This window comes from Hypanus sabinus, chromosome 1 (genome assembly GCF_030144855.1).
Source record: "Hypanus sabinus isolate sHypSab1 chromosome 1, sHypSab1.hap1, whole genome shotgun sequence".
NCBI lineage: Eukaryota > Metazoa > Chordata > Chondrichthyes > Myliobatiformes > Dasyatidae > Hypanus > Hypanus sabinus.
Genome location: NC_082706.1, coordinates 134222477 through 134294565, shown reverse-complemented (window position 1 = coordinate 134294565; position 72089 = coordinate 134222477).

Sequence of the window (72089 nt, the reverse complement as noted above, 5' to 3'; positions counted from 1 at the left end):
GAACCAGATTTGATTAGGGAGCTTAAGGTACAGGAAAGTATTCTGCCTGGAGGTCGGTGACTAGTGGAGTGCCGCATGGATCTGTCCTGGGACCCCTGCTATTTGCGATTTTTATAAATGACCTGGACGTAGAGGCGGAAGGATGTGCGAGTAAGTTTGCGGACAACACAAAGATTGGAGGAGTTGTGGATGGAGCTGTAGGTTGTTGAAGGTTACAAGAGAATATAGACAGGCTGCAGAGCTGGGCAGAAAAATGGCAGATGGAGTTCAATCCAGACAAGTGTGAGGTGATGCATTTTGGAAGGACAAACCAGAAGACTGAGGACAGGATTAATGGTCAGTTACTTAAGAGTGTGGATGAACAAAGGGACCTTGGGGTTCAAATCCATACATCCCTCAAGGTCACTGCACATGTTAATAGAGTAGCTAAGAAGGCCTATGGGTTGCTAGGCTTCATTAACAGAGGGATTGAGTTCAAGAGTAGAAAGGTCATATTGCAACTCTACAAATCTCTGGTGAGACCGCACTTAGAGTATTGTGTTCAATTCTGGTCATGTCATTATAGGAAGGATGTGGAAGCTATGGAGAGGGTGCAGAGGAGATTAACCAGTATATTGCCTGGATTGGAGAACAAGTCATATGAAGCAAGGTTGGCAGAGCAAGGACTTTTCTCTTTGGAGTGTAGAAGAATGAGAGGGGACTTCATAGAGGTTTACAAGATTATGAGAGGCATAGATAGGGTGGATAGTCAGTACCTGTTTTCCAGGGCACCAATAGCAAACACCAGAGGGCATAGGTACAAAATTAAGGGAGGGAAGTTTAGGGGAGACATCAGGGGTAAGTTTTTTACACAGAGGGTTGTGAGTGCCTGGAATGACTTACCAGGGATGGTGGTGGAGGCTAAAACATTAGGGGTATTTAACAGCCTCTTGGACAGGCACATGGATGAAAGAAAAATGGAGGGTTATTGGGTAGTGTGGGTTTAATACTTTTCTTTTTAAGGATTATATGGATCAGCACAACATGGAGGGCTGAAAGGCTTGTACTGTGCCGTAGTATTCTTTGGTTCTATGGAATCTTTAGGAAACTGAGATCATAATACAATAGAATTCACCTGTAGTTTGAGAAGGAGAAGTAAAATAAGATGTATCAGTATTACAGTGAAGAAAAGAGAATTACAGAGGCATGAGAGAGGAGCAGGTCAAAGTTAATTGCAAGGGAACACTAGCAGGAATGACAGCAGAACAGCAATGGCTAAGGTTTTAGGAGAAATTCGGAAGGCACAGGAAAGATCCATCTAAAAGATAAAGAAGTATTCCAAAGGGAGGATGAGGCAACTGTGGCTGATGGGGGAAGTCAAAGACAGCATGAAAGGAACAGAAAGAGCATATAAAATAGCAAAAATTAGTGGGAAGACAGAGGATTGGGAAGTTTTTTAAAACCAACAGAACACAATGAATAAAGCCAGAAAGAAAAAAATGAAATATGAAGATAAAGTATTCAATAATACAAAAGAGGATACAAAAGGGTTTTTGTTTTCAGATGTACAAGCAGCGGATATCAGACTGTTGGAAAATTAGACTGGAGAGGTAGTAACGAGGGACAAATAAATGGCAGAGGAACTTAATTAAGTATTTTGCATCTGTCTTGATTGCAGAAGTCTCTAGCAGTATGTCAGAAATGTGTGAGTCTCGGGGGGCGGAACGGTGTGACTTTAATATTACTAAGTAGCTTTAATATTACCAAGTAGAAGGTGTTTTTGAAGCTGGAAAGTTTACCCCACGATTCTGAAAGAGGCAACTGAAGAGATTGTGGAGGCATTAGTTATGACCTTCCAAGAGTCACTAGATTCTGGAATGGTTCGGAGGAATGGAAAATTGCAAAAAGTCACTCCATTCTTTAAGAAGGGAGGGAGGAAGTCAAAGAAATGTTAGGCCAGTTAGTCTGTCCTCAGTGACTGGAAAGGTGGTGAAGTCTAATATTATTAAGATTGAGCTTTTAGGCTACTTGGAGGCACATGACAAAGTAGGCCTAAATCATAAAGAAGAGAAAATCTGACGTTTCTTTTCCATAGATGCTGCCTGTCCTGCTGAAGTCCTCCAGCATTTTGTGTGTGTTACTAGGCTAAAATCAGCATGGTTTCCCTTAGGGGGAAATCTTGTTTGGCAAATCAGTGGAATTCTTTGAGGAACTAACAGGCTGGATAGACAGTGCATGTTGTTTATTTCAATTTTCATGAGGCTGCTAACAGGATAAGAAGCTTTAGTATTACAGGAAAGAAACTTGCATGGATAGAAGATGGGCTGACATGCAGAAGGCAAAGAAAGGGAATAAAGGGACAGGTTTCTGTATGGTAGCCAATAACTAGTGTTGTTCCACAGGGGTCATTGTTGGGAGTACTTAGTTTCATGTTGGACAAAGGAATTGATAGCTTTAGGGGCAAGGTTTGAGAACAATACAAAGATAGGCATGGGGGTGGGGCAGAAGCAAGGCAATAGAAATTTTAGCATACATTTCAAGAGGGCTAAAATATAAAAGCAATTATGTAATGCTCAGACTTTATATGGCATTGGTCACACTGCACTTGGAGTATTGTGAGCAGTTTTGGGCATCTTATCTAAGAACAGATGTGCTCAAATTGAAGAGGTGGTTCATGAGAATAATCCCAGAAATGAAAGAGTTAACATATCATATTGAGAAGTGTTTGATAGCACTGGGCCTGTACTCACTGGAGTTTAAAAGAATGAGGGGGGATCTCATTGAAACTTATTGAATCTTGGAAGTCCAAGATAGAGTGGATGTAGTGTGTATGTTTCCTATAGTGGTGTGTCTAGAACTAAGGGGCATAGCTTCAGAATAGAGGGTCATCCATTTAGAACAGAGATGTGGAAAAATTCCTTTAGCCAGAGAGTGGTGGAATTCATTGCAAGAGATGACTGTGCAAGCCAAGGTATTTAGTATACTTAAGGCAGAAACTGGTAGGTTTATGATTCATCAGGGTGTCAAAGGTAATGGCAGAAGGCGGGAGAATGGGTTTCAGAAGGTTAATAAATCAAACATGATGGAATGGCAAGCAGACTCATTGGGCCAAATAACCTCATTCTGCTCCTATGTTTATGGTCTTATTGTTTTCTGAATAAAAGTACCATATTTGTTGTCCTTCAGTCATCTGGCACTACACCTGTGGCTCCAGTCTTACCTACATGTTACCCATGACATTAAGAGTCTCTTGAACATAATGTCCTTATGCTAACACCTGGAAGAACATCTTGTGGCTCCACTCACAAAAGAACATAATGTATGGTCATATAATATTACTCTCTGTGAGAGCTTGCCAGCAGGGAACTTCCTATCACAATTCTCATAGCACAGGAGTGATTTCACTCTACAATTCCTTCAACAATATGTGCTTTGGATCCTCACATTGTCAGGACTGGCACTATATAAATGCAGGTCCCTTTTATATCTTTAGCGATAAGATTGTAGATATAAGTTAAACTCTCCTTTAAGGCTTCTAGAACTCATGTCCTCAGTATTATTTTTATTTGCTCAGCTCATTTTCTTTTACATATTAGTTGTTTGTTAGTCTTTGGCTGTTTATGTATAGTTTTTGAAAAAATTCTATTGCATTTTTTTTCTGTAAATGCCTGCAAGGAAATGAACCTTAATGTAGTACTTGGTAACATATACATACTTTGATATTAAATTTATTTTGAAAGTTTAGCTTTGAACAAGTTGATAATAAGGCTGTATTCTGACATAACAAACAATCCAGCGGAGGAGCTCAGTGAGTCAAGTAGCATCTGTAGGGTGAAAGGAACTGTCAACGTTTCGGGTCAAAATCCTGCACTAGTGTTGATAAAGGATTTTGAGCCAAAACTTTGAGAAGTCCTTACCCCCGTGCAGATACTGCTTGAAAGGTTGAGCTCTTCCACAGATTGTTTGTTACCAATAATAAAGTTTTACCTCAATCTATCTCAATTACATCCCCAGCTGGATAAGATTACATTTCCTGCCTCATCTCTCCTTAGGGTCATGAGCCTAGATCCATGATATTTGTGTTTTTCTTCACAGACATGGGTCCACAGAACTGAACCACTGACACGTGTGTTAAATTGGAAGAAGGAGGAATTTGCCCATCAAGCCCAACCTCACATCTGCCTCATTTTTATCATGATGAAATGCCACAATGTGTTTTCACGTTGTGCTGGCTAACAACTGGTCATATTGGTCTTGAGAATATAAACACTTAGCTTTTCCCTGCTTGACTCTGTCGGCTACTTCTAACCCCTGCTGGAACAGAAGAGAGAACATAGAACAGCACAGCACAGCACAGCACAGGAAAAGACCCTTCAGCCCAAAATGTCTGGGCTGAGCACAGTGCCAAATTATGCCCAATCTCTTCTTGCCTTTACATGATCCCTATCCATCCATTCCCTGCATAACCGTGTGTCTATCTGAAGGCCACTTAAACACTATTATCATATCTACTTTCACTACTACCCTCGGCAGCCTGCTCCTGCACCCTACTACTCTGTGTGTAAAGAACTTGCCCTACATATCTCCTTTAAACCTTCCTCTCACACCTTGAGTGCACGTCCTCTAGTACTTGACATTACTACCCTGGGAAAAAGTTTCTGACTGTATATCTGTGCCTGTCATTACTTTATAAACTTCTATCACATCTTGCCTCAGCCATATACACTCCATGTAAAACAACCTAAGTTTGTCCAACCATCCCTTAAAGTTAATACCCTCTAATCCAAGCAGTATAGAGGATGTTTAACCAGGATCTTCTGCACCCTATCCAACCCTCCTCATCCTTCCTGTAATAAGGAACCAGAATTCCACACAATACTCTAAGTGTGGCTTAACCATTGAGCTCCTGCCTCTTATACTTAGTGCCCAACCAGTGAAGGCAAGCATGCCATATGCTTTCTCTACCACCCTGTCATTTTGCATGGAATTCAAAAGTAAATATAGAGAATACTGGAAGCACTCAGATGGTCAGGCAGTACCCGTAGAAAGAGAACGAGAAAGAATGTTTCAAGGTGGATAATCTTCATCAGAAGACTTTGTACTGAAATGCTAAATCATATTTCTGTCCACAGATGCTACCTGACCTGTTGAGTGTTTCCAGCACTTTCTATACTTGAACCATGTCCTGCCCATAGCATGAAGGGTGGATATTGAAGTTAAAATGTCAGTGAGAGACTCGGTACCATCTACATGTTTTGCTGTAGCTTTCTGTCGACAGAAATATCTGTGGTAAAATAAGAGATGTTAAACTCCCTTGAATGAACATTGCAGCACAATACCCTGCATTGAATTCCTGCAGTGACTTCACCAGGACTAATTCAATCCTGCTTGCTTGGTAAATCCTATCAAGGCTTTGATCCACTGGCACAAGAACTGATTTTAAGCTGCTCATTGAGGAGGTAAGTATACCTTTGTCTCTGTGTGTTTCAGGGTGGGTCTATACATGCTTGCATGTATGTGTACATCTGTGTTCATGTGTGTTTATTTCCATGTGTGTATCTGTATACCTGGCTGTGTGCGTGCTTGTGACTACATGGCCATCAAACTTGGTGTATTCTTGTCTATTTCACTATGTGTGTCTGTGTTTGCATTTGTGGGTGTGTGGGTAGGGTTTTGTGTAGGTGTGTGTGTGAGTGTGTGTGTGTGTGTGTGTGTGTGTGTGTGTGTGTGTGTGTGTGTGTGTGTGTGTGTGTGTGTGTGTGTGTGTCTGTGCGTGCACTTTAAGACAAGGCTACAACATTCAGTTTGAAAGAATCCATTCTCTGCCACCGAATTACTGCCAGTTCTTTAAAAAGATATAACCCTCAGTTGCTTGAGAGGTGGCAGATGCTGGTGGAGCTGCTCTCAGGCCAAACAAAAAACAACTGAAGAACATAAAAAGAGGAGAGGGACATAAAAAAGAGAATTTTGCTTTAAATCACTGAACCAGTGGATGCCTCTACCCCGCCTCCCCACAGTAAATGTGTTCACACACATGCCTGATTGGCACAGCTGAAAGGATGAACCTTCTGCATTCAGACCAGGGTCAGGCTTCCTGCTCAGCCTAATGACCCGAGTTCCTTCTGCATTCTGTGGCTGGCAGGAGAGGGCCGGAACAAATGGGGGCAATTCCAGCCACCAGCCTAGGAACAGAAGGGAGGCCCCCCTACCTCACACTGAACAACAGCAGAGAAAACGAAGCGTGGAATGGAACCCCTTTCTCAGGAATGATAGCAAACAAAATTACAGCACCAACTGGGGCTATGTCACAATGGCAGCGTAAGATTAGATTGGATACACTCAATATTAAGACATGCTTCCGTTCAAAAAAATACTAGTATCGACATTGGAGTTTCATAGTCATATCTCCACAGGAACAGAAGAAAACGATGTTGTATAATTTATTGAGTTACACCAAATTTCACACCTAGAGCAGGGTGGTAAAGAAAGTGCAGTGCAAAGAGAAAGGGACAGGACAAAAGAGAGAAGAACTGAGCAAAGCACAGTAACAGGCAGAAGGAAATGTACCAACTGACAGAGGGAAGCACAATGCCATCTGTTCCAGGGCCGACTGAATATCTGGGGATATATTGGTCAGGATTTTGTGGCAGTAATAATGGCAAAATTATTTGCATTCACCACCTTGACTGTGTGGATATGGCAGCAAGGTTATGGTTTCCACAGATGTAAAGTTTGATGCAGAAGATTTTGTCATCACTGTCAGCGATCCAACACTTTTTGACAGACTGTACTGTTGGCAGCTCTCCCAGGTAAACATGTTAACATGTGGATTCAAGTGGCTAACAAACTAGTTTCAAGACAAAATACCTGACTATTTTCCACTTGGGTTACAAGGTGTCCGGGTGCATTTTTAAAATGAAGGGCTATGCCATAATTACCAGTTAATCCTAAAAAAATACGCAATACTTCTCGGTGACAGGAATTCCCTATGAACTGATATTTGGTGGCAGCTGGCATCAGAGCAGGGGAGCTCACACCGCAGAGAGGGAGGTGATGGCACTGTGGTGTTATCACTGCATTAATAATCAGGAGACCTTGGTTCGAACCCCACCACAGCAGAATACGAACAATTGGAATTCAGATGATACAACCTTTAATGATGACTGGAGTTGATTGCTGTACACATCAACGTGACTTCAGCACCATGGCCGATTCTTAGCCATCCTCTGAAGCGACATAGCAAGCTATTCAGTTGTGATAAACTACTACAAAGCCACAAACAAAACCAGAAAGACAACTCCCTCCCTGAAAGGGTATAGTCGATTGTTTCATTGAATATCAGAGAATACACACAATATGCAACCTGAGATTCTTTCTCTCGACAGACAGCCTTCAAACAGAAAAAAACCCCAAAGAATGAATGACAGAAATAAAGAAAGAACCCCAAAGCTTGCTGCCCCTCCCATGCACAAGTGCCTTTGACCCTTCCCCTTCCCTCACCATTCCAGCGGAAATCATCAGCACTCCCACCACTCACCATGCAAACATCAGCAAAGCCCTGAAGAGAGGCCATGGCCTACAGTCCATCAAAAACTACTGTTCATTCCAACAGTTCAACATCCTTCCGTCTCTCACTCTCAGCAATGAGGGAGAGAGATATATCACTCGAGAGGAAATACAAACAGTTGCTGTTTCAATGTTACTGTCTCTCTGTAGAGCTGCTTCTATTTCAAGTTCTCCTGACTCACTCATCATTGAGAGAGAGAACAATTACCCGAGTGAAGAGGTCTCCGACTGCTGCACTCACTGTCTCTGTTTCAGCTCCCCACAATGTTTCAGTTTGCGAAGTCAGCGAGAAATTGGGTCCACAGGGCCGCACTAGGCCACAACCTGAAGGCACCTGTCTTCAGGCCACTGCTGGAGGTATTGAAAACACGATTGATTGGTGAGCTCCAAGAACAGGAACACGCCACCGTGCAGAACTGGAGTATAGCCTCTTCCACAGATGCTGCCTGAGTTGATGAGTTCTTCCAGACTTTCTGCATTTTGCTCAAGATTTCCAGCATCTGCAGAATGTTTTCTGATTATAGGACCATAGGATCATAAGACTTGGGAGCAGAATTAGGTCATTCAGCCCACTGAGTCTGCTCTGCTATTCCATCATTGCTGATTAATTTTTCTACTGACCTCAATTCTCCTGCTTCTACCCATAATTTTTGACACTCTTACTAATTGAGAACCTACCAGCCTCTACTTTAGACATCTTACTCAATGTCAACAAGACCAAGGAGCTCATTATTGACTTCAGGGGAAGGAACTCAGATATGCATTAGCCAGTCCTTATTGGAGGATCAGAGATGGAGAGGGTCAGCAACTTTAATTTCCTCTGTGCTATTATTTCAGAGGATCTGTCCTGGACCCAGCACGTAAATGCAATGATGAAGAAAGCACAGCAGCACCTCTAATTCCTTAGGAGTTTGTGGAAATTCAACCTGACAACTAAAACCTTGATAAACCTCTATAGATGTATAGTGGAGAGTATATTGACTGGCTGCATCAAAGCTTGGTATGGAAATACCAATGTCCTTGAATGGAAAATCCTACAAAAAAAATAGTAGATACGGCCCAGTTCATCACAGATAAAAACTTCCCCACCATTCAGCACATCCACATGAAATGCTCTTGTAGGAAAGAAGTGTCCATCATCAGGAAACCCCACCATCCAAAACATGCTCTCTTCTTGCTACTGCCATCAGGAAGAAGGTACAGGAGGCTCAGGACTCATACCACCAGGTTTAGGAACAGTTACTACCCCTCAACCAGCAGGCCCTTGAACCAAAGGGGATAACTTCACTCAACTTCACTTGCCCCATCACTGAAATGTTCCCACAACCAATGGACTCAACTTCAAGAACTCTTCATTTCATGTTCTCAATATTTATTGCTTATTTATTTATTATTATTATTATTATTATTTCTTTTTGTATTTGCACAGTTTTTTGTCTTCTGCACTCTGGAGGAATGCCCAAGTTGGGCAATCTTTCATTGATCCTGTTATGTTTATTATTATATGGATTTATTGAGGATGCCTACATGAAAATGAATCTCAGGTTAACAGGTATCTTACAAATTTGTGGAAGCAGAGAGAAAGTTTCCATTGTGGGAAGGAACAGCCATAGGTATAAGACAGTCATCAGGCATTACAGCATAGAAACAGGCCCTTCAGCCCATACAATCTGTGCTGAACTATTATTCTGACTGGTCCCATCAATCTGCACCTGGACTATAACCTTCCATACCCCTTCCATTCATATCCAAACTTCTCTTAAGTGCTGCTATCAAACGTACATCCAGCACTTCTGCTGGCAGTTTCTTTCCATGAGCATACCACCGTCTGAGTGAAGGAGCTCCCCCTCAGATTCCCCTTAAATATTTTACTTCTCATCCTTAACTTCGGACCTGTAGTTGGTCTCATCCAACCTCAGTGAAAAAATCCTGCATCTATAGACCTCATAATTTTGTACATCTCTATCAAATCTCCCCTCAATCCTAACTTATTGAACTTTTCACAATAACTTAGGACCTCATGTCCCGGCACCATCCTTGTAAAATTGCTCTGTACTCTGTCAATCTTATTGATATCTTAAGGTCAATGTGCCAAAAGCTCTCTTTTTGACTCTTATCTACTCAAGACACAATTTTCAAGGAATTAGAGATCTGCTTTACCACATCCCTTCTTTTACTGCAATCCTCAGTGCCCTACTGTTCACTGCGTAAGTCTTACTCTGGTTTGTCTTCCTAAAATAGAATGCCTCACACTTGTCTGCATTAATTTCTATGTGCCATTTTGCAGCCAGTGTTTCCAACTAGTCCTGATCCCACTGCAAGCTTTGACAGACTTCTTCACTATCCTCTACACTCCCAATATTGGAGTCATCTGCAAATTTACTGATACAGTTTATCACATTATCCTTCAAGTCATGAATATAGATGATCAACAATCACTGGGTACACCACTAGTCACAGGTCTCCAGTCAGAGGGGCAAACATCCACTCTCATTCCCTAGCAATTGCTAAGCCAGTGTTGAATTTATTTTACAACTGAATTGAGAATGCCAAGTGACTGAATCTTCTGGTTCAGCCTCCAATGGAGGGTTTTGCCAAAGACCTTGCTAAACTTTATGTAGACAAGGTCCACTGCCTTTCCTTCAACACCTTTCCTGGTAACCTCCTTAATAAACTCTACTAGATTGGTTAGACACAACCTGCCACACAGAAAACCATGTTGATTATCCCTAACCAGGCCCTATATATCCTAATACTTATATGTCTTGTCCTTTAGAAAACTTTCCAATAAATCACCAAGAAATCTGGCAAGGAAATTTTTCTTTTGCTCAGAGGATAGAGAGAATGAGGAACTGACTATCATAGAGAGTGATTGGGGTAAATGGCATTGGTTATCTCTGAGATCATAGACAACTGACGAGGGAGAGGGGAAAGAAGGGTTATGTTAATGCAATAATTATTATAATAATTAGTTCATTGTTGTCACATGAACTGAAACAGTGAAAAGCTTCTGTTTTGCATGCCATCCAGGCAGATCATCTCATGAATGATCAATGCATGAGATCATGCGGATCAACGTTATACAGTCGTAGAGACTTACAGCACAGAAACAGACCCTTTGGCCGAACTCCTCTGTTTTTTTGTGTTACCCAGCAAGCTAGTCCCACTTACCTGCCTATAGCCCTCTAACTCACTCCTATCTATGTACTTAGATAGTAAGTAGAAATCAGAATGCAGAATTTGGTGTTACAGCTATAGAGAAAGTGCAATGCAGGTAGACAGATAAGATACAATGGCCAAGGTGAGGTAGATTGGGAGATCAGGAGTTTATTAGGAAGGACAAGAGGATGATTGAGTAGAGTATAAATACTAATATGGCCAATTGAGCCAATTGGCCTATATAGGAGTAATGCAGTATTTTACTGGCAATATGTCTTATATTCAGTCTGAAGAAACAAAGTTGATCAGTGAGTTTGTCAAGAAACCCTTAGGTGACAGTGATCATAATATGATAGAATTCAGTCTGCAGTTTGAGAGGGTAAAGCTACAATCAAATGTCTCAGTATTACAGAGGAGCAAAGGGAACTACAGGGCTGGTGAAAGTTGATTATAGAAAAGGGCACCTGGTGGGATGATGGCAGAATGACAATGGCTGGAATTTCTGGTAGCAATTCAGAAGGTGCAGAATAGATTCATCCCAATGAAGAACAGGTATTTTAAAGGGAGGATGAGGCAAGTGTGGCTGATAGGAAAGTCAAAAACAATGTAACAAAAGCAAAGGCATACAAAATAGCAAAAATTAGTGAGAAGCTAAAGGATTGTGCAGCTGTCAAAAACCAACATAAGGCAAATAAAAAATAAATAATGAGAGAAAAAAATGAACATATTAAGATAAGCTGGTCAATTATATAAAAGGGGATACCAAAGTTTTTTTTCAAATATATAAAAAGACAGGTGAGAATGGATTTTGGACTGCTGGAAAATGGCACTGGAGAGGTAATAATGAGGGTAATGAGAGTGGACGTACTCAATAATTATTTTGTGTCATTCTTCAATGTGAAATACATTAGCAATATGCCAGAAATTCAAGAGGGTCAGAGGCCAGAAAGGACTTACTAGGGAGAAAGTATCTGGTATACAGTACTTAAAGTGGGGTTTGATAGGTTCTTAATTCGTAAGGGCATTAAAGGTTATGGGAAGCAAGCAGGAGAATGGGGTTGAGAGGAATAATTAATTAGCCATGATGGAATAGTGAAGCATATTTGGTGGACTGAATTGCTCCAATGGTCTTATGGTCCCATTAAACAATTGCTTACATTTATATGGCCATACATTACACTGCAACTACTGGGATCTGAGATGAAAAACAAATTGCTGGAGGAACTCAAGGGATTGAGCTCTGTCTGTAAGCAAAAAGGAACCTCTCCCACCTCCATTCTCAGTCCTGCTACAGGGTCTCAGCTGGAAACATCAGCAATTCCTTCCCACCCCCCCCACTACCCTTCATCACAGATGCTGCTCTATCTGCCATGTTCCTTCAGCAGACTTGTTTCATTGCATTTATATGGTGCCTTTATACGATGAAAATCTCCCATGACCCCATCACTATTAGGCACTGAAGATTATAAACTAATTGTATAGTCAGCCAGCACTGCAGGATATTAATTCATTTCAAGTGCTGGATGCATAAAGAGTGTGCAGCTCATGAGAGGAGAAGAAATTTGAAACAAGCTAGTGAAATTGGTGAAAGTCTGAAGAATTTCGTAGGATCATTAAAAGGGCTCTTTAGAGCCTGTGAAGGGGAAGATTCCACATCAAGCTAGTTAGGTCAAATGATTCAGTTGCCAACAGTGACAATGCCATTTAGATGTAGCAAACAGCTTCAAAGAGTTACCTTGGAGATGAACAGAATGACATGCTAGGTAATGATGTTGTCATGACAGCTTGCCTTTTGACATGGGTTTTCCATTTGGCAAGCCACATTCAGGATGGCAAAAGGTCCTTTAAGACAAATTAAATAAGATGTAATTCAGTCTTTAGTTTTACAGTATAGTACAGAATAGCAATCCATAATAAACTGCTTGGAGAATTAAATGTGCAGTTTGCTCTAGACATAAACCAATACAAATAAACCAATTCACTTCAAAGGAGCATTATTAAGTAAAATTTGACCAAAGCCACACAAAATATTGAAAAATTAGTAAACATGTAGTTTAAGAAATAGGTTTGAGAAGCGGCTTGAAGATGCAGTGGCATTTAGGTAAGGAATTCCATGACTTAGATTACCGACGTGAAGATATGTCTGCTTATGGTTGAATGATTAAGTTTGGGGATCATTTTGATTGGTTCAGAAGATTACTTAACCTGAGGGCATTTATGTCTTTGATCACAACATGCTTCATTGGTGGCTGAAAGTTGAATTGTGTAACACACAGACACAGAATTGTATTGACCATCTGTATCCACTCATTGAACAACTGCACATTCAAAGAAGACCATAAAAGAGCAAGTGCCGTGGTTTCAATGGATGATTATCAAAGATCTCCATCATTTGGGCCACGCTATCTTCTTGCAGCTACCAGCAGGTAGGCGGTACAGGAAACTGGAATCCCACGCTCTCAGGTTCAGGAACAAATACTTCACTTCAACCATTCAGTTCTTGAAACAAACAGCAGAACTCCAATCATTACAGATTAGCAACACTTTGACCACTTTGATCAACTTGTACTAAAATGGACTTGTGTTTTTTTGCTCTAATTGTTTTCTTTATTTTAAAAATAGTATATAAATAATGATTTTCTAGTGATGCTGCTGCAAATAAATTTTTCACTTACTTGCCACTGTAGCATAGCAGTTAGCATGATGCTATTACAGCTCGGGGCATTCCAGACTTCAGAATTCAACTTTTGTGTTGTCTGTAAAGAGTTTGTACATTTTTTGCTGAGTTTTCTCTGGGTGCCCCGGTCTCCTAACACAGCTAAAGGCATACTGGTTAGTAGGTTAATGATCATTGTAAATTGCCCTGTATTGTAAAATAAGCTAGTGTTACATAGGTGGGTTGCTGGATGGTGTGGCTTGTTAGGAAAGAAGGGTCAGTTCCGTGCAATACTCTAAGTAAACAAATAATTTTTTTATTGTACCAATAAGTGCAAACACATATTTGACAATAAACTAAACGTTGACTTTGTTTTTTTAAATTTATGCTATTTCAGTTATTTCTCATGATCAGCATGAAGTGACTAATTGACATAGAACGAGACCTCTCAGTGCACCATGTCTAGTCCAGATCACACTCATCTCCTTCTGCCAATGGATCCTTAACTTCCTGACCAACACACTGCAGTCCATAAGGATAGGTAGTAACACTTCCACCACAACGAGTCGAAGCACAAAAAGGAGATATAGAGCTCAGTGATAAGGTATCATGTTAAAAACCTTTCCCTCGATGTTAAGAAAGCACAAGAGCTGGTCATTGATTTCAGAATGGAGGTGGTGCACATGCTTCTGTCTACATCGATGGTGTTGAAGTACAGAGGGTTGAGAGCTTCAGGATCCTAGTTGTGAACATGATCAATAGCCTATCCTCATCCAATCACATCGATAACAAAGCTGGAAAGTTCACCAATGCCTCTACTTCCTCAGGAGGCTAAATAAATTTGGCATGCCCCTGTTGACTCTTACCAGTTTTTATCCATGCACCATTGAAAACATTCTGCCTCGATGCATAAACATGAACATGAATGCAGGAAACTGCAGAGGGTTGTAGACAGAGTTCAGCACATCGCAGGAATGAGCCTCCCCTCTATGAACTCTGTCTATTCTTCAGGCTGCCTCAGTACAAAGCCAGCATAATCAAATACCCCACCTACTGTTTCGGTAGATTTTACACTTTATTCCTTATTATTAGTGTTTTACCTTATTCAAATGTTTAATGATTTCATCGATATGAACATCATGGTAGATGCGATAATATTAAACCACTACCAATATCATATCCTTGTAATGAGTTATTCTGTCTTTAGTGAGGTCAATGTAGTGGATCCATTTTTTCTTCAGTGTTTTGCCAGTTTTGTACCCACCCGAGGGGGAAATTAGATCTTCTTTCACCTACCTTTTGGGCAGTGCAATACAGACCGTAAAGGCTTGCATTTCTCCAAATTTAGCCTGTTGTTCCTTCTCTACATTTCTGCAAGTGTTTATTTTTCAAATTTATACCCGTTAACTTGAGCCTAACTCAGCCTGTGCCCTTGGCATCAGCATTTCTGTAGCAGGTCACTCTCTGCTAATCCGATCAGTTTAGTCGGAATGCCGGGAAGGATAAAACAAGAAGTACTGAAGGCTCCATTTGTTTCAATTGCAGGGCTGAGAGATTTCTGTACTTTCACCCCACCCAGTGGTCACATTCTTTTTAGAAGGCTGTCTTCTGCTGTTTAAAAGTAAAAGCTAGGGGAAATACTCAGCAATGAGAGTGGTGGGACCTGCCCGACACAGAACAGTAGCTGGCTCTTACAGCAGTTATTAAGGGTGCAGTTGTCCATCATCACATTATTGACAGCTCCATCTGGAACACATGCTGGGGCAAGTTTTTATTGAAATGCAACAACTGCACTGCTGATTCCTACAGGAAGCTTAGTAACCTGCCCAAGGATAAGTCCCAACCTATTTCACATGTCCCTTTCCACCCTTCTTCACCCCTCCTCCCAGCTCCTCAAGAAAGACTGCTGAATTTGGAAATGTGGAGTAACACATGAAATGCCAGAGGAACTCAGCAAGTCAAGCAATATCTATGGACAGTAGATATTTTGGGGTCAGACTCTTCACCAGGACTGGAAAGAAAGAGAGGAGATACCTCGTATAAAAAGGTGAGGGGAGGGTTGGAGAAGAGCTGGCGAATGATATCCCAGGATTTCTGTGAGACCATCCCTCATTGGTACCGCTCTGTGATCTCCACTGGTCCACCTATCACCTGTCTACTCTTGCTCCACCTCACTCATCCATCCCCCCCCCCACCCCAACTTCTCATACTGGCTATCTCTCGTCTTTCCTTCCAGTCCTAGTGAATGATCTCAGCCCAAACTATGAGTTGTTCATTGTCCTCCACTGATGCTGCCTGACCTGCAAAGGTCCTAATGTGTTTGTGTGCTGCTCATTCTTTTCATTCAATCTTCCCCTCCATCTTTCTTCTCCTTTTTCATTCTTCTGCCTCCACCTCTTTCCTTTCCCTAGACCTCCTTGCTCCTATCTTTCCCTCCTACCTCCTCCCTTCCAAAGTTCCCTCTGCTACTTTATGTCCTTTCACCTCTCTCCTCACTTCCCGTCGTCCCCATTCTCCTTTGTCCGCACTCCCTCCAGTTCCTACTCCTCCTCCTTATTCACCTGCTTCACAGCTTCCCCTCCTCCTTATTTCATTCTCCTCCTGTTCCCTGTTTATCTCATTCTCCTCATCTCCCTTCCTCCTAATACTCCGACTAATCCCTTTCAAGGTGACCTGCTCCCCCCACTCCCCCGTCCCTTGCTCTCTCTTCCTGGCTAACCCAGTTCCTCCTGCACCACCCAATACTCACCTCATCCTCCCTTTACCCTGTTTCTTTCCTCACCTGCACCAATTCCATTGAGTCATTTCTGGGTCCTTTCCCCCACTGTTCCCATCATCCCTCAGCACTCCATGCTCCACCTTCCTCTCCTATCAGCCCTTTGTCACCTCCAGCTTCTCTTTATTTCCTCCTCCCTCACCCCTCCTCACAAGGATCCACCCATCACTCACCAGTTTTTGCCCCACCACTTCTCCTCACTTCTTTATATTGCTTACCCCTTCAGTAAAAATGAAGGAACTCACTGATTAATCTGTTCCAGTGCAATATTTACTATGAATGCACTCTAGTTTGTTATTAATGTGTGTTTCATCTGTAGACTTTATCCTCACCTTCATGAGTTATCATGTGTGATGTGTGTTATGTGTACTACTGTGTTTTGCACCCTGCTTCAGAGAAACTTTGCCTCAATTCTATATACATTATATGGTTATATACATGTATTTAGTTAAATGACAATAAACTTGACTTTACTTGACGAGATTTGAGATGCTGACTGCCCATTTCCCTCCACAGATGCTACCCAACCCACTGAGATCCTCCAGCAGTTTGTCTTGTGCTCCATATTCCAGCATCTGCAGTCTCTTGTGACTCCATCTGCACATTTTCCACCCCTTTCCTCCTCTAATCTTTCCCTCTTCTTGTTCTTTCTCCCTCCTTTTGTTCCTACCCCCTCTTTCTCCATCTTTGCATCCTCCTGTCCCCATCCTCCTACCCTCATCCATCCCTCCCTCCTCTTCTTCCCCTTCCTCCTTTACACCTCCTCCTACTTTGCCACTTCTGCCCCCCCCCACCTCTGTCTTGCCTAATGAAGAAGCAATGGTGCATAAAGCGGTTACTGGCTTTAATGAATCTGGTCAGGGACACTCTGTCACCAATGACAGAGAGCATAATTATATCTCCAAGGTACCCGAAGCACTGCCATCTAAAGTCGTCAAAAGCATAATGTTACCATGGAAAATAGTTAAAAATGTATGTTCAACTAAATACAACAAAAGACTCTTCAGTTACTTTGGTCCAGTTGAAAAGAAATGAAAATTGACTTTACAACAACCGACATGTGAAGCAAAACAAAATAAAAATCAATTTCCTTAGATTCTAAAACAGATAATGAATGCATTCATATTTCAAGGGACATGATTCAACATATATTGTATAAAGATCCAGTTTAGGGCATTTTAATCTCATGTTTCCCAGATATTGGCTTGTTTTCTGTTTTCCAATTTTGGGAAGGGGATTAAGGTATATTGGAACTGGAATTGTTTCATTATTGTCACATGTAACGAGATGCATTGAAAAGCTTGTCTTGCATACTGTTCATCCGGATCAAATCATTACTCAGTGCATTGTGATAAAACAAAATAAAACTATCACAATGCAGAATAAAGTGTAAGAGCTACAGAGAAAGTGCAGTGCAGGTAGACCATTCAGCGCAAGTGTTCCAGATGTCGCAAAGCCTTTTACAAGATAGTGTCCTTCTTCACATTCCTTTCAAGCACATATTTTACTACTTGTTCATTAGTAAACAGTAACTTTTCTGTTCATATAGTGCCTATCATATTTAATGAACAATTTGAGATGAAGATTCTATGCTAAAAGAGGCTGCAGATGCAACAATTAGTAAACAATCACTTTTCTGTTGATACAGTGGCTGTCATATCTAATGAATAATTTGAGATGCAGATTCTATACTAAAAGAGGCTGCAGATGCAACAGTCTACCTGCTATACAAACTCAGTGGGTTAAGTAGCATCTGTGGGATAAAGGATTGGTTGACGTTTTGGGTCGAAACCCTACATCAGGACTAAGTATTTGTGGGTATTCCTGTATGGGTGAATAGCAATTAAACTTGAATTTGAACTTAAGGAGGAGGGGAGTGCTGACAGCCTGTACAGAGAGGAGATGGAGAGGTGAGACAGAGGTGGCTGGAAGACAAAGAGAGGGGAAGCCAGATAGGGGAGGAAGAGGTGGAATGAGGTGATGTACGGATGCAGCAAAAAGAAATGGCAGTTGGAGTGAAGTGAGGGGTGGGACAGGTGAGGGTGTAGACAGATGCAGGATGGTGATAATTAGGAACTCAATAAAAACTGGATTCTGTGCCAAAGTAAGACAGATAAAATAACAGACTGCACCTTGTGTTCCACCTGGTACTCTATAACCTGATGGCATGTATATTCAGTTTTGCAATTTCAGGTAACCTGCTACCCCTCAGTCCTTTTCTCCCTCCTCCTGATCTGTCCAAGACCACTACACCTATCCTCCTGTCTCTTTCCCTTCCTCTGCCCGCTCCAGCTGTCCAACAAGCACAACACTCCTCCCACTGGATTCCGTCCCATTTGCCCTCTCCACTTTTCTTATTTGGTTCTATGCTCCACCTTCCTCTCCTATCAGACTCCACCCTCTTCAGCTCTTTCTTGCCTCCTATCACCTCCCAGCCTCTGTCACTATTTCCACTCTTCCCACCTCCATCTGCTTATCACATCCCCTCCCCACCTGGATCCTCCTACTGTCTGCCAGCTCTTGCTCCACACTTCCCTCTCTATCTTTCACATATGATGGCTCTCAGCCCAAAACATCAAATGCCTGTTCTACACGGACACTGTCTGATCCAGTAAGCTCCTTCCACAGTTTACTTCTTGCTCTCTATTCCAGCATCTGCAGCCTCCCATGTCTCCAGTGTGACTGTTACCATAAGCAATGATGTCAATAGAGGGACATAAATTAACAGCATACCAGAGAAAGCTACTTCGCTCTTCTTCAGTGTTGTCTTAGTGTCATAGACCTAAATAGCACAGAAAAAGGCCCTTCAATCTATCAAGTCTCTGTAAATCTGCAGGTACTGACATACTAACCCACTCTATGGCCCTTACATTCCCATCATCTCACCCAAATGCTGCCATTCACCTACACAACAGGGGAAATTTATGCTGGACCATTAACCTACCAAGCCACAAGTCATTGGGATATGAGAGAAAGCTGGAACTCCCAGGGTACCCCACATGGTTATCAGGAGAGTATGCAGACTGCGCAGACAGCACCTGAGGTCAGGATTGAACCTGGATTGCTGGAGCTGAGGTACTACATTGCAGTGAGAAAGACTGAGAAAAGTGTTAAGGCAATGATACTGCCTTATTTGGTGCTGGTCTTCAATGAGATTAATTCTGTCCTAGAACCTGTATCACTGCTTCCCCACTCCTCTTTATACTGGCCTTCTCTCCTCTCCACTTTCAGTCATGTCGCAATCCAAAACATCGACAGCTCACAGATGTTGCTCAACCCACCGAGTTCCCAAAGCATTTAGCTGGCTCTGCTGATGATCCTGCAGTGGGAATCATAGTTTGTGTGCTGTCATGAAACAAGTGAAATATTAAGATGCATTTCATTGAGTAGCCACATCTTTGGAGAGTGTCCTACAGTCCACCCCAAATGATGGAGACAAAGATTTTAGTGAGGTCATAAAGGTCATCTCCAGTGGCTGAAGTTATTCCTGCATTTTTCTTGTATTCCAGGAAAGATGGGGTTCATTAGTATCTACAGAAACAGTAGACAGTCATTATCTGTTTCTAGACAGCTATTAGATTGAAATGTTTAATACTGGAGGGCATCAATTAAGGTGAGAAGAGGAAGGTTCAAAGGAGTTTGTACAGGGCAAGTTTTTCACTCAGAGTGGTGGGTTACTGGTTTGCGCTACCAGAGGCGGGGTGGAGGTAGAATTGATAGAGGTGTTTAAGAGGCTATCAGATAGTCACATAGACATCCTTTCTTACAGACAGGATTTAGACCATAAGATATAGGAGCACAAGTTGGCCATTCGGCCCATTGAGTCTACCATTCAATCACGGGCTGATCTAATTCTTCCCGTCATCCTCACTCCCCTGCCTTCTCCCCATACCCTTTGATGCCCTGGCTAATCAGGAATCCATCTATCTCTGCCTTAAATACACCCAATGCCTTGGCCTCCACAGCCACTCGTGGCAAGAAGAACCAGCATGGCTTTGTATGGGGCTAGTCATGTCTTTCTAAAATGCTTGAGTTTTTTTGAGGATAATTAATGAAGGTAGAGTTGTGGATGGTATTTACATGGATTTCAGTAAAGCATTTGACAAGCTCCCTTTTGGGAGGCTCATCCAAAAGATTGAGATGCATGTGATTCATGGTGAATTGGCCATTTGGATTCAGAACTGGCTTGCCCATAGAAGGCAGAGGAAAGTGGTCAAAGGGACTTATTTTAGCTAAAGGTCTGTGATTAGCGGTGATCCACAAAGATCTGTACTGAGCCCTCTGCTGTTTGTGATGTATATAAATGACCTGGATGACAATGTAAAGGGGTGAGTTAGTAAGTTTGCAGATGATACAAAGATTGTTGGTGTTTTGGATAGCATAGAAGACTGGCAAAGAAAACGGAAGATATTTATCAGTTGCAGAAATGGGTGTAGAACTGGCAGATGGGGCTTAATCTGGCCAAATGTGAAGTGTTGCATTTTGGTTCTTCAAATGGAAAGAGACGGAAAGATCTTGGGGTCCAGCTTCATAGCACCCTGAAAGTGGCTACACAGGTTGATAGGGTCGTTAAAAAAAAGCATAAGACGTGCTTGTCTTTATTAGTCAAGGCATTGAGTTCAAAAGTCAGGAAGTAATGTTGCAGCTTTATAAAACTCTAGTTAGGCCGCATTCGGAGTATTGCATACAGTTCGAGTCGTCCCATTACAGGAAGGATGTCAAGGCTTTGGAGAGGGTGCTGAAGAGTTTTAGCAGGATACTGCCTGGATTAGAGGGTATGTGCTATAATGGGAATATGGGAAAACGTGGGTTATTTTCTCTGGAGTCACAGATGTTGAGGGGAGGTTTGTAAGATTATGAGAGGCATAGATAGAATAGACAGGCAGTAGTTTTTTCCCAGGGTTGTAATGTCTAATACCAGAGGGCCTGATTTAAATTGAGAGGGGGTAAGTTCAAAGGAGATACAAGGGGCAAGTTTTTACAGAGAGAGTGGTGGTACCTGGAATGCATTACCTAGGGTAGTGGTAGAGGTAGCTACATTAGGGATTTTTAAGGGACCTTTAGTTAGGCACACGATCATGAGGGAAATGGAAGGATTTATTGTGTAGGTAGAAGGGATTAATTTAGTTAGTTATTTGATTATTTAATCATTTATTTAGTTGATTTGGCACATTGTGGCTCAAAGGATTTGCCCCTGTGCTGTACTATTCTATGTTCTATGACTGTGCAGAGAATAGAGGGATATGGGCATTGTATAGGTGGGAGAGATTAGTTAAGCATTCAACTGATTCAGCACGACATGGGTTGAAAGCAACGTTCTCTCTAAGATGTGCACATGTGTGCATTCACACATCTTTTGCTACTAGTGCACAAGGGAATTTAAACTGTGCACAAAAGGTTGTCACCCTCTACCTTTTTGGCAGGTGAAATATATTTCACGATCATACACTTACTTTTCTGGTTTTGATGCGGATGGTGTTGACAGCATGGAATTTGCGATGACTTGTCTGTAGATTTTAGAACTGGCTTATTTATACAGTACTGTTTTTACTGAAGAAATTATTGATTCACTATGTTGCATTCCAAAGAAGCAAAGGGTGTGAAGTGCAAAAGAACTGCTAGTTTATTTAAAGCAGAATGGCTTAATGAAACAGTAGCAAATGCTACACTGAAAGCTCATGAGGTCAGAAATGTGCAGCTAGGAGTAATATTTATGTACAATACAGAAACTGGTGTTACCTGTGTGTATTGTCTTGATCCAAAAGTTGTTGGAGAATTTACAAGTGGGAAGAAGTGGAGTAATATTTGGAAACTTGACTTTTTGATATGTCATTTAGCAAGCAAATCACATACAGTATAGACGGTGTGCAAAAACTCCGGCAAGAAAATCCTTCATTACCCACTACAGGCCTGCTACGTATGTTTTATGAGAGTGCAGATGAACGAGAGCAAAAGCGATCAAAGCCAGAGGAGATCAAAATTCTTATTGACAGTGTTTTGCTCGCTGTTAAAATGAGCACCTCTGTATATAAAATTCAGTGCACACATATTGTCACTGGGCAAAAAATTATACAGCACAAGATTTTTGCGCACACTGGTCATTAGAGGGTTTATATCCGTGCAGTACTGCTCTATGTTTGATTCCAGAAAGAGCTCTCAGATACCGGGATTCTGGGAAGCTCATTGGTGAAGGACTTCCTTCATGAATCCTGTAGTGTTCTTGACTCTTTCACTGGAGAAGATAGTTTAATGCTACTCAGACAGAGCAGTGCACATTGAGAGTCTGTCCAGATTACATGCACAGTGGGTGCTGAAGCTGAAACTTCTTGACAAGGGAATTGCAATGTTGGGCAAAAAGACACAGCCAGCACACACAAAGTACACTGCAGATGCTGTGGTCAAATCAACACGTACAGACACACTGGAGGAACTCAACAGATCGGGCAGCATCCGTAGAAATGAGCTGTCAACGTCTCGGCCCAAGACATAGCCAGCCTTGCACTTTCGCTCATTTTCATGGGAAACAAGAATATTACTAGTCTCACAGACTGAACACAACTGAAGGAAACACAGAGTGCAAATTTCCAGGGACTCGCTAAGGTATCAGCTTTTCAGTAAATCATATAGGCTTGCAACTATATTAGCTTTGAACATCAGCCACTTGTGATTAGAAGAGCTTTTAAAATTTGTGAATTTCAACACAACCTGAAAATGGAGTTGTTAAGATTAGACACATTGTAAATTGCATTATGTATTACCCTTAACCCAGTGAAATATCACAGTACATCACAGGAGCATAATGAAACAAACTTTGATATTGAACCAATGAGGTGGTACATTAGGACAGATGAACAGAAGCCCAATCAAAGAGGTAGGTTTGAGGAACATTGTACAAGAATGGCGAACAGACCATTCAGGATTTCAGCTTCAGGGTTAGACTGAAGAAGATGACATTGCCCCCTTTGAGAAAACAAGCTCGTAACCTCAACACTAAATTCAATAATTTCATGCAATCACTTCTCATATGTGAGGTCATTAATTCTGTTTTTCCTCTCCAAGGATGTTACCTGGCTGGCTAAATCATAGAGTCATAGAGCTCTATGATTTCCACACCATGGAAACAACCCATTCAGCCCATTTCATCTGTGCCAACCAACTTACCTATCTTAGCTAATGCAATTTGCCTGCATTTGCCCCATTTTCCTAAATATTTCCTACCAACGTTGTAGTCAAAATGTATTTTAAATGTTGTAGTTCTACTTGTTTCTACCAACTCCTCTGGCAGCTAATTCTATAAACTCACCACCCTCAGTGTGATAAACTTACCCCTCAGACGTAGTCTGTCTGATGGCATGCAAACAACAGCTTTTCAATGCTTTTCAGTACTTGTGACAATTATACATACCAATTACTTTTACAATCTTTCTTTTATAGCATTTAAATATTCAACCTTTAAATCTTTCCTCTCTGATATTAAACACATATTCTTTAGTCTTACATTCCCCTACCCTGTGCTATCTACCTTATCAATACTTTCATGATTTTACAAGCCACTCAAATGTCAGCCCTCTCCTTATAATTTGGGCCTTCCAGTCCAAGCAAAGCTCTTGTCAATCTTTTTTGCTCCTTTTCCAACTTAATGAAATTCTTCCTATTTCTGGTCAACCAGATGTGATAGAGGTGCACAGGTTCTTGAATTTTTCAGATCCAGCAGACTGAGGAAACCTGTGGCTAATATTAAAATTAACATATTAATATTAAGATTTAAATTGAAGTTGAAAAGGTAAAAGGATGATATGAGAAAAGAAGTCAAAGAAGAGAGCAGGAATTCGCTCTCTATAGAATGGTGGATATAGTGGCTATCTGGGCTTTCAAAAGGGAATGGGGTGGATAATGAGAGAGAAAATTAGCAGAGATCAGGGGAGCAAGGAAAGGAATAGAACGTGTAGGAGACACAGGTGTTGGAATTTGGAGCAACAAACAATTGGCGCAGTCATATTGCAACATTTCAACCCAAACCTTCAACAGTCCTTTTCCCCTACAGAAACCCATGGAGTTTCTCCAGAGGACTAATTGTTGTACCATAGAATAGACAGGGTTACTCTGCCTAGAGCAAGCATAGACATGATGGACCAAAGTGCCTCCTCTGGGCCGATAAAGCTGTCATGATTTTTGATGGGAGGGTGGGATGGTCGAGGAATGCTGAGGGTATTCGTAGTGGGGAGGAAGTGTGGAGAGGAGGAATAACAATGGAACAATATGAAGGTCCTCGAGGTAAAGCTCTGGGGCCTTTGGGCTTTAGCAGAAGCAGATTGTCACTCTTTGACTGAGCAAAATGAAAGATGTTGAAGGAATTCAGAGGGTCAGGCAGCATCTGCGGAAGGAAATTAACAGTCAAAATCTCTGGACTAGAACCTTCATGTGGTTTTCAAGACCAATGGAAAGGTATCCAGAATGGAGAGGTGAGGGGGTGATTGGCGAATAGAGAGGAGGGAGTGGCTACCTCCCCACTCTTCTTTCAGCCTTGGTGATAGATCTCAAACCAAAGTATCGGCTGTCCATTTGCATCCACAGAATCTGCCACACTGCTGAGTTCCTCTAGCATCTTATTTTTCACTTCAAATTCTAGGACCTACTGTGCTCTGCATCTGCTCTCTGGATGCAACCTGCTTGGATGTGTTCCTGGCCCGTGTACGCTCAGTAGAACTTTGATTTCAGATAAGTGTTGGAAATGTCACTCTGCAGATAAAGCTGCCGCCATGGTCAACAAGTAAACATGACTCTTAAGTTAGCACAGCTTAGCTATAACAACAAATGATCATGGCTCAAGAAGGTGGCATCCATCTTTAAGGGTACTCAGTACCTGGAACATGTTCTCTTCTCATTACCACCATGAGGGAGGAAGTTCAGGAGCTTGAAGAACCACACTCAATATTTTACGAACAGCTTCTTTCCATCTGCTATCCTATTTCTGAATGCAATTTGCTATTCCTCTTCAGTATTGTTTTAAAAAAAATTCTTGGAACTTAAAGCAATTATTTTATGCCTTGCACTGTACTGCTACCACAAAACGACAAACTTCACGACAAAAGGCAGTGACAATAAACCTGAAACTCATTTTAAATGAAAAAAATGAACATCTTACCAGCACCCATTGAGAATCTGACCAGGTGACCACCATATACAGCATGTGTGTTTGTATAGCATCTTTCAGAACACCAGGAGACTGTAAAGCACTTTACAAAAGGATGGTGTTTATGGTGTGGAAGACATCAGCAGGTCAGGTACGTCTGTGGGAAGAGAAACAGAGTTAGCACTTCACATCATTGTCAGAACAGGGAAGGAGACAAAAGGTCATTCAGTTGCAAGGAGGTGTTTGGAGGGGTGAACGAGGGGAGACTCTGATAGGGTATAGCCAGAGTGACCAATGGGATAAACTGAAAGTGAGGTTGTCTGTTCAATGAGTGGATGAGAATGGTTAGAGTGAAAGAACATAGGCAAACGAAAGTCAAAGTTGCAAAATGCAGAGCAGGTCAGGGTACACATGTCCACCACTCCCAGAGGGAAATGAGAAAGAAAAACAAAATAAAACTAAACACATTGAGCTAATATCACAGCTGGGTGACTGATACAATAAAAAATGAAAGAGTTGGAGAATTGGATATTGAGTGCCAAAGGCTTCATGATGCTCAGACAGTAGATGCAGTAGATATTGTTCCCCAAGCCTGCATTGGGCCATTGTAACAGTGAAGTAAATCACAGACCATTAAGTTACAGTGGGAATGGGATGAAGAATTCAAGATGCAGGAAGCAGGAAGCTCAGGGACACTCCTACAAGCTGAACAAGTGTGCTCTGCATGCCCAGTCCATGCCTGTATTCTCCAACTTAGGGGAGGCCATTTTATGAACACCAAATGCAGTTTGCTGGTTTGGAAGAAGGGCAAGGGAGTTGCTGCTTCACCGGAGAATGGGAAAGGAGGAGGTGAGTACTTAAGGTAGGAAAAGTCATAAGAAGCGGGGATGGAAGATTGAATCAGGGAATCACAAAGGGAAGAGTCCTAGTAGAACTTGATTCCTTGGATTATAGGAGACTGAGGGTTGACCTTATAGATGTGTACAAAATCAATGGGGGCATAGGTAGGTTGAATGCACTCAGTCCTATTCACAGGGAAAGGGAATCAACAACTAGAGGGCATGGATGTAAGGTGAGAGGAGAAAGATTTAAAAGGGACTTAAGAGATAACTTTTTCACACCAAAAGTGGTGGATATAAGATCATAAGATATAGGAGTAGAAATAGGCAATTTGGCCCTTTGAGTCTGTTCCGCCATTGCATAATGACTGATCCATTTTTCTGCACCGCCTCAATCTCCTACTTTCTCCCCATATCCCTTCATGCCCTGACCAATCAAGAATCTATCAACCTCTGCCTTAAGTATACATAAAGACCTGGCTTCCTCAGATGTCAGTGACAACAAATTCCACAGATTCACCACTCTCTAACTAAAGAAATTCCTCCTCATCTCCATTCTAAAATGAAGTCTTCTGAGGGTGTGTACTCTGATCTCAGACTTTTCCAACATAGGAAACATCCTCTCCACATCCACTCTATCAGGGCCTTTGACCATTCGATAGGTATCAATTAGGTTACCTTTTATTCTTCTGAATTTTAGTGAATACAGCCTCAGAGCCATCAAATGTTCTTCATAATTCAAGCCGTTCAGTCTTGGAATTCATTTTCGTGAACCTCTTTTGAACCCTCTTCAGTTTCACCATTACTCAGGTAAGGGACCCATAACTGCTCACAATACTCTAAGTAAGGCTTCAACAGTACCTTATAAAGTTTCAACATTACATCCTAGCTTTTATATTCTAGTCCTCCCAAAATGAATGTTAACATCACATTTGCCTTCCTCACCACAGGCTCAATCTGCAAATTAACCTTTAGGGAATCCTGCGCAAGGACTCTCAACTCTTTGTGCTCCAGTTTTTTGTATTTTCTCTCCAATTAAAAAATAGTCAGCCCTTTCATTTCTTCTACCAAAGTGCATGACCATACATTTCCCAACACTGTATTCTATCTGCCATTTTTTTGTCCATTCTCCTAATCCATCTAAGTCTTTCTGTACCCTTTCTCCTTCTTCAAAACTATTCCTCCCTCCATCTATCTTCAAATTGTCTGCAAACTTTGCAACCAAGTCATCAATTCCATCATCCAAATCATTGACATACACCATAAAAATAATTGATCCCAACACAGCCCCTGTGGAACACCACTGGTCACCGACAGCGAACCATAAATGGCTTCCTTTATTCCCAATTTTTGCCTCCTGCCAATAAGCCACTGCTTTATCCATGTCAGAATCTTTCCTGTAATACCATGGGCTTGTAACTTGATAGGCATCCTGATGTTTGGCACCCTGTCAAAGGCCTTCTGAATATCCAAGTACACAACATCAACTGACTCTCCTTTGTCTATCCTACTTGTTATTTCTTAAAGAATTCCAACAATTTTGTCAGACAAGATTTTCCCTTGAGGAAACCATGCTGATTATGGCCTATTTTATTGTGTACCTCCAAGTACCCCGAAACCATATCCTGAACACTCAACTCCAACATCTTCAACCACTGAGATCAGACAAACTACTCTATAATTTCTTTTCTTCTGCCTCGCTCCCTTTTTTGAAGAGTGGAGTGACATTTGCAATTATCCAGTCTTCCAGAACCATTCCAGGATCTAGTGATTCTTGAAAGATCATTATTAATGTCTTCACTGTCTCTTCAGCCTTCTCTTTCAGAACCCTAGGATGGACAGGATTGATAGCTTGATATATGGATCAAGCTGCTAGAAGAATTTGAGGCTGTTACAATGACATTTAAAAGACATTTGGACAAGTACGTGGATAGGAAAGATTCAGAGCAATTGTACACAAATTGGACTAGCCTTAGATAGATACCTCGGCATAGACCAGCTGTTTCCTTGCTGTATGACTCAGTGAAATTCTGGAAGGAGAGTAGAGAGGAAGACATGACTGATACTGGAACCTCTTTGAAGATGTTGAAACTGGGGAGCATGAACTGCTGAATGCAGAGTCTGGTCTGGTGGTAGTAGGGAACCATGGGGACCTCTGTTCTTGTTCTGATCAGGATCAGAGAGGGAGGCAAGAGAAATGGATGAGCTACAGGCAAGGCAATGATAAAGGGGAAGCCACCACTCAAGGAGAAGGCAGACATATCAGAAACATTTCAGAGTGCATTTGTCATGTACTAATTGCTGAGTGCTGGAATCTCAACAACCAATCAGCACAGAGTGAAATGATGACTAGCAGGTAACATCAGAGGGGTACTATTTGAAGCCAGGACTCTGAGAAAAGTTCTCCTTGTTTGATAATATCAGAATATAGATTTTTACTTCCACACCCCTGGACTGCAAGGGAGTTAAACATGAATGCTGAGAGTCTTAGTTAAAGCCTTAGTTTGAGGTTTAGAGGAATTATTGATGGTACATAATAGGAGACAAGAAGCTCCACTCCTTCAGGACATACAAAAATTTATCCTGGAACAGAATCACTGAAGCAGTCCATTCAGCCCAACTGAACATTGTTAGCTCTGCATGAAAGTTCCTTTCTCCGTTAACTCATCAGTGTTTCTACAGGTATATCCTTTATGTGTTTTTCTTTAAGCTTCATTAATGCTATTCATCCCGACACCCCCTGCGGTCATGACTTCGAGTCAACCCTACAAACAGGCCACATGTTGTTCTTCATTTTAATTATAGTGAGTGCATTGCACAGACAGATTTTAAATTAAATCCTCTGTAATGGAGAAGCCCTGACCTGCCATGCTGCTGGGTCTCTATTATTTATGTATGTACATTGGCAAGTAGCAGCACAAAAGATACTCTATACGAGAATATGATCAAGTGCATGGTAATCAGAGCAATTTCTTCACCCTTCAGTTCTAGAGTCTGAGAGTCATACAGCACAGAAACAAGCCCTTCAGCCCATCATACCCATGCCAGACATTTTGTCATCTTCATTAATCCCATTCACCCTGGACATTCTCTTTTCTCTCCTCTGTCATCAGGAAGACACAAAAGCTTGAAAGCACTTGCCACCAAACGCAAGGGCAGCCACTACTCAGAAGCAGAAAAAGGTTTAATATCACTGGTATACTTCGTGAAATTAATTGTTTTGCAGCAGCAGTAATTTGCAATATATAATTACAAAACTATAAATTTCATAAGAAATATATAAGCATTCATTTAAGGAAGTGCAAAAAGAGAGCAAAAAAGAATAAAAATAATAAGGTAGTGTCCATGGGTTCATTGTCAATTCAAAAACCTGATAGCGGAGGCGAAGAAGCTGTTCCTGAAACATTGAGTATGTGTCTCCAGGCCCCTGTACCTCCTCCTTGGTGGTAGCAATGGCCCAGGTGATGGTGGACGTTAAAAATGGGCGCCACCTTTTTGAGGCATCACCTTTTGAAGGTATCCTGGACGTAGGGAAGGTTAGTGCCCATAATGGAGCTGTCTGAGTTTACAACTTCCTGCAGCTTTTTTGATCATGTACAGTGATACAGCCATGATACAACCAGTTCGAATGCTCTCAACTGTACAACTTCCGAAATTTGCAAGAGTCTTCAGTAATAAACCAAGTCTCCTCAACCACCAACTGAAATACAGCTGCTGTTGTGCCTTCTTTGTAAGTGCATCTATGTTGTGCCCAGGATAGATCGTAATAAACCAATTCCAATCTGCCCACATTAGATCCCTATCTTTCCATTCCTTGTCTATTTTGGTATTCATGTGCTTTATTATTGTCACCTGTTCCAAGGTACAGTGAAGAGCTTGTCTTACATATTATACATAAAAATCAAATCCTTACTCAATACATTAAGGTAGAACAAGGTAAAGCAATAACACTGCAAAATAAAGTATAAAAGCTACCAGGAAAGTGTAGTGCAGGTAAACAATGTGTAAGATCATAACGAGGTAAACTGCAAAGTGAAGATTCAATCTTATTGTACAAGAGCTCTGTTCAAGACTCCAATCACAGTGGGATAGAAGCAGATCTTAAGATTGGCAGTACATGCTTTCAGACTTTTGTATCTTCTGCCAATTGGAGAAGGGAGAAGAGAAAATGTCTAGGGTGGGGGTATGGTGGCTTCTTTACTGAAGCAATGAGAACTAAAGACAGAGTCTATAGAGGGGAGAATGGTTCCCATGATGTACTGAGCTGTGTCCACAATTATCTGCAGTTCCTTGTGGTCATATGCAGAGCAGTTGCCATGCCAAGTCACTATGCATCCAGATTGGATGCTTTCTATGGTGGATCAATACAGGTTGGTAAGCATTGACAGGGACAGGTCAAATTACTTTAGTCTCCTGAGGAAGTAGAGGTGTTCAAATAAATTTATCAAAGTACATATATGCCACAATATACAATCCTGAGATTGAATGAAAGTCGGTACCAATTTGGGCATTCAACCAGTGTGCAAAAGACAACTATGTGCAAATACAAAAGGAAAGAAACAATAATAATAAATAAATAACCAATAGATGTCAAGAACATGAGATGAAAAGTTCTTGAAGGTGAATCCATAGATTGTGGGAACATTTCAATGATGGGGCAAGTGAAGTTGAGTGAAATTATCCCCTTTCGATCAAGAGCCTGATGGTTATGGGGTAATAACTATTCCTGAACTTAGTAGTGTGAGTCCTGAGGCTCCTGTATCTTCTTCCCAATGGCAGCAGCAAGAAGAGACCATGACCTGGGTGGTAGAGATCCCTGATGTTGGATGCTGCTTTTCTGCAACAATGCTCCTTGTAGATATGCTCAATGGTGGGGAGGACTGGCCATTACATTTTGTAGGATTTTCCTTGGTGTTGGAGATCTCTCTGTATTGTGACATCAATGTCGATTCAACATTTGTTAGAAGTCTTTTTAACAAAGAGACTGTATCTAACTCCATCATCTTCTTATGCAGTGAGTTCCAGATATCAAATTCTTCCTGTGTTAAAATGTTTCCCCTCATATCCCTTTTAAAGCTCCTTCCTCTCACCTTAAACATGTCTCTTTCTGCAGGTCCTCCATGGGTTCCAGGAGTGTTTTGGTCCTGATAACTGTTCACAATCCACAGGATAAGAGAAGCCTGTAGCCCCGCAGTAGCTGGAAAGCCTCAGTGAAGGCAGACATGAATGTGGGAATTCACTATTAACTTCAGAGCACCAATACAGCTTTAGGAAATCAGAGGAGATGTACTTGGGGATCAAGATGTCAAAGGTAGCAGAATGCTCCCAGCCCAGCAGGCAAAACTGAATTCTGCCTTACTATATGCCTCTTAAAATTGGACTGCTTCCAGTAAGTATCTCAAAGCACTGGAAGAATACCAAACACACTCTCTGCACAAAATTGCCCAAATCCATTGGTAGACTTCTGAGGCCGCACTTGGCTTCCAGTTGACTCTGGATGCCTGATACCAAACTCTGGAATTAGAAACTCTGTTCTGAATTCAGCAAGATATTTCCAAATAGACAGAGGAATTATTTTACGGAAGTTCTCAGAGCCACCTTGATAGAGTACCACTTCCTTATTGACTTCTAGGAACCCAATGTGAATGGCATATCACAACGGAGAGAAGCATTCAACTTGGCATTGACAAGTTCAAGACCCACAGTCATAACAAGTAGAAGGAATGTATCACCTCAAAAACTACCCACCTGTCCAACAATTTCTCGTCCATAGTAATGAATTCTGCAAGTCCTAAACTGGCTGCATCAGGCTACTACGCTGGATAAATCCGTAACCAAAGCTTTTTCTCTTCATTTTTACCCTCCATCCACACTAAACCGGCGTTTTCATCCCCCCAAACTGAGCTTTTCAGAAATGCTTTCCAGGGTGGGTATTTTTGAAAACGCTGTTCGGGCAGATCAGTGTGGACAGGGTAACCGGAGACTTCTGAAAACACTGTCAGATGGCAGTGTGCTATTTCATTGTTTTCATGAACGCAACCTAACAATTTCAGACAAACAGCAATGAGACTGAAGCCAGAAGAGTTAGAAATGTACTCACCAAATATTTTGACCCATAACTTACTGAATAAATAATTATACTGTACTCACTTTGCCCTGTTTTCTGTCCTTACTCGTATGAAGGTGGTTTACCTGTTTATGCAAGTACTTCCCTGATAATAGATGTGTAACAGCCTAATGTAACATTGTATGGAAATACTAGATAACATTGATACAGACATGTTTTATACATTTAACAAGATGCTTTATTAATGCAACAGAGTTAGTCAGTTTTTCAATGTTCGTCATCAGCCGGGTCAATGTGTCTGTGAACGCCCTGTCGGTTGCTGCCGTACGCTCCAGTTTTTTTTAACTTTTAAGTTCTCCTGCGCGAAAGGCAACAGCTATCTGTTGTTTTAAGTTTTTCTAGTCTGTAACTACACAAACACGCACTTCTACGGCAAGATTCGACACCAAACATATCGCTTGTTTTCGGTAGATGTGTCCTGCGCATGTGCAGGAGGAGGAGATACGCCAAAATCTCTGTTTCAGTGTGGATAGAGATATTTTCAAAAACGCATAGTGTGGACATCTATCATTTTTATGCGAAACCGGCGTTATCAAAATTATCCGGTCTAGTGTGGATGTAGCCTCAGTTACCTTCCTGAGGGATCTTGTAAAGAAACATTTGCATTTCTATTGTACTTCTTAGTATCCTTATTTAAAAGTGCTTTAATGTTAGTGACACAAGCAATTCTGCATATGCTTGAAACCTTGAGCAACACAGACAAAGTGATGGAGGAATTTAACAAGTCAGGCAGCATCTATGGAGGGGAATAAATAGTTGACCCTTTGGGCCGGGACATTGAGGAGTTCTGGAATACAATCATGCTTACAATGTTGGAAAAACACTGTGGCCAAATTATACACTGTGGAAATGACTGATTAAGCTGCTTTGAAATGTTAATTGAGGGATAGACATTGGCCAGAACTCACCCCACGTCATGAGATTTCTTCAGTCACTTAAGGAGGCGGAAGGGAATTGAGTTTCTGAAGCTTCATCTAAAATGCAGACATTTCAGAGAGTTGTAAATGCAACCCGGTCCATCATGCAAACCAGTCTCCGCTCCATATTCTGTCTACACTTCCTGCGGCTTCGGGTAAGCAGCAAATGTAATTAAGGACACTTTCCACTCCTGCCATTCTCTCTTCTCTTTCCTTCCATTGAGCAGAAGATACAAAAGCCTGAGAGCACATACTATCAGGCTCAAGGACAGCTTCTATTCCCCCTGCTTTAAGCCTCTTGAATAGACCTCGTCGTTAAAGGTGAGCTCGATCTCACCTTGATCCTCGTCCTTCAATTGTTTATCTGTACTGCACATTCTCTGTAATATTTCTGTAATTCTCGTTATATTTTGCTTTCTGTTTCCTTTTTACTAACACTATGTAATTATGTATGGCATAATTACACAGCAGTCCAAAAAGAACACATCTAGAGAACCTTTTTGATCTATCTCAGTACGTACAACAATAATAAATCAATTTCCAGCCTCCGCTCCCCGCTTTGCAAAGCAACTGAAGGGGAACCTTGATTTCTCGGGGATTGGATCTCAGAAGATGAGGAGAAAGAGACATAGTGGAACAAATCAGAAAACACTTTCAAAGAGCCAGTAAAGTCTGACGGGTAGAGTAATCTCCTACAGTGCACTGGTGATTCCAACTTCTGAAAAAGGCAAGCAACCATTCTTTTTGCATTGTTCTGAGAAGACCGTTGGTGTGATTGATAAAAGGTTGTTTGATGTTATTGCAAACTGCTTTTATTCTGTTGTCACAACCTGGTCTGTGGTACTTCTAGTGACTCAGAAGACATCACTATTCACACAATAGAACCGGTTGACAGAGCTCAGATTCAGCCTGACTTTACTCACTTTAAGCAACTTAAAATCTATTGCTTTGATCCTAGATATTAAAAGAATCAAGGGATACAGACATAATGCACGAATGTGGTGCTGAGATAAATAAAAAATCAGCAATGATCTCAATGAAAAATGCAGCAGGTACAAGAGGCTGAAGAAAAGACAAGTGAGGGAGTGTAAAAGAAAGAGGAGGAGGGAGTGATTTAAGAGCAAAAAGAGAAGTCAGAAACATGGAATATGTAAGTGGGAGCCAGAATAAGAACATTGGAATGAGTGAGTACAAGAGAGAATGTAAAAGAAGGAAAAGAGAGTGAGGGAGAAAAGGAAAGACTGAAAGACTGAGAATGAGAATGAAAGCGAGAGAGGGACAGAGTGAGAAAAGCAGAGGGAACAAAGTGAGAGAGAGAGAGAAAGAAAGGAGAAAGTATGAAAGACTGAGAAAGTGGGAAGTCAGATTAAGAGAGAATAGTTTTTAGTTGCAAGGTGTCCCACCTGGGTGAGAACGATAAGGAGGGAATATGCATATTGAATTGAGTTTTCACAGTGTGAAGGGGAATTTAACATATTAAACAGTATTTGATTAGGCAGTCCAGATTTAACATGATTAAAAGGTATATTTGTTTTGCTGGAACTTGATCAAGAGAAAGGATTTAATTACCAGTGCACAACTAGTTTAATAATCAATATCAGACATCAGATTGCTTCCCACAGTAGCACTATCAATGCTCTTAAATCTTAAAAGCATAGTAAAGAACATCAATTAAATGAAGTATTGATATAGCCAGCTGCAGATGTTAAACTGTCAACAATTTTAATAGCCTTACCAACATGGCACCTCCAAGCTAATTCATAGCTATTGAATTCTAAAGACATTATACCCACCAAACCTTGCCTAAAAACTTCTACAAAATCCAAGCAATAGTTGATAAAATTCATATTCAAAGACAAAAAGTACATTTCACGTAAATATTAAATGAGCATTATAAATCTGATTGAGTTCTTTTGAAGAAATTAGTTGATTTAAAAAAATTATTGTCACATGTACCAAGATACAGTGGAAGTGTTTGTTTTGCATTTCATTGCACCAGTTCATTGAGGTGGTACAAAGGTAAATAATAACAGAATGCAGAATGAAATCTTGTAGTTAAGGAGAGAATGCAGTGCTGACGGACAATACAGTACAAGCTCATGATGAGGTAGATTGTGAGGTGAAGACTCCATCTTTTCAAACAAGGTGGAAACATTGATTTATCTTATAACAGTGGAACTAAAGCTGTCCTTGAGCCTGGCGGTACATGTATTCAGGTTTTTGTATCTTCTGCCCAGTGGGAGGGAGGTCCATGGTGGGTGGGGTCTTTGATTATGCTGGCTGCTTTACCAAGGCAGCAAGGGGTGTAGACAGGTAAATTGATGAAGGCAAGGTAAGAAACTTGCATCAGATCCTGCACAGCAGGCTGGTCCAGAAAGTTAGGACTCATAAAGTTTAAGATGTTCAGTTTTAGAGGGATAGGTATCAGAGGAAAGGTATTATGTAATTTGCTTGTTGACTGGAGGGTAGTGGTTAGAGTCATAAAGCACAGAAACAAGCTCTTCAGCACACTTAGTCCATGCCAGCCTAGTCTCCTACTTAGTCCAGTCGACCTGCAAATGGATAACTGCTCTCAATAATTCTCCTATCCACGTATCTATCCAAACTTCTCTTAAATGCTACAATAGAGTTTGCATCTACCACTTCCGCTGGCAGCTTGTTCCACATTTGCACCACCATCTGAGTGAAGAAACTCCTTTTCAGTATCCCCTAAATATTGCACCTTTCACGCTAATCCTCTCGTTCTAGTCTCACCTAACTTTAAAGGAAAAAACCTTCAAGTATTCACTTTGCCTATACCCCTCAATATTTTTATACCTCAATAAGATCTTCTTCTTTCCCCTGATTTCCACAAAATAAAATCCTATAACATGTCCTCAAGTCTTGACAACATCCTTAAAAATTTTCTCTGCACTATATCAAGCTTGTTCATATTATGATTATTTTTTTCAGTAACCAGTGGTATACCATAGAGTCTAGTGCTGGGTTGGGACCTTTGTTGTATGCCATACGTTGTATAAATGATTTAGATAAGAAGTCTAACGAAGCTTTTGCTGATGACACAAAAATTGGTGGAATTGTAGATAGTGAGGATAGTCTGTCCGGAGCCATATAGGCTCATCAGGCTGGTGCTTATGCCAGTTTCCGTGGTGTGAAGCGACTGAGAGTACGAGACTCCCCGCCGGACAGGACGCCAGTCTATCACGAGGTTAACCCCCAGCATTTTTGCCAGTATCCATTTTCAGCTGGGCAGACTAGAGCAATGTGTGGTTAAGTGCCTTGCTCAAGGACACACACGCTACCCTGGCTGGGGCTCGAACTCACAACCTTCAGATCGTTAGTCCAACACCTTAACCACTTGGCCATGTGCCACACATGTAAAATACTGGCTGGATATGTATAGCAAAAGACAAAAGGCACAGAAGCATTAATATGGTGCAAGTTCATTGCTGCATGAAAATATCAAGATCCTGCTGTCTCCCTCACTGGACCCTCTGCAGCTTGCATACCGTTCAACAGACGACGCCATTGCCACCACCCTCCACCTGGCCCTAACCCACCTGGACAAAAAAGACACGTACATTCGGATGCTGTTCATAGACTTCAGTTCAGCATAAAACACAATCATTCCTCAGAAACTGATTGGAAAGCTGAGCCGACTGGGCCTGAATATCTCCCTCTGCAACTGGATCCTAGACTTCCTGACTGGGAGACCACAGTCAGTCCAGATCAGAAGCAGCATCTCCAACACCATCACACTGAGCACAGGGGCCCCCTAGGGTTGCGTGCTCAGTCCACTGAAGTTCACTCTGCTGACCCACGACTGTGCAGCAATACACAGCTCGAATCACACCATTAAGTTTGCTGATGACACGACCGTGGTGGGCCTCATCAGCAAGAATGATGAGTCAGCTTACAGAGAGGAGGTGCAGCAGCTAACAGACTGGTGCAGAGCCAACAACCTGTCTCTGAATGTGAACAAAACGAAAGAGATGGTTGTTGACTGCAGGAGAGCACGGAGCAACCACTTCCCACAGAACATCGATGGCTCCTCAGTAGAGATTGTAAAGAGCACCAAATTTCTTGGTGTTCACCTGGCAGAGAATCTCACCTGGTCCCTCAACACCAGCTCCATAGCAAAGAAAGCCCAGCAGCAACTCTACTTTCTGCGAAGGCTGAGGAAAGTCCATCTCCCACCCCCCATCCTCACCACATTCTACAGGGTTTGTATTGAGAGCATCCTGAGCAGCTGCATCACTGCCTGGTTCAGAAATTGCACCATCTCAGATCGCAAGACCCTGCAGTGGTTAGTGAGGTCAGCTGTGAAGATCATCGGGGTCTCTCTTCCTGCCATCACGGACATTTACACTACACGCTGCATCCGCAAAGGAAATAGCATTATGAAGGATCCCACGCACCCCTCATACAAACTCTTCTCCTTCCTGCCATCTGGGAAAAGGCATCGAAGCGTTCCGGCTCTCACGACCAGACTATGTAACAGTTTCTTCCCCAAAGCCATCATACTCCTCAATACCCAGAGCCTGGACTGACACCAACTTACTGCCCTCTACTGTGCCTATTGTTTTGTTTATTATTTATTATAATGCCTGCACTGTTTTGTGCACTTTATACAGTCCTGGGTAGGTCTGTAGTCTAGTGTAGTTTTTTTAACCTCTGTTGTTGTTACGTAGTTCAGTGTAGTTTTTGTACTGTTTCATGTAACGCCATGGTCCTGAAAAATGTTGTCTTGTTTTTACTGTGTACTGTACCAGCAATTATGGTCAAAATGACAATAAAAAGTGACTTGACTTGACTTGAAAATAGAGCTAAAGGTGAATTAGGTAAAGAAGAAGTGTTGGCTTGCATACCATCAGAGATGGAGTATTGAGTTTAAGGGTTGGGGCATTGTGGGGCTGTCATACAAGAGACTGGTTAAGGTACACTTCGAATATCACATGCATTTCAAGTCACCAACACTATAGAAAGGATGTGGCAGCACGGGAGATGGTATAGAAGAGATTCACAGGGATGTTGCCTGGAAAAGAGAGTTGTAATTATAAGGAAAGATTGGATAGGCTAGGATTATTCTCACTGGAGAATAGGATGCTATAGGTTTAATAAAATTTTGGGGGGCATATACAAAATGGTGACAGTCTAAAACTGAAGGGCATGAGATAAAAATGAGAGGGAAAGAAAACTAAGGGCCAGGCTTTTGGCAAAGAATGTGGTGGCATGTGAGATGAGCTGCCAAAGTAGTTGGTAGAGGTGGGTACAATTACAATACTTAAAGATATTTGGACAACTACATGGACAGTAAAGATATATAGGCCAAATTCAGGCAACTGGGTCTAGCTCAGGTGGACAATTTGGTCAGCATGGATGGTTTAGGCTAAAAGGCCTGTTTCTAAGCCATGTAACTCTCCGTGACCACATAAAATGAGGGCTCACCAGACCGAGAAGAGATCAATGGTTGGCACAAAATGGGCAGTGGAGTGGAATCAATACTCAGGCAGGAAAACGTGGTTAGGTTAGGGGACATGGTTATCCTTCCCCTTTGAAGAAGAGCTATAACAATGTGGTTAGTCTGTGCTTAGACCATTGGGTGCAGTTCTGAATGGCCCATTACAGGAAGATGTGGAGGATTTGGGAAGGGTACAGATGAAACTTACCAGGATGCTGCCTTGATCAGAGGGCATGACCTATCAAGGGAGGTTGGAAAAACTTTGGTTATTTTCTCTGGAGCAATACAGGCTGAGGGGAGACCTGATAGAAGCTTATAAAATCATGCAGTGAAAGGACACGTACTGTATATGGGACTAATTCAAATATATAAATTCATCACATGGATGAGCTGAGCCATTTGACCCATTTCCGTCATGTACAACTCAATAACTCTAAGTCAGCGTTAAGGAGGTCTTAGAGGAAAATGCGAGAGTCAGAGGCAGAAAAAAATTGTTCAATTTTAGTGGATTAAAAAAGCTGGTAATTGTGGTCAACATGAGCTGAAGGGAAACCATTGCAGTTACTTAGGGGGATGGGGTGGTAGAGAGAAAGGGGTTTGATAGAATTAGTGAGAGTGTACCCATTGCTGCCTGCTTTGAGAACTCAATCTGCTCTGTACTCTGTGGGAATTCCAGTCTCTCACACTGAATTTAAATTAGATCTTCAGATCAGAGCAGAAAAGCAGAGCTATTTTGGATTTGTGTATGGTTGTGTCTAGACTAATCAAACTGACCCAACTGGGGTCAAGACTGAAAGCACTTGGCATTGCTGCGTCAGTGGAACATGAACAATCCCTATTCCACAGGGAAAGTGTTCTTCAGATTTGTACATGCAGCTTTCTCTGAATATGCCTTTCTGATCTGACTTGAAATACCAATCCAAATGCCTTCACAGATGTTTCTCACCTTGTAACCTTGTACATTTTTATTTTACTTCAATGTTCAATTGTTTACTCAACAGATAGAGTGCTTGCTGCATTTTTGTTTCACGCAAGATATCCCCCATAAATTTATTTTTCTCTTCACATCTCTCCACATGCTGGTATCTTGCTAGGGGAGATATGTTTGGGTTGGAGCTGCTACTTTGATTTTTCAACCCTATGTCCCATTATTCAAGTGTGGGAGCTCACGCTAAGACCGCTTGCTTTAAAAACATTTTGGCAAAAACAAAGAGGACTAGAATGCTTGCAATCTGAAGGCGCAAATGAAGCCTTAGCTTAGCACATAGAAAACATAGAAAATAGGTGCAGGAGTAGGCCATTCAGCCCTTCAAGCCTGCACCACCGTTCAGTATGATCATGGCTGATCATCCAATTCAGAACCCTGTACCTGCTTTCTCTCCATACCCCCGATCCCTTTAGCCACAAGGCCATATCTAACTCCCTCTTAAATATATCCAATGAACTGGCCTCAACTGTTTCCTGTGGCAGAGAATTCAACAGATTCACCACTCTCTGTGTGAATAAGTTTTTCCTCACCTTGGTCCTAAAAGGCTTCCCCTTTATCCTTAAACTGTGACCCCTCGTTCTGGATTCCCCCAACATCAGAAACAATCTTCCTGCATCTAGCCTGTCCAATCCCTTTAGAATTGTATATGTTTCAATAAGATCCACCCTCAATCTTCTAAATTCCAGCAGGTCATGTCACAAAAGAAATCACCTCTTGCACTGGGGGTGGTGGGCTGAATTTTTTTTAGTTTGAGTTTGAAGTTCTCGTGTGGGATTTGAACCTAGATACTTGAATGTAATTCAAATAAAATTTGAATCAACTGGCCAAAGGAAACATGGATGGATGGTGTATAGAGAATTGCATAGAAATTTATTCTTAGAGTAATGTTAAACTGGCTTTATTAGACAGGCTCTGGAATGTACTTTGCCTTCAAAATTAGGTTCCAAACATCGGGCATAGATTACAGCACAGGATCAGGCCCTTTGCTCACAATATTTGTGCCAAGCACAGACATTATTAAATTAGACATGATTAAATCATATCTCTGTTCATGATCCATATCTATCCATTCCCTAGGTATTCACTAATTGTTGTAAGTGCCTCTCTTAGATCTTCTTCCACCACCACCCTTGCTATTCCAGGCACCCATAACTCTCTGCTTAAAAAATACCTCACACACCTCCTTTAAACTTTTCACCTTTCTTTTTAAATACATGCCCTTTAGTATTTGACAACTATACCCTGGGATAAAGATTCTGACTATCTACTCTGGTTTTGCCTTTCAGAATTTTATAAATTTCTATCAGGTCTCTCCCAACCAGTCACCATTTCAGAGAGAACAACTCAAATCTTTGATTTTTGATTCCCTGAACTGGGTTTTCACATGTAGACTGGAATGCCCCACTATTACATAAAAGCATATGGCATAGGAGCAGAATTAGACCATTTGGCCCATCAAGTTTGCTCTGCCATTTGATTATGGCTGATCTATTTCCCTCTCAACCCCATTCTCCTGCCTTCTCCTAACCTTTTACATCCCAATTTATCAAGAAGCTATTAACCTCTGCCTTAATAACACCCAATGACCTGGCCCTCATAGCTGACTGTGACAATGAATTCCTCAGTTTGATCACCCTCTGGCTAAAGAAACTCCTCCTCATCTTCATTCTAAATGGAAGTCCCTCTATTCTGAAGTTGTGCCCTCTAGTCCTAGACACCCCCACTATATGAAACATCCATTCTATCTAGGCATTTCAATAATCGATAGGTTTCAATGAGATCCTCCCTCAATTGTCCTAAATTCCGGCGAGTACAGGTCCAGAGCCATCAAATGCTCCTCATGTGATAAGGCTTTCATTCCCAGAATCATTTTTGTGAACTTCCTTTGAACACTTTCCAATCCTTTAGGGGGATACAGAATGCCCTACAAGACATCTTTAAATGTGAAATACCCTTGGAGAATAAGACCATATATTTTGCATATATACCTCAAGAATGGTTGAAAAGAGATAAATATTTAATGAATATACTGTTGGCGGCTGGTAAAAAGACTCTTACCAGGAAATGGTTATCACAGGAGAGCCCAACTTTAAATACATGGATGGAAATTACAGTGGACATTTACAAAATGGAGAAGATAACAGCATCTGTTAATCATAAGCTGGAACAATTTGATTCATACTGGGAAAAACGGTTTAACTACATAATGCCTCATAGGCCTGATTTTATTCTCACAAATCAATGAATCTGTTGTAAAAAAGCATTACTCCCTACTTGTACATAGTTCTTTCCTTTTGCTTGTTTTTTCTTTCCACTCTTTTCTATAAGAGTATACCCCAGATAAATACTTTGTGGAGATTTTGTTATATATATGATATATATGTACAATGTCTGAAATACATCTTATGGAAATGTTTGTTTGATGAACTTCAATAAAAAAATAAATTTAAAAAAAAGATACGGGGCCCAAAACTGCTCACAATACACCAAGTGAGGCCTCACCAGTTCCTTGTATTATGTCCTGAATTTTATATTCTAGACTTCTTGAAATAAATGCTAACCTTGCATTTGCCTTCCTCACCACTGACTCAACCTGCAATTTAACCCTTATGGAATCCTACGCAAGGACTCCCAAGTCCCTTTGCACCTCAGATTTTAAAATGTTCTTACTGTTTTGAAAATAGTCTACACTTCTAACCCTTCCATCAAAGTGCAGGACCATACACTTCCTGACACTGTATTCCACCTTCCATTTTTTTGCCCATTCTCCTTATCTATCTAAGTCCTTCTCAGCCTTCTTGCTTCCTCAACACTAGGCGTTCTTTCTCCTATCTTTGTATCATCTACAAAAATGGCCACAGAGCCGTCAATTCTGTCATCCAAATCATTGACAGACACCGTAAGAAGAAGTGGTCCCAACCGCTGAAAAGTGGAGTGACATTTGTAATTTTCCAAACCTTGAGAACCATGTCAGAATCCAGTGATTCGTGCAAGAGCATTAATAATGCCTCCACAATCTCTTCAGCTACCTCTTTCAGAATATTAAGTGCATTTAGTTCTTCCAGTGAGGAACACTCAGGTTATGGTTTTGTATGGTAGTTGATGTGTTTGATAATTAGATCTCCTTGCTATTTCATTCACTTATATATGGGAAGAGTCTTTTTAAACACAGCCCCTGGAATAGGGGTTCTGACTCACAATGCTTGCTTTCTTGAGAGAGTTACCACTGATAGCACACTTGAAGTGCCCACTTATATACAGTTTCCTTACCAACTCAAATATTGTGTTCCAGTGTCATTGGTTATAGGTCATCTGATTGACCTTTTCATTGGCTCTGCTCCAGGCCAGCATCCATTTATTGCCCTCTTCCCAGCAAGTGACAATCGGTAGTTCTCTTCAGTAACCAGCTTGAATCACTCCAGGCAGGCACCAACCATTCACAAACCTGCATGTTATGTTATATCAAATAACACCTCACAAATAACTTCTTTGGAAATTATCTCTAGTTCAGCAGATTTTCTGAAACATCATTGTGTCTACTTCAAAACACAGAAAGCAAAGCAACCCCATTTTTCAAAATGGAGGATGTAAAACACTTCCACAAAATGGCAGCCTCCATATCCAAGCACATGGCAGAAATAAAGACAATTGATCTTTCTGCTTGACTATCTTGGCCCATTCTAGTTCAACATTTTCTTCCATATTTTAAACCACCATGTTCAACATCAGCAATGTCTATATGAGGAAGCAAGATCATGCCTGATCTTCTACCTCAACACCATTTCCCAAATTCTCTGAACAATGGAAAATTGGTAAAACCCCACTAGTTTCTCTGGCTGCATTAAGTCTAGGAAAGACCTATTTCGGTCCTGCCAAACCCATGAGATTGAGACGGCTCTCCCACCCCAAACCCTGATTATGAATCTTAACTAAAGGGTTAGTAAAGAAAAGAAAGATAAAAACAAAAAAGGCCCATTATAATTAAACAGTCAAATGTGCACCAGTTGGAGCTCAATTCCCTGATCCTCAGTCGATCTTGCCACCTGGCTCCATCGAATCACAATCTCCCCATTGGGTCATATCCTACAACTGGTTCTCTCCAGCATCTTCTCTCTACATCTCCTGCTGAACAAAAGACCCAGCTAACATTCCAAAGCACCCGCTATCTCTAAACATAACTCAAACACTGCTTCTACAGAAAGACCATTACGTTAGCAGTGAAACCTTTTCCAGGATGTTACATTGGTTTATTATTGTCACGGCAATCTTCAAGAAGTGAGAGAGGCAAAAGGAAGGAAATTATAGGCCAGTTAGTCTGACCTCAATGGGTCAGAAGATGTTGGAGTTCATTGTTAAGGATGATGTTTTGGGGTACTTGGAGGCATGATAAAATAGGCAGGTCAGCATGGTTTTCTTAAGGGAAAATCTTGCCTGACAAACCTGTTGGAATTCTTTGACGAAATAGCAAGTAGAATAGACAAAGAAGAATTGGTGGATGTTGTTTACTTAGATTTTCAGACAAAGGCTGCTTAACAATTTAAAAGTCCGTATCACAGGAATAATACTAGCATGGGTAGAGCATTGGCTGATTGGCAGGAGGGCAAGACTGGGAATAAAGCATGCCTTCTCTAATTGGCTGCCAGTGACTACTGATGTTCCTCAGGAGTCTGTGTGGAACTGTTCCTTTTTATGTTATATGTTTGACAGAATTAATGGCTTTTTGGCCAAGTTTGCAGACAATCTTAAAATAGGTGAAGGGCAAGTAATGTTCAGGAAGCAGGGAGGCTGCGGAAGAACTCAGACAGATTAGGAGAATAGGCAAAGATGTGGCAGAGTCGGGATGGGTATGGCCATGCACTTTGGTAGTTGAAATAAAAGCATTTTCTAAATGGAGAGAAATAGTGGAGCAGACTTGATGGGCTAATTGGCCTAATTCTGCTCCTATATCTTATAGCTTCATGGTCATTTTCTGAAGTACAGTGACAAACTTTATTTTGCATGCCTTCCATGCAGATTAATTCATCACAAACATAAATTGAGGTCAATGACAGAATGCAGAATAATAAGGTAGGGACAACAAGTAAACAATTAGGTATAAGGGCATCATGAGATAGATTGTGAGGTCAAGACTCCATCTATGAGACTGTTCTAACAATGAGACAGAAGCTGTCCTTAAGCCTGATGGTGATGTGCTTTTAGGCTTTTGTATCATCTGCCTGATAGAAGGGGGAAAAAGAGATAGTTTTGATTATCCTAGCTGCTTTAGCAAGGCAGCTATGAATCTAAGACGTATTTCGTGAGTATACACTAAGTAAGTGAGTCACTACTGGTCTCCTGGGTAGAGAATTCCAATAGTTCTTCTCTGATCTAAATGTTTGACTCTTTACATTGTGATCCCCCTAACAATGTCATTTCATCTACTTACAAGGTTGCCTAAGCTCCTTCCCACTGAGGGAAGATTGAGAATCTACACCCAATGTACATCTGAAATTACTCAGACTATGATATTCTTCAAGATTAAATAATTTTCTTAATTAATTACATTAAATCTTTCATGATCCAGAGCACCAGAGCAGGGTGATTGAATATACTTCTGCATTTTTCTCATTCTGGTATGAAGTGTTCCTTGACATGTTCAAGAATAGGAATAACAGCGGAGTTTGATGAACCCATTGGAATCTCAGGTTAGAACCTGAAACAGCAGTTGTTAATAAGACTGTTCATTCATTATCCCTTTAGTGACTTGATTTTAAATTACTGCAGATGTCTACATGAGCAAAAACACTCAGATCAGGTAGCATCAATGGAGACAAAGTTAGCTGTCTGTTAAGTATTTTTTGAATTTTCGAGTTCTGTTGCAGAATTCACAGCAGCTGCACCATTTTGATTTTAAACCTCTTAATTCAGTGCCCATAAAAAGTATTCACCCCCCCCCCCCACTTTGGAAGCTTTCATTTTTATTGGTTTACAACATAGAATCACAATGGATTTAATTCGGCTTTTTTTGACACTAATCAGCAGAAAAAACTCTTCCATATGGAAGTGAAAACAGATCTCAACAAAGTGATCTAAATTAATTTCAAATATAAAACACAGAATAATTGATTGTCTAAGTATTCTCCCCCTTCAATAAGACACACCAAATCATCACTGGTGCCCACAACTGTTTTTAGAAGTCACATAATTAGTTAAATGGAGATCACCACTTGCAGTCAAGGTGTTTCAATTGATTGTAGTAAAAATCCGCCTGTGTCTGGAAGGTCCAACTGCTGGTGAGTCAGTATCCTGGCAAATCTACACCACAAAGCCAAAAGAACACTCCAAGCACCTCTGCGAAAAGATTATTGAAAAGCACAAGTCGGGAGGTAGATACAAGAAAAGTTCCAAGTGCTAAATATCCCGTGGAGCACAGTTAAGTCAATCATTAAGAAATGGGAAGAATAGCACAGCTGTAAATCTGGCTGAGCTGAGACTGTACATACAACAACCCACCAGTCGTAGCTCTGGGTGAGTGGCACTGTTGAAATGAACTCACATGAAATCTCAGCCAGAAGGCGTGTGGGAAACTCTGAAGTCAGCTGGAAGAAGGTTCTATGGTCTGATGAAAGCAGTATTGAGCTTTTGGCCATCAGACCAAACAGCATAAGCCAAGCACCACACACCATCCCTACAGTGAAGCGTCGTGGTGGCTGCATCATGCTGGGGGGGATGCTTCACTACAGCAGGCCCTGGAAGGCTTGTGAAAGTAGAGGGTAAAATGAATGCCTCAAAATACAGGGAAATCCTAAAGGAAAACCTGATGCAGTCTCAAAAGAACGGTGATGAAGGAGACGTGTTTTCTAGTAAGATAATGACTCCAAGCATAAAGCCAAAACTACAACAAAGTTAATGTCCTGGAGTGGGCAAGTTATACTCCAGACTTCAATCCAATTGAGAATTTGTGGCTGGACTTGAAAAGATCTGTTCACTCTCAATTCCCATGCAATGTGACAGAGCTTGAGCAGCTTTGTAAAAAAAAATGGGGAAAAATTGCAGGGTCCGGATGTGCAAAGCAGTTATAGGCCTACCCACACAGAGTAGATAACTTCCAGAAGGGGTGAATATTTTTTATAGGCACTGTAGTTATATCTTCCAAGCAACAGGAAGAGCTACAGGGAAAAAAACTATAAGAAGCAGCGCTGGATAGTCTGGGACTGCTTTTCCTGGAGTGGAGGAGGCTGGGTGTTGACTTTATAGAAGTTTATAAAATCACAAGGAGCACAGATAAGGTGAATGGTCATGATCTTTTCACAGGGCAGGGAAGGTGGAGAAGACAAAGGACTGCAGATGTTAGAATCTGATTTGAAAGGAATGGTATTAAATGAAGGAGCTGGTAGTAAGGACAAGTTGAAACAGTGGGGAAGGGACTGAGAGAAGGGAATGTGTGGGAGATGGTAGGTGGAAAAAGGGAAAAACACAAGGTAGTGGTAGCTAGGTGGGTATAAAAGGATCAAAGAAGAGAGAAAAGGGGCTGAGGAGAAGCAGCTCATCTGCATTTGGTGAATTCAATGTTTGAGCTGTCAGGCTGTTGACTACCCAGACAAAATTTAAGGAGCTATTCCACGTTTGCTTTTAGCCTTATCCTGGCTAGCAACTAGGTGCTTCAGAAGGCCATAGGGCAATACAGTATGGGATCAGGCCCTTCAGCCCACAATGTTGTGCACACTTAACTAAACTAATCCTTTCTGCCTACGTAATATCCATATCCTTCCAGTTCCTTCAAATTTATGAGCTTATCCATTGTATCTGCCTCCACCACCACTATCTGTGCAAAAAAACAATATCCCCACACATCTCCCTTGCTGGGCACCCCACCCCGCCTTAGAAGCAGGCCCTCTGGCATCATACACAACAGATGCCCAGCAAAGGGATCGTTTAGTCTCCATCTTATCTCACCAGTGTAGAGGAGGCCGTGCCAGGATCTCCAGATTCAACTAGCAACATTAGTGGAGTTGCAGGTAAATACCCTCCTCACCTGGAAGGGCTGTTCATGTTCCTGGATGTGAGTGAGAGAGGAGGTGCAGGGACAGGTGTTGCACTCCCAACAATGCCTGGGAAAGAAGAAGGCAAAGAGTGGGAACAGATGAGTCAGAGAGCATGCTCCCTGTGAACAGCAGAAAGAGGTGGGGGTCGGGAAGATGTGGCTGGTTGTAGCTGGTGGAAGTACCCAGCCTCAATTATAAGCCCTAGCATGGGCTCTGTTGGTGTGAATGGCCTTGCTTGGAGGTAAGTATTAAATATAATTCAGTACAAGTCCTGTGCAGAATCCACATCACAAATTATCTATTCATCATAGTGAGCTCTTTGATCATCTCATCTGAAGAAGAGGCATGTGGGGGAGCTGAACCTTTGATGAATTCTCTTTGCACTGAGATTACGGTTTTGACTGCTGTATGAGCAGCAAATTACCTTCTGATGATAAAGAGCATTGGTATGCTTTGAAAATGATATACATTTTGCATGACTCCCAAAAAATGAAAGGACATTAAAAGACTGTGTTATAATAGGCACTCTGCTCAATATATTTGTGTATGCTGTGAAAGATAGCATGCCACAGAGAGTGTCTACTAATCTTGGAATAAATTGAATTCCTGCACAATTGCGAAGAGTTTATCGTGTGCAGTTGTTCTTTATGTAGCAAGCGAAACTCACATCTAAAGTCCTGTCAACTAAAATATGTTAACCAACGAGGGGAAATGAAGCATTAATGTGAGCCTTTAAGGAGATAACTAGTGGCAAAGCTAACAGTATCATCCTTACCAGAGGCGGCACTGGAGTCGGGTAGTGTAGGGGTTAAGAAATATTGTGAGTTCTGCTCCACGTACAGGTTGCAAGAGGCTGCAGATTCAGCCAACCCCATCATGGTTACAACCCTCAACACCACTGAAGAGATCTTCAAAAGCTGGTGCCTCCAGATGGCAGCATCTGTCAGCAAGGGCCCTCACCACTCAGAACATGCCCTCTTCTCATTAGTACCACTGGGGAAGAGCTATAAGAAGCCTGAGGGTTCACACTCAACGTTTCATCAACAGATTCTTGTCTTCTGCCATCAGATTTCTGAAAGGTCTATGAACACTATTCCTCTTTTCTACTTCTCCACACTACTTGTCTTTTGCACGATATGTTTTTTATTGTAACATGTATTTTTGATGTCTTGCACCGTGTTGTTGGCACAAAAACAACAAATTTTGCAACAAGTAATCACTGATAATACACCTGCTTCTGATTCTGATTTGTCTGGACACAAGTTTGAACTGCGTGGCAGAGTGGTGCAGCTGGTGGAGCAGTTCCCTCATGACTCCTGTAACTCAGGTTCAATCCCAACCTTTGCCTGGACTTCTGGTTTCCTTCCACATCCCAAAGGTGTTGATTAGCCATTGAATATTGTCTTTAGTTTATTCTTTTATATATAAAAAGGATCAGCCATGATTGAATGGCAGAGCAGGCTCGATGGGCCAAATGGCTAATTCTGCTCCTATGTCTTGTGGCCTTATGGTCTTTAGTGAGAGGGTAGTTGGAGGATTCCAGGGAAGTTGATGGAAATCTTTGCAGAATAAAATGTGTTTAGTGTTGGGTTGGTGTACATGGGTTCTGGAATTGATAACTTGGCTTATTATTGTCACAAAATAGAAGTCAAGAGTCTATTTTATAGCAATATGGATGGTTCCATGGTCTTCTAACAACAGGATAGAATCAGTCCTTGAGTCTATTGGTACATGCTTCAGCTTTTTTCATATTCTTCTTTTTGGGAGGGCAGGAGAAGAAAGGATGTCTGGGGTGTGAAGGGTCTTCGATTATGCTGGCTGATTTACTGAGGCAGTGAGAAGTGTAGGCAGAATCCATGCAGGAGAGGCTGGGAGGCTTAATGTGATAAACCAATACCCAAACATCTGGTATATGGAATAAAAATTCCCTATTGCAAAGCCTATGCAGAAAAAAAGAGTAAATGAATAAACTTCTTTTAAAACTTCTATTTAAAGATGCATCCATAAATGAAAGGGTTGACTGATTTCTATATGGAGAGAAAATATAAAAATCTGAGGCCCAAAGGGATTCAAGAGTCCCTATGCAGGTTGAGTTGCTAATGAGGAAGGCAAGCGCAATGTTAGAATTCATTTCAAGAGGATTAAAATACAAAAGGAAGGATATAATGTTGAAACTTTATAAGGCACTGATGAGGCTTCACTTGGATACTGTGAGCAATTTTGGGCCCCTTATCTAAGGAAAGATGTTCCGAAATTGGAGAGGGTTCAAAGGCGGTTCACGAAAGTGATTCCAGGATTAAACAGCTTGTCATATGAAAACTGTTTGATGGCTCCTAATTGAAACCTATTGAATGGTGGAAGACCTGATAGAGTGGATGTGGAGACGATGTTTTCTATGCTGGAAGAGTCTAAGACCAGAGGACACAGCCTCAGAATAGAGCGGCATCCTTTTAAATCGGAGATGAGGAGGAATTTTTTTAGTGGTGAATCTGTGGAATTTGTTGCCACAGGCAGCTGTGGAGGCCAAGTCTTTATGTACATTTAAGGCAAAGGGTGAAAGATCTTGCAGAGGTTGATTGAGCATGACATGATACAAGGAAAAGGCAGGAGATTGGGACTGAAAGGAACATTGGATCAGCCATGATGAAATGGCGGAGAAGACTTGATGGACCAAATGGCCTAATTTTGCTCCTATATCTTATTGTCTTATGAAGCAAGTTCACATTATGGAAAATTGTGATGCGGATTTCAATCTATTAACTCTGTAACACAAGGTCACCTCTGGTGGTTACCACTAAACAATTAAATTGTTGTAGCAACTCATCAGGTAATCAGCTCTAATGGCCTGCAGACACTGTCCTTGCTATGTATGACCAACTCTCTGTGGCTTCTGTCCCAATGTGGCTTCCTTTACCTTTCTCCTTCGTCTACTGAGTCAGGGAAGAAAGAGCCGCTTCAAACAATCAAGTCCACACCAACAAAAGCGCCCACTTGCACCAATCTTACACAGATGCCATTTTATTTGTTTAATGGTAATAATGAATGGACAAAAAATGTCAGCAGTGCCAGTGATTTCTAAGTTGGTAAATAATAAATTAGTAAATTGGTTTATTATTATGTCAAATGTGTCGAAGTACAGTGAAAATTTTGTTTTGAATGGCATCTTGACAGATCATTTCATCACATCAGTAAATTGAGGTGATGATGATGATGATAATGGCATTCATTAGTCTTGTGAGACCATGGACCTGTGCCTGGATGCAGGCCTGGGCAAGGTTGTATGGAAGACTGGCAGTTGCCCAAGCAGCAAGTCTCCTCTCTCCACACCAGCAATGTTGTCCAAGGGAAGGGCAAGGATTGATACAGCTTGGCACCAGTGACGTCACTGGAGTTGCCAGAGAGAGGTTGAAGGCAACGTCCAACTGCCTTAGCTCAGGGTTTACTCCCGAAGCCTTTCCCATTAGTGGGTATGGTCGCAAGGCAGTGGAGGTTTGAAATCAGAGTTTTCCCTCTCTTAGATGGACTGCCTTCCCAGGTTGATGAGCTCCATCTACCCAAAGCACTGGTTTTAAGGTGCCAGGACCCACCTTCACCCCTTCACCTGTCAGTAGAAACAGTTCCACCAGGCTTAGAGGCTAAGCCACACCAGAAGGCCAGGAGTTGGACTTGGTTGTCAGAGCCTATTTGAGGGACATGCCATGAGGAGCACTTTTAGGTAGTGGGAACTTATCCCCGCTATCACTCCTCGGCTTGACAACCTTGGAACCAAATCGAGGTAGTACATGGGAAAACCAGTGAGAGAATTTCAAAGATGTTACAGGGATGTGCAGTCCAGGCAGATAATAAGGTGCAAGGTGCATGACAAGACAGATTGTGAGGTGATGATCCCATTGAGGTCAGTTCAATATTGTTATAACTGTGGGATAGATGTCCTTGCGCCTGGTAGCTGTACGCGCTTTCGGGCTATTGTATCTTCTGCCCTATGGGAGGGGGTAGAAAAGAGTATGGCCAGGGACGGGACCTTTGATTATGTTGGCTGCTTTATCAAGGCAGCACAATTTGTAGACACAGTTAACAGAAGGGAGGCTAGTTTCAAAGAAGTGCTGAGCTGTGTCCACAACTTTCTTCCTGCCTCAGGCAGAGCTGTTGCCAAGCCATGATGTATAAATGAAACCTATCACACTGTTCCACTTGCTTGTGATTCTTTGCTCACAGACCTAAACTGGCTTAAAGATAGGTGGCACCCCATCTCTAAAACACACAGAATTACTTTAACGATTAGCTTTATTAGCTGCATGTATATTGAAACACTGAAATGTATAGTGAAATGCGTCAGACACCAATACCGTCCGAGGATGTGGCTAAGCAGACTGCAAGTGTTTTACCCTGCTTCCAATGCCAACATAGCAAGCCTAGAACTTACTCACCTACACCTATTTAGAAAGTGGAAGGAAACCAGACCACCCAGAGGAAACACATGGAGAACATTCAGATTCCTTTCAGACAGCAGCAAGAATTGAAGCTCTGATTGCTGGCACTATAAAACATTACACTAACCGCTATGCTACCATATTGTCCTTACACTGGCATAATAGTAACAGCAGCTCCTACTCCAACCATTTTGCCTTTGGGTCCCTACAACGTACCAACAATGTCCTACTTAAACTCAAGGCATAATAACTTTTCTTCCAACTGCATGTAAGTCATCAAGGTTCACCAAATATCCAATCATTTCAGTAAACCAGCTTGTCTGTTCTTAGAATCATAGAGAGATAGAGCACAGAAGCTGGCTCTTCAACTCAACAAATCAGTACCGACAAACAACCACTCACTTCCACTAATCCTAAATTAATCCCATTTTAAATCTTTCCCACATTTTCATTGGCTGACCCCAGACTGCAGCCATCACTGTCAAAGCAGGGACAACTTACAGTGACCAACTAACCTCCCAACCTGCACACCTTTGGGATGCTTGAGGAAACTGTAGCAACAGGAAGAAACACACAAGGTCACTGAGAGAGCTTGCAAACTCCACACAGATAGCGCCCAAGTTCAGGACTGAACCCAGGTTTCTGGCTGTGTGAGGCAAAGACTCTACCAGCTACACATTCCCAGCTTTATTTATTTTTTCTCCCCCTCCTTGGATAATTCAGATTTCATTTGTCTCTTCCTATTCACACTGGCTCCACATATTTCCCTCTCTCTAAAGACACCATGACCAAGAACACAAGAAATAGGAGCAGGAGCTGCTCCACCATTTAATATAATTATGGCTGATCTGTGTTGGCCTCAGTTCTTCTCTTGTATCATTTTTCAATACCGTTCCATTCCTTGATCAATCAAATAGTTATTAAGCTCCATTTTACCTTCTGATGATCCAATTCCCACCACACTGGGTCCAAGACTTCCAGAGCTTCACCAGCCTTTGTGAGAAGGCATTTCTATAATCACTACTGCCATTCAGACTGTCTCCCTTTCTTTTATTCCCTGATCTGAAGCAGGTTCAGGACCTAAAATGTTGACCATCCCCATGCCTCAACAGATGATGCTGACCTGCTGGGTTCTTCCAGCAGAGTTTTGCTCCAGATTTCTATAGTCTCTACTGTCTCCTTTTCTTTTATTCTCTCCAGATTTCTTTGCGTCAACTCAAAACTCATTCAATTTTGGAAGTTTCTTTGTAATGATGCAATGACCACAACCTGAAATATTAACTCAATTTCTCTCCCCGCAAATGTTATCTGACCTGCTGAATATTTCTAGCACTTTCTGCCCGTACCTGTGGATCAGATTCTCTGCTGCCCCCCTCACTGGACCCCCTGCAGTTCATGTACCGTCCCAACTGCTCAACAGATGGCACCATTGCCATCACCCTCCACCTGGCCCTAACCCACCTGGACAAAAAAGACACATACGTTCGGATGCTGTTCATAGACTTCAGTTCAGCATTCAACACAATCATCCCTCAGAAACTGATTGGAAAGCTGAGCCGACTGGGCCTGAACACCTCCCTCTGCAACTGGATCCTAAACTTCCTGACTGGGAGACCTCAGTCAGTCCGAATCGGGAGCAGCATCTCCAACAGCATCACACTGAGCACAGGGGCCCCCCCAGGGCTGCGTGCTCAGTCCACTGCTGTTCACTCTGATTACTTTTTACAATATTTTTATTCAAAGAAAAAAAAAACAAGATTTACAGAGTGCAACACATAGATACATCTCAACATATCTTGTGTACATTCATATGTTGTAATAAAATTGATCAAAATGTTATAGCACAACGCATAAAGTTATACCACTCTGTAATCAGAAATTTAAAGATAGGTCATACATCATAAAATAATTTTTTTATATGAAGTGGGTAACTCTGCTGACCCACAACTGTACTGCAACACACAGCTCGAACCACATCATCAAGTTCACCGATGACACGACCATGGTGGATCTCATCAGCAAGAACGATGAGTCAGCTCACAGAGAGGAGGTGCAGCGGCTAAAGGACTGGTGCAGAGCCAACAACCTGTCTCTGAATGTGAACAAAACAGAAGAGGTGGTTGTTGACTTCAGGTGACCACTCTCCGCTGAACATCAACAGCTCCTTGGTAAAGGTCGTTAAAAGCACCAAATTTCTTGGTGTTCACCTGGCAGAGAATCTCACCTGGTCCCTCAACGCCAGCTCCATAGCAAAGAAAGCCCAGCAGCATCTCTACTTTCTGCGAAGGCTGAGGAAAGTCCATCTCCCACCCCTCATCCACATCACATTCTACAGGGGTTGTATTGAGAGCATCCTGAGCAGCTGCATCACTGTCTGGTTCGGAAATTGCACCATCTCGGATCGCAAGACCCTGCAGCGGATAGTGTGGTCAGCTGAGAAGATCATCGGGGGCTCGCTTCCCACCATCGTGGACATTTACACTACACGCTGCACCCGCAAAGCAAACAGCATTATGAAGGACCCCATGCACCCCTCATACAAACTCTTCTCCCTCCTGCCGTCTGGGAAAAAGCACCAAAGCATTCGAGCTCTCACGACCAGACTATGTAACAGTTTCTTCCCCCAAGCTAACAGACTCCTCAATACCCAGAGCCTGGACTGACACCTTGCCCTATTGTCCTGTTTATTCTTTATTGTAATGCCTGCACTGTCTTTGTGCACTTTACACAGTCCTGTGTAGGTCTGTAGTCTAGTGTAGCTTTCTCTGTATTGTTTTTTTACGTAGTTCAGTGTAGTTTTTGTACTGTATCATGTAACTACATGGTCCTGAAAAACGTTGTCTCATTTTTATTATGTACTGTACCAGCAGTTATGGTCGAAATGACAATAAAAATGAATTGACTTGACTTTTCCCTTTTTCACCCACCTAGCTTCACCTATCACTTCTAGCTTACCCTCCACTCGCCTTTTTACTTTGGCATCTTCCCCCTTCCTTTCCAGTCCTGTTAAAGGGTCGTGGCCAGAAACATTGACTGTGTATTCATTTTCATGGGTGCTGCCTGACCTGTTGAGATCCTCTAGCAATTTGTTTGCGTTGCGCTGGATTTCCAGCATCTGCAGAATCCCTTCTGTTCAGTTTTTGAAGTACTTAGTTTCAAGGTACTGTACTAACATTGTCAACAACATGCCTATCTGAGTCTGACTCGAGGACAGTTGCCAACCATCCATTTCTACTCCATAGTCAATGTTTCTAGCTTTCATAATATGGGCTTGTGCTTCATGACAGCTGGCTGTTGGAAAAGCATCTGTGAAGACATGTAACTGGTGAGAATCAATTCCCTTTGATTGCTTCAGCTCTTGTTTTAGATTTATGGCTGGCTGCTCTCTCATTGATCACCTGTGCAGAGTTCCATAAGTCTCATAGTTATTTGCAGAGCCACCAACTTCCCCACTGCATGAGAATAATTGATGAGCAGGATCAGAGTGGTGGAAGAGGAGTGTTACTCAGCTTGATGCTGGGATGTATAGGGATTGAATGGACACCTGTAACTTTGAGTAAGCTTCCCTTGCTATTGAAAATTGATGTTGAATTGTGGAGAGGGAAAAGTTTTAATTCAAAACTCCCTACTGGATTCTGCAGCACCTTTGCAAAAGATCATAACAATTCCATGGCTACAGAAAGATTATTTTGAAGAACACACAATTGCCTTTCACAATGTAACTGGCAAGGTTGGATTTGCAGAATGATCTGGTTAGAATCAAGGTTATGATCATGGTTCTTCTGCAATTTATTTCCCCTCTGTATATTTACATCTGGGACACAGACGGCACAGTGGTTCAACCGGTAGAGCCACTACCTCACAGATCCAAAGGCCTGGGTTCAATCTTGACATTGGGTGTTGTCTGTGTGGAATCTGCCCATCCTTCCTGAGACTGAGCGGATTTCACCTGTGTGCTCTGGTTTCCTCCCACATCCCAAAGGAGTGCAGTTTGTTAGCTCGATTGTTCCTAGTGTGTAGGTGAATGGGAAAACCTTGAGGGTTGGGAGAAGTCAGTGATAGAGTTATAGACTCATTGAGCATAAAAAAATGCCCTTTGGCCCAACTAGCCAAGATCCCCATATGGTCAAATCTGGCCCATTTACCTCAAAACCGTTCCTGTCCATCAAAGTATCTTTAAAAGTTGTTACTGTGGCGCCTTTTAAAAGATGACTTCAATGACTCCACTTCCTCTGGCAGCACATTCCATATACGCAACATACATTTGTAAAATATTGCCGCTCTAACCCAGGTTCTGGGGTATCTACCATTCACCTTAAACCTTGGCCCTCTAGTTCTTGATCCCCCAACCATTAAATGGTCAGTGTGGACTCCACGATTAAAGGACCTGTTTTGTGCTGTATTTCTCTGTGATTCTATGTCTTTAAAACATTGCTGTCTAAACCCTCAACTGTGAAGAAGTCCTGTCCACTATGTCAATAGACCAGCAGTGATTCAGAGTCTTCCAGTCATTCCTCACTTCCTCTTTTTTAATTCCTTACCTTCCTCTCTCTGTAACCTCCTCCATGAACCACAAACTCATTCACAGTCAGATTTGTATTAAATACCATCAATTGAAGTCTTTGGTACTGAAAATATATCATGAAGTGATGAAACACACTAGGATATCCCATAACCCATCATAAAAGCCCATCACTGGAAGACAGAGTATGGTGGAAGCACTTATAAGAGGGAGAGATGGGGTAGACAGCCAGGGACTATTTCCCTGGAGAGGGGTGACTAAAGTTAAATTGTACTGGAATTAGTTTCTATTTGTCACGTGTACTAAGATACAGTGAAAAACTTGCCATGCATTGTGTTTACGGAGATCAATTTGTTCCACAGTGGACTGTGCAAAACAAGAACACTACAGGCGGGTGAGTGACGGGGAAAGTGCAGTGCAGGTACACAATAATATACTGATTCATAACTTCTGTTTTGTAACTCCAGAGATTAATTGAAATTAAAAACAGGAGGTGGGATATTTCCTACTTAGTTTTTCTTTTCTTCTTTTTTTTAGTTTGATTCTCCATATGACATATACCAGTCACGTACTTCTTAAATATAACTCAGAATAAATTATGTGAAAAACAAAGAATGTTGAATCAAACAATACATTTACAATATTACTCAAATATTAAAGACACTGCACTCCTTCTTGTTTATAAATAAACTCCAACTCAATATAAAATATATAAAACTCAATATAAAACTCAACTCAAATATGTAACACATTATTCTCTTGTCTACCTATATGTATAGAATACTATGTAATACAACTACTATTTAGACATCCAAATCATAGTAAATTTTGAACTGTCTCATTCAGGCATAATGATTTAATCGGTGTGGAAGAGCTCGTATTCTGAGGGATAACATCTTTTCTGTCTAGAGGGGTCACTCTGCTTGGCAGGTCAGAATTGTGGCTGTGAAACCTCCTCCACAGTAGTGTAGAAGTTCACTCTATGACGGCAGGAAGTGGTTTAGACAGCTCTCCTCAAATGATCATACCATCCAAGCTGGAAGCTAAAGTGCTGGAGGATCATCTAGGTATGGTCAAAATGAAAGTGTTGGCGCGAAGCCTGAAATAGAGCAACAATAGACAATAGACAATAGACAATAGGTGCAGAAGTAGACCATTCGGCCCCTCAAGTCTGCACCACCATTCTGAGATCATGGCTGATCATTCACTATCAATACCCAGTACCTGCCTTGTCCCCATATCCATCAGATATCTATCTAGCTCCTTCTTGAAAGCATCCAGAGAATTGGCCTCCACCGTCTTCCGAGGTAGTGCATTCCACACCTGCACAACTCTCTGGGAGAAGAAGCTCTTCCTCAACTCTGTTTTAAATAACTGACCTCTTATTCTCAATCCATGCCCTCTGGTACTGGACTCTCCCAACATCTGGAACATATTTCCTGCCTCAATCCTATCAAATCCTTTAATTATCTTAAACGTGTTAAATGTGTTAAACAGATTCAGGAGCTCACCATGCACTGTTCAGGATGCCAAAACACATTCAGAAGATGCCAAGAACAGGGCCTCTCTGTCCCTGTATAGCCCTGGCAAAAGATAATGTGGATTTTGCCAGATCATTTATGGGCACAAACTTTTGGTAGTAGCGGATACAGCTACAAAGTGACCAAAAGTGTTCCCAATAGCCTCCACTACAGCCTCACATATTGTTGATGTGTTAAGAAGCCTGTTCCCAATGACAGTCAGTGACAATGCAGCACCGTTTTTTTTGCTGAAAATGAATGGAATACGACATATTACACCTATAGTGTCCCACCCATCTATAAAGGTCTTGGTGGAAAGATTTGTTCTGATTCATGCCCTGATCAATCAAGAATCTATCAACCTCTGCCTTATATATACATAAATATATGACCTCCATAGCTGCCTGTGGTAAAGAATTCCATAGATTCACCACTCTCTAGCTAAAGAAATTCCTCCTCAGCTCCATTCTAAAAGGACACCCTTGACTTTGAGGCGGTGTCCTCTGGTCTTAAACTCTCCTTCCATAGGAAGCATCCTCTCCACATCTACCCTGTAAAAGACTTCTACCATTCAATAGGTTTCAATCAGGTCACCACTCATTGTTCTGATTCTAGTGAATACAGGTACCCCTATTTTTGTCTACCTGACATGCTCCTTGAATGTGTCTTGTTTTGTTGCACTTGTGGCAAGTTTCACCATTAAAGCTACATTGGTCTGATGTATGTAAAGCCCTGCCACAACAGCAACATAATTTGTCCAGCCAAGCAAGTTTCTGTTTAGATATTGCAATTTTGTTCATGCTCACTTTCATTCCTGACTGCAACTCAATTGTGTCTCTGGCTGCTGTTTCCATTGATACAGCAATTGCAACTGCTCTTTTAAATATGATTTGTGCTTCAGTTAGGGGCCGGTTTTTAATGCTTTCTTAGATAATTCCTCAAACTAAAAAATCTCTCAGTGCACCATTAAGCCCACGCTGAACTAACAATGCTCTAACAATTTCTTTAATTCAGTCATTAGGCTGAAATGGACTCCCCTTCCTTTTGATTCTGCTTATGAAAGCTAAAACATACTGCAATCAACAATGGTTTCAGTTCTAAATGTTCCTACATTATGTTCACGACATCAATGCTCATTTCAGCTCTTTGCTGAAGCAGTTAAACTTCTACACAAACTGTATTGTTTTCTACCCATTGCACTCAGCAACACTGGCACTCATTTTTAATGGGCTATTTCATTTGCTTCAAGCTACTGCTCAATTCATTCAATATATATCATCCAGATATCTGCTAAGCAGTCAAACACATCTATCTTTTTGATGCAGCCAGACATTTCTGATTTTGTAAAATTATTATTACTTTCACCTGGTATTCATTGGCTATGAACTCATGTTCGTACCCATTACTTAATCAAACAACATATTTAAAATATTACTCAAATATTAAATGCACTACAATAATGTGATTGGGGTAACCTTGTGGAATTTACCGGTTTGTCTACCCTTACCTGGGTGGTAGTTTTCCCTTGAAGATGGTCCCCTTTGTGATAAGCTACTGTTAGTGATAATCTATATGTGGATTCAGTTTGAGTATCCTGTGGCCACCACTTAGGGATGACCTGTAGCTGAATTCAGGGTGGTATTGTGGTAACCACTTGTGAGAAAGGATATTCTGTGAAGATCACTGTTGGTGATTCTTCCTGCGTGGATTTGGAGCTGATGACGGAAGACCAATGGCACCTATTTACTTGTTCTTCTCCTATTGTGAATTTCACCTTGAATTACAAATACCTCTCTCATACCAATAACAACTCCGTGCATTGAACTGAACTTTGTTACATTACCATCGTAAGACTTTAAACCTTGCCACCTGAGCTTGAGTGAGTTTGGGAATTATATTTACACACATATATATGAATAACACTGCTAACTTGTGATTTACCTGGTTTAAGTTACTATATTAAATAGTTACTAATAGATAGTGGGTTTTAACATCAAAACCAGACTCCAGGTGTGTTCTATTGCTGCTGACACTTTTACAGGGTTGCGTGTACGTAACACCATTATGTGCTGATCGAAGTGCACAACTTTCTGCAGTTTATTGCAGTCATGTGCACAGCACTCATCATACCAAGCTATAATGCATCCACGTTTTCTATTTCTAAGTGTTGACAGGAACATGCCAAATTCCTTTAGCCTCCTGGTGAAGTAGCCACATCGGTGAACTTTCCGGCCATGCCAAGGAAGTCTATTGATGATATTCACTCCTTGGAAACTGAAGTTATCAACCCTCTCAACTCAACACTTTGAATTCCAGCCCCCCAACCTTCCAGAAGTCAATGACCAATTCTGATGCTCTGAAGGAAAGGTTGCTGTAATGACACCATGTCACTAAGCTTTCTCTGTCCTTCCTGTGTTTCAACTCATCATTACTTGAGTTACATCTCACTACAGTGGTGTCATCTGCAAACCTTAAGACAGAATTAGAGCAGAATGTGGCCATGTAGTCATGAGTGTACAGGGAGGTGCCAGGGGGCTGCGGAGGCATAGATTTAAGTTGAGAGGGGTGAGGTTTTCAGACAAAGAACACTTGGTGTCTGGGATGAGCTATCAGAGGAAATGGTAGAGGCAGGAACAGTAACAGCATTTACGAAGTATCTGGACTGGTGCTTGAATAAGCAGAGGACAGAAGAATATGAATTAATGCAGGCGTGCAATAATTATAGATAGGCATGCCAGTCAGCATACCTGCAGTGGAAAGAATAACTGTTTCTATGCTGTACAAGTCAATGACTCCACAACTCTGCAATTCCACTTAGTACTCGGGCAGGAAAAAGGAAAAGAAGTGATTGCCAACAACCTGAGCTGCTAATTATCTCCAGCTTTTTATTTCAGATTTCCAGCATCTGCAATATTTTGGCTTTTTGTTATCTAAGTAAGAGCTTTTGAGTATGTTGCTGTCACCTGTCCATCCCAAAAATCCTTGTAAATGATTGGCTTTCAGAGATGTATTCCATGTTAATAACCTATCAGATAAAGAACAGTAGGAACAGCAGGAGGTATATGCAGTCTTTGTCAGAATTCAAGAAAATTCCTTACACAAACTTTTCTTAAAACCTTGGATCTGAAGCTTTTCCCTCAGGTGCTCCTTGACCTGTTGAGTGTTTCAAGTGCTTTCTCTTTAGTTTTAGGTTTTCAGCATACGCAGTTTTAAAACTTTTTCAATCATTTAAAAACTTTGGTGTCTGGCCATTATTGTAACATTTTCCACAGAGGAGACCACAATTTTACCTCAAGTTTATAATACAGATAAGAGTTTCTATTGGATTGTCATATGCAACAAAGACCCTGTCAATTTTGGCATCTCTTCACAAATGTTTGAATGTTTCACTCTGATCCATAATTACAGATATTATAGTTACAAAAGCCAATCTCACCTCCGTCAACTCTGTCTACACTTCCCGCTGTCTCAGGTTGGCAGCCATCATAATCAAAGACCTTGCCCACCCCAATTATTCTCTCTTCTACCCATCCCCCCGACCACTGTCCAGAAGGTACAAACGCTTGAGAGTATTTATCATCAGGCTCAAGGATAGCTTCATTTCTGCGGAATGACCTCTTGTTTGAATAAAACATGAACTCTCAATCTCCCAAACTACCTCACCATAGCCATTGTACATTGTCTGTCTGTCTGCACTGTCCTTTCTCTGTAACTGCAACACTATATTCTGCATTCTGTTTTTTCCCCTGTTATGAACCCTGTAACTGGGTGTCTTACCAGCAAAGAGTATCCATTGAAGTCTGATGATACTATTTTTAACAGTATTTATTAGTAAAAATACACAAAAATAATATCAATGCAAATATACAGATAATATACGTCATCAATACTAAACCTAAAAGTGCGGGTATAATAACAATCAGTAAGAAATAAGCTCTATTGTTGTCTAGGGGATAATGAATTGTCCGATGGAAATATAAAGTTCAGTTCAGTTCATGCAGGCTGCAGTAGTTGTTGTTCGTGGTGTTGCAATCGTTGGAGAGAGAGAGTAACAGCTATTAACTTGCTGACTTTCCTTTTACGATCTTGATCCGTCGATGCGTTGTTGTTGTGGCCATTCACGTATGGCCACTCCATCCTTTAGCTAGACCATTCCATGGAGGACTCATCACCCAGGCAAGGGTGGACACACACACAAGCCCCCACCGGTCTCATAGCGTCTCTCCTGGTGCATCTGAGGGGTGTTACCCCCAGACCCTACTTTTATCCCCACTCACGGGGTCTCAGGTGTCAATCAGGTTGGGATGATGCAATCCCTCAACCAGACCACTCTGGTTGCCCCCTGAGGGGTTTCAATGAATAGAACAGTACTCAATACACAATTCCTTCTCCAAGAGACAATAGCAGTAATCAGTGGTTCCATTCCACTTTTGTTAGAAGGAGACATTCCACCTTTGTGTATCCCTGCGTTGTCTCTCTCTCATTACTGACATGCTGTTTATCTCTCTCATTTCCCTTGGTATCAGACCCGAAATAATAGCGATTTTGCAATTCTCAAAAAGGTGGGGGGGGGTGACTTTGCACCCTTCTGCCCATCAGAGTTGCTCCTCATTTGTAACACCACTCTTATACTGCCTTGTATGGAATGATATGGAATAGAAGGCTTGCAGACTAAAAGCTTTACATTACATGATGGCCCATGCAACAACAATGATCTAATTACCCCACAAAAATAGTTATCATTCTATCTTCAACCCATTGAAACAAATACAAAATTTTACTTCTAAATCAAGGTAATTTCTCAACCACAGTCGAAGGTTCTCGAGACAGAATCTAGACCGATACATATGTCTGATACATACACAATTGCCAAGTAACATCCAACCAAGTGTAAGATAAATCAGATCTAATGATAAAGTTATATGCAACACATAACAGCACTGGAGGAACTTACTTGGTCAGGCAGCACCTATGTAGAGAAATGTGCAGTCCGTATTTTGGGTCATGACCCATCATCTGGACTGAAAGAAACAGAGGAGATATCCTGTATATACTGATGGAGGAAAGGAGTGGAACAAGAGCCAGCAGGTAACAGGTGAAACCAGATGCGGGTTGATAAGCAGATAAGGGAGGGAGGGAGGGTGGGTGGGAATGGCATTAGATAATCGGAGTTGGTAGGTGGAGGTGACAAAGGGCTGAAGATGATGGAATCTGATCAGATGATAAAGTGGAGCATCGAATAAAGGGAGGGAAGAGGAGAGGGGAACCAGTGGGAGTAGTGTGTGGATTATGTGCAGATGCAAAGGGTGGGGAATGGGAAAGAGACGGTAGATCAACAGTTCAGAGAAAAGGGACATAGAGAGAGCAGTTGCAAGAATTTGGAGAATTCCAAATTCATGCCATTAGGTTGGAAACTACCGAATGCTGTGCTGAGGGCAATTTTTTATATGTATTCTTTCCACTTTTCTTCTAATATTGCGAACTGGTAATGCTACTGTGACACTGTAATTTCCTTTGAGTTCAATAAAGTATCTATCTATCTATCTATGAGGTTCTGTTCCTTTAATTTCCAAATAGTCTCAATATGAGAGTAGAGGAGGCCATGGGCAGATATATTGGTGAGGGAAGGGGAAGTGGAATTGAAATAGCTGGCCACTGGGAGATCCTGGCGGCTGTGGTGGACAGAGCAATGGTCCTCAACAAAGCCATCCCCCAATCTGCATTGCATCTCACCAATACAGAGAAGGCCATAATGGGAGCACGAAATACAATAGGTAGCAGTGCAGGATTTGCATATGTAAGACCATCCCACCTGGAATGGAAGGGCTGTTTTGGGCTCTTGATGGCTGTTAGGCTATGTCCACACTAGACTGGATAATTTTGAAAATGCCGGTTTCACGTAAAAACAATAGGTGTCCACATTGCGTTTTTGAAAATATCTCTATCCACACTGAAATGGAGATTTCAGCGAATCTCCTCCTGTGCACGTGCAGGACACATCTACCGAAAACAAGTGATATGTTTGGTGTCGAATCTCACCGTAAAAGTGCGCGTTTGTGTAGTTACAGACTAGAAAAACTTAAAACGACGGACAGCTGTTGGCTTTTGCGCAGGAGAACTTAAAAGTAAAAATAAAGCAAATACCGGAGCACACGGAGGTAACCAACAGGGAGCTCACAGACAGATTGACCCGGCTGATGACGAACATTGAAAAACTGACTAACTCTGTTGCATTAATAAAGCACCTTGATATATGTATAAAACATGTCTGCATCAGTGTTATCTTGTATTTCCATACAATGTTACATTGGGCTGTTACACATCTATTGTCAGAGAAGTATTTGCATAAAGGTGGGAAACCACCTTCATACAAGCAAGGACAGAAAACAGGGCAAAGTGAGTATACTTATTTATTCAGTAAGTTATTGGTCAAAGTATTTGATGAGTACATTTCTAACTCTTCTAGCGTCAGCTTTGTTGCTGTCTGTTCTGAAATTGTTAGGTTGCGTTCAAGAAAACAATGAAATAGTGTGCTGCCATCTGACAGCGTTTTCAGAAGTCTCCGATTACCTCATCCACACTGATCTGGCCAATCTGGTGTTTTCCAGATTGGAAACACTTTGAAGAGGGTTTCTGAAAAGCTCCGGTTTGGGGGGACGAAAACACTGTTTTAGTGTGGACGAAGGGTAAAAATGAAGAGAAAAAGCTTTGGTTACGGATTTATCCAGTGTAGTGTGGACATAGGGTGAAGGTACAGGGGCAGGTGTCGAAATGAATTCAAAATTACATGAATAGTTCAGGATCTAAGTGTGTGAAAATTAATCAACTACTTTCAAAATAAAGTAATAGCACTGAACGATTATCACATTGTGAGAACTTTACAATCATACAATGCACCAGCTATCAATTCTGTCTAAGGGGAATAACCGTTGCATATTGTTCCCTTTGCTCTGTTTGTCAATTCAGAATTGCTTTCAGGTGCTGGAATATTTACATATAAAAGGTTTGCATTGTTCCCCATAGATGCCTTCTACATCTGTGTGTTCAAGATCTCATAAGCACCAACGAGATTCACTTACAGCCTGCCAGTAATTCTGTCTGTAACCCATTTTCTGCAGTAGCAGACAGAATATCTTTACCTTCTAACAACCAGCATGCTTGGATTCATACAAAATGCTAGAGGAACTCAGCAGGTCAAGCAGCATCGATGGAAAAGTGTACAGTCAATATTTTGGGTCAAGATCCTTCACCAGGACTGGAGAATAAAAGATGGAGTCAGAGCTAGAAGGCTGGGGAGGGGAGGAAGAAACACAAGGTTATAGGTAAATCTGGGAACGGGGAGAGATGAAGTAAAGAGCTGAGAAGTTGATTGGTGAAAGAGATACTGGGCTGGAGACGGGGGTATCTTATAGGGGAGGACAGAAGGATATGGAAGAAAGAAAAGGAGAAGGAGCACCAAAGGGAGGTGATGGGCAGGTCAGGAGATAAGGTGAGAGGGGGAAATGGGAATGTGGAATAGTAAAGGAGATGGAGGGGGCATTACCAGAAGTCTGAGAAATCGGTGCTCATGCCAACAGGTTGGAATACAAGGTGTTGCTCCTCCAACCTGAGTATGGCCTCATCACAATAGTAAAAGAGGCCATGGACCTGCATGTCAGAATGGGAAAGCCACACTCAGATTGGAGGAGCAACACCTTATGTCCCACCTGGGTAGCCTCCAACCTGGTGGCACGAATATCAATTTCTCAAACTTTCAGTAACGATATACCCCCCCACCCCCAAACACCATTCACCATTCCCTTTCCCTCTCTAACCTTATCTACCTTCCTGCCCATCACCTTCCTCTGGTGTTCCTCCCCCTTCCTTTCCTTTTTTCTCCAGTCCTAGTGAAGTGTCCCGGCCTGAAACGTCGACTGTACTCTTTTCCATAGATACTGCCTGGCCTGCTGAGTTCCTCCAGCATTTTGTGTGCATTGCTCAGTTTTCCAGCAGCTGCAGATTTTCTCTTGTTTGTGCTTGGATTCATAGTTCTTAAATACAGAAACATTCTTCTTTAAAAAGAGGGGAAGAAAGTGGTGTAGCGGTGTGCTACACGCAGCGCTGAAATAACGACACACAGTTCGTGAGCTGCGGTTGCAAAAGAGATTTATTCAAACTTCACAGCCTCACTTTAAAGCCTTCCTGATCCCGCCCTCCTTGGGCAGGAATGCTATAGGGGTGCGTATTCACAGTCCCGTCCCACGCGCAGGCTTTTCCCCTTGCTGGTGAAGCAGATTCGGCGCCCTCTTTGAGACCGGCCTCTATGTCGGTGCGCGCCACTTTGTGAGCTGGTTTGAGTGCGCTGGGAAGTGGGTCACCACATAACCCCCCCCCAGAACTGGCAATACACCCCCCCAATGTCCACTGACTGGGTTGGACTCTGTTTGGGAGGTCTGCCTCTGCACCGCGGTGCTGGAATCTCGACCGGCTGCGCCAGGTCCACATGGGCTGGTTTGAGTTGGTCCACCGTGAAAACCTCCTCTCTCCCCCCAACATCCAGCACAAATGTGGACTAATGTTGTTCCTGAGCACCGTAAATGGCCCCTCGTAGGGCCGCTGTAGCGGTGCCCGATGTCCGCCCCGTCATACAAAAACAAACTTACAGTTTCGCAGGTCTTTGGGTACGCAAGTCGGGTTCTGCCCATGCTGCAAAGTGGGTATGGGGGCCAGGTTACTGAGCCTCTCACGTAGTCTGCCAAGGACTGCTGCGGGTTCTTCCTCTTGCCCCCTTGGGGCCGGTATGAATTCCACTGGGACGACCAGGGGTGCGCCGTACACCAACTCGGCCGACGAGTTGAGTGCCATGCGGATTCCGAACAGGACTCAGGGGAGTTTGTCCACCCAGTTAGGCCCTTTGAGGCGGGACATGACAGCCGACTTCAGGTGACAGCCGAAACACTCCATCAGCCCATTCGACTGTGGGTGGTAGGCAGTTGTGTGGTGCAGCTGTGTCCCCAAAAGGATGGTCACAGCCGACCACAGGCTGGAGGTGAACTGAGCGCCTCTGTCGGAGGTAATGTGGGCCGGTACACCAAATCGAGATACCCAGGTGGCAATCAGTGCCTGGGCACAGGATTCGGAGGTGGTGTCGGTGAACGGGACCACCTCTGGCCATCTTGTGAACCGGTCCACAATAGTGTGGAGGTGCCACACTCTGCGTGACACTGGCAGGGGGCCCACGATATCCACATGAATGTGGTCGAAACGCCAGTGGGCGGGATGGAACTGCTGCGGCAGAGCTTTGGTGTGCCACTGCACTTTGGCTGTTTGGCAGTGCATGCACGTTCTGGCCCATTCACTGACCTGCTTGCGGAGACCGTGCCAAATGAACCTGTTGGAGACCATCCGGACGGTTGTCTGGATAGAGGGATGCGCCAAGTTATGAATGGAGTCGAAAACACGGCGCCGCCAGGCTGCCAGGACGACAGGACGGGGTTGGCCGGTGGTGACTTCACAGAGTAGGGTCCTCTCACCTGGGCCCACGGGGAGGTCCTGGAGCTGCAAACCGGAGACTGCGGTTCTGTAACTAGGGATCTCCTCATCTGCCTGCTGCGCCTCCACCAGCGCTACATAGTCTACCCCCTGGGACAGGGCTAGGATGTTAGGGCGGGAGAGAGTGTCCGCCACAACATTGTCCTTTCCCGAGACATGCCAGACATCCGTCATGTATTCGGAGATGTAGGACAGATGTTGCTGCTGGCAGGACGACCAGGGGTCGGATGCCTTCGTGACCGCAAAGGTAAGCAGTTTGTGGTCCGTGAACGCGGTGAAGGGCCGACCTTCCAAGAAGTACCTGAAATGCCGGATTGCCAGGTATAGCGCCAATAGTTCCCAGTCAAAAGCACTGTATTTGAGCTTGGGTGGTCGTAGGTGTTTGCTGAAAAACGCCACGGGTTGCCAGCGACCCTCAATGAATTGTTCCAGCACTCCACCAACTGCCATGTTAGATGTGTCCACTGTGAGGGCGGTAGGGACGTCCGTTCTGGGGTGCATTAGCATCACGACATTTGCCAAGGCTTCTTCCATTTTAATGAAAGTGGCGGCGGACTCCTCATCCCAGGTAATGTCCTTGCCCTTACCCGACATCAGGGTGAACAGGGGGAGCATGATTCGGGCAGCTGAAGGGAGGAAGCGGTGGTAGAAATTCACCATACCCACGAATTCCTGGCAGCCTTTGATTGTGTTGGGTCGGGGGAAATAGCAGACTGCGTCTACCTTAGCGGGCAGAGGGGTTGCCCCGTCTTTAGTAATCCTGTGGCCCAGGAAGTCGATGGGTGTCAAGCCCGAACTGGCATTTGGCCGGGTTGATTGTCAGGTGGTATTCACTCAGTCGGGCATAGAGTTGATGGAGGTGGGACAGATGCTCCTGACGACTGCTGCTGGCTATGAGGATGTCGTCCAAATAGATGAAAGCGAAGTCCAGGTCACGTCCCACCGCATCCATTAACCGCCGAACTGTCTGTGCAGCATTCTTTAAGCCGAACGGCATGCGGAGGAACTCGAAAAGGCCAAAAGGGATGATGAGAGCCGTTTTGGGGACGTCGTCCAGATGCATCGGGATTTGATGGTATCCCCGGACGAGGTCTACTTTGGAGAAGATCCATGCGCCGTGCAGGTTTGCTGCAAAGTCCTGAATGTGCGGCACAGGGTAGCGGTCCGGTGTTGTAGCCTTATTCAGCCTGCGGTAGTTGCCGCATGGTCTCCAGCCCCCTGTTGCTTTGGGCACCATGTGCAGGGGGGAGGCCCATGGGCTGTTGGACAGCCGTATGATCCCCAATTCCTCCATCCTCTTGAACTCCTCCTTCGCCAGTCGGAGCTTGTCCGGGGGAAGCCACCGAGCACGGGCGTGGAGGGGTGGTCCCTGTGTTGGGATGTGGTGCTGTACACCATGTCTGGGCATGGCTGCCATGAACTGCGGTGCCAGAACCGATGGGAAATTCGCCAGGACTCTGGTGTACTCGTTGTCGGACAGCGTGATGGAGTCTAGGTGTGGGGCCGGCAACTGGGCTTCACCCAGGGAGAACGATTGAAAGTCTCGGTGTGGACCAGTCTCTTAGTAAGCTGTGAGCCTGCAAAAAATCCACGCCCAGGAGCGGTTGGGCTACGGCGGCCAGTGTGAAGTCCCACGTGAACAGGCTGGAGCCGAACTGTAGCCACACCGTATGGGTGCCATAGGTCCTTACTGTGCTGCCATTCACGACCCTCGGGGGGACCCAGTGCCCTATTGCGGGTGTCGTAACTCTTCGGAGGTAAAACGCTGATGTCGGCTCCAGTGTCAACCAAAAAGCGGTGTCCCAACTGCTTGTCCCACACATACAGGAGGCTATCCCGATGGCCAGCCGCCATAGCCGTCAGCGGCGGCTGGTCCTGGCGATTCCCAGGAACTTGCAGGGCGGGCTACAGCGGCGGGCTTCTGTGCCCCACTGCTGATGGTAGAAGCACCATTGTTCATTGGTCTCCTCACCCCTGCCTTTGGGGTTAGCAGGCTCTGCAGCCGGGCCTGGTCTGGTTTGCTGCTGGGAGCGTGGCCTGGTGATCTGTGCAACAGACATCCCACTCTCCTTCTTGGCTTTCTACAGCAAGTCCGCCTGAACCAGCACCTTCCGGGGGTCGCTGAAATCCGCATCGGACAGCAGCAGACGTATGTCTTTGGGCAGCTGCTCCAGGAATGCCTGCTCAAACATGAGGCAGGGCTTGTGTCCTCCGGCCAGGGACAGCATCTCATTCAAAGCTGATGGCAGTCTGTCTCCCAAACCATACAGGTGCAGTAAGTGGGCAGCTCGCTCACGCCGTGAGAGTCTGAAAGTCCTTATGAGCAGGGCTTTGAATTCTATGTATTTGCCGTCCGCTGGGGAAGACTGTATGAACTCCTCAACCTGGGCGGCTGTGTCCTGGTCGAGGGAGCTCACCACGTAGTAGTAACGTGTGTCCTCCAAGGTTATCTGCCAAATGTGGAATTGGGCTTCTGCTTGCTGGAACCAGAGGTGAGGTCGCAGCGTCCAGAAGCTTGGCAGTTTTAACGAAACTGCATGAACAGATGCGGCGTCGTCATCTTCGGCCCAAATATCATTTGGGCCGTCGGGGTCACCAATTGTAGCGGTGTGCTACATGCAGCGCTGAAATAACGACACGCAGTCGGTGAGCTGCAGTTGCAAAAGAGATTTATTCAAACTTTGCGGCCTTGCTTTAAAGCCTTCCTGATCCCGCCCTCCCCGGGCGGGAATGCTATAGGGGGCGCGTATTCACAGTCCTGTCCCGCGCTTTTCCCCTTGCTGGTGAAGCAGACTTGGCGCCCTCTTTGGAACCGGCCTCTATGCCAGCGCACGCCACTTTGTGAGCCAGTTCGAGTGCACTGGGAAGTGGGTCGCCACAGTGGCACAATTGGTAGAGCCTCAGCTTCACATCACTGGAGATTGGGTTCAATCCTGACCTTGGGTGCTATCTGCATGTTCTGCCTGCGACTGGTTGGAAGGATAACTAACTACTGTAAAGCTACTGTACTAGAAGTTGACAGGAATCTGAGAAGAATAAAATAAATAAGGTTAATGTCAGATTTATTGTCATTTGCTCAAATCATATTGTTTGTCTGCAGAAGTACAATGAAAAACTTGCAACCACATCACAGGCACATAGTAACAGATACACAAAGTTCACTAGAAAAACCTCATTGCACTTTGTTAATATAACACTTCAACCTGCACCAGTTCCTCCAGTACGTTGTGTATGTTGCTCAAGATTTCCAGCACCTACAGACTCTCATGTTTATAACCTGCACTCCTGCTGTTTCCCCTTGCACTACCGCAATGCACTGTTGTAACCAAATTATCAGTTTGAACGGTATGCAAGATAAAATTTATACTGTACCTCAGTTCATGTGACAATAATAAACTAATTTACAATTTACTAAAAATTATACCAGAAAGGACACAATTATAGAAAAAGAAAAAAAGACTATTGTCATGCAAACTAATCAAAGTGGTTATGGATTTGCATTGTGTAGGTTGTTTCAAGAACTGAGTGGTTGAAGAGAAATAAGATTACCGTACTATAAATACCGGCTTAATGGGCTGAAGAGACTGCTTCTGTGCTATACAATCTCTGTGGGTCTGGGATTGGATTACTGAGTTTTCTCATTTTCCACCTCTGAACCATGTCAGGGAATATTCTCACTGAGAGAGTCATGGACCCAGCCCAAAACACCCCTCACCGCTGCTGGTATTCACATTAGGTGTTGTCTCTAGAAGATAACACCTACCACTATCAAAGATCCCCACCATCTTCTTGCCGCTACCATCAGCAGGAGGTAGACAAGCCTGAAATCCCAGTTCCAAGTTCAAGAACAACTTTTCCCTTCAACCATTTGGCTCCTGAACCAACTGGCACAATACTAATCACTACCTCAGTACAGCAAAACTCTGACCACTTTACCCTTCAATGGGCTTTGTTATTGTTTTGCTTTAAATATGTTCTTTTACAAATGATGTTGTTAAATTGTGATTTTGATTGCTTAAATTTGAGCATCTGATCCTATGTGCCAGTGATACTGTTGTACGTAAGTTTTTCATTGCACCTGTGCAAACGTGTACTTGTGCATATGACAGTAAATGTGATTTTTTCACTTTGATTCTGATTGGTGACAATGTCAGGTTTTGATTACTGATGGAATCAGAAGACTGACAAAAGTCAGCGTCCTCCTGAAGGCATGTACCTTGATTTAGCTAACTTGCTATTCTCTGTAATCAAGGCAGATAGCTTAGTTCACCACCTTGCAGCCAATTGTCTCGATCCAGATTATCACACAGTAGGGGAAACATCTCTTCGGCTTATTGAGTCCATTCTGACCATCAATCACCCCAGTTATGCTAGTTCTACACAAATCCCATTTTTGATTTCCCCTCATTCTCAACTCCTTCCAGGCTGCCAAGAATGAAAGGCTTGACATATGAGGAGTGC